Source organism: Ovis canadensis, chromosome 2, assembly GCF_042477335.2.
Source record: "Ovis canadensis isolate MfBH-ARS-UI-01 breed Bighorn chromosome 2, ARS-UI_OviCan_v2, whole genome shotgun sequence".
NCBI lineage: Eukaryota > Metazoa > Chordata > Mammalia > Artiodactyla > Bovidae > Ovis > Ovis canadensis.
Genome location: NC_091246.1, coordinates 196,828,336 through 196,900,424, shown reverse-complemented (window position 1 = coordinate 196,900,424; position 72,089 = coordinate 196,828,336). Strand labels below are relative to the sequence as shown.

General features: G+C 38.1%; 1 non-coding gene across 1 annotated transcript; it reads right to left on the bottom strand.

Annotated features, from left to right (window-relative positions):
• Nucleotides 1-37,122: 37,122 nt before the first annotated feature.
• Nucleotides 37,123-37,194, bottom strand: TRNAW-CCA (transfer RNA tryptophan (anticodon CCA)). The gene has a single exon. It is a non-coding gene; the product is annotated as a tRNA-Trp (tRNA).
• Between the last annotated feature and the right edge of the window lie 34,895 nt (nucleotides 37,195-72,089).

The following is a 72,089-nucleotide window of genomic DNA, read 5'->3' as shown; positions in this document are numbered from 1 at the left end:
AAAGGTCAATGACTGACAGGGAGAAGAAGGATGATAAATAAGCACAGCCCAGGGCATTTTTCCAGTTCAGTTCAGTTCAGTCATTCAGTCGTGTCTGATTCTTTGTGACCCTATGAACTGCAGCATGTCAGGTCTTCCTGTCCATTGCCAACTCCCAGATTTTACTCAAACTCATGTCCATTGAGTCAGGGATGCCATCCAACCACCTCGTCTTCTGTCATCCCCTTCTTCTGCCTTCAGTCTTTCCCAGCATCAAGGTATTTTCTAATGGGTCAGTTCTTTGCATTAGGTGGTCAAAGTATTGGAGTTTCAGCTTCAGCATCAGTCCTCCCAATGAATACTCAGGACTGATTTTGTCTAGGACGAACTGGTTGGATCCCCTTGCAGTCCAAGGGACTCTCAAAAGTCTTCAGCACCACAATTCAAAAGCATCAATTCATATGTGCTCAGGTTTCTTTATGGTCCAACTCTCACATCCATACATGACTACTGGAAAAACCACAGCTTTGACTGGATGGGACCTTACACAGGATATTTTTAGGGCAGGAAGTATACTGTATATGAGATTATATTGATGTATATACATTATTATACATTTGTCCTAACTCATATAATGTTCAACACTAACAGTGAACTTTAATATGAAGTCTGGACTTTGGATGATCATGATACATCAGTGTTGATAGACAATTGTAATAAATGCACCTCTCTAGTGTGGAATGTTAATAACATATTAGGGGAAGCTATACATGTGTTGAAGTAGGGGATATATGGGAAATCTCTGGATCTTCCTCTCAATTTTATTTTAAACCTAAACCTTGAGATTTAAAAAAGAAGGCAGCTGACTATTTCCTAGATCCTTCAGAATATCTGAAATGTTTAGCTGTGACACATTTTATGTGTGTATATAGGCCTTTATTCATACTCTTTAGAGGGAATAAAGTTTGTTCTCATTGGCATTGCTGAAAGTCTTTTCAGGACACAATGTGAAACTCATTCCTTTTCCTCCTCCATGCTTCTGAGGCGTATTTTCTTCTAATAAAGAGTGTTGTGAAGTATTTGTTGATTTTATTTTCTTCTCCTCTCATGACTGCTGTGGGCAAAAGCACTGACATTGATCTCATTTCAGAGATGCCTTGTCCTAAGGCTTCTAATCAGCACAAAGCTGTCAGTTTAAATTCCCCAAGAAACTCTCTTGTGTTAGGGCTTGATGTAAGAAATGGCAGCAGGAAATGGAGAGCACAGAAAAAGAAACATCCTGTATTCCAGACTCACCAAGGATTCATTTTCCAACCAAAATCTCTCATCAGGTGGCCTGGTAATTTCTCATGGGGTTTTGCAGTGGCCTTTACTAAGTGATGTCTTATTTAGGTTTCAATTTCAATTTGCTTTTCTAGATAAAACAACAAAGAAAGTTGTGGTACAATCAGATCAAGTGTAAATACAGTCCTGAAGGGGTAAAATATGACTTTATATGTATTTTGCTTTCACTTTGCCTTAATATTTCATTTATTGCCTATCTATTTACAATGAAGTAGTTAAATAAGTACTTTTTGAAAGCTAACTATAAACAGTGGACAAAATTCAAACAGTTTCTGCTTTTCTCCTTTTGATGTGTTTAAGGTCTACTGAGGAGGATGTATAGATACTGCTATAGGAAAGTCAAAATTGTGAAAAGTCCTCAGCAGTCTATTCAGTATAAAAACTTCTGATTAATTTAATGAAATGACCTGTTTTGGAATCTTCCATCTTCCACTTCAGTAATAAAAAGTCTAGAAAACACGAATGTGAACACCACACATATTTTCAGTAATGTGGTTTTGGGGAAATACACACTAGTATAAGTAATGTACTAGGTGTACGAATTAGCATGACCATTATAAAGGAAAATCTGGAAAGACATAAGAGAATGAAAGAAAAATTAGCTTCATTTTCATGTCTCTGAAGATACACCATGAAAATTATAAATCTACATGCACACAATATTATTTACTGCTTCACTTTCCCTCATAATAAAATATTGGAAATGATTTTTATACTCATTTAAAGAGATTGGCTGAATAAACTGGCTCATCCACCTGTTATGAAATAAAATTACAAAGAAAAACTGCAAATTAAAAATGTATGTTATTTGTGTAAGAAAATATTGGAAGTGAAATGTGTGGTGAACTTATTTTTGCTGAAAGAAACACTAAAAATAAATCACAACTTAATGAGATTGATGAATTATAAAGGATGGGTATGAATGGGGTAGAAATACTGAGATGGGAGGAAAGATATCTCTTTGATTATATATTTTTGTATAGTTTTAACTTAGGAAACCGGCTCAGTTCAGTTCAGTCGCTCAGTCTTGTCTGACTCTTTGTGACCCCATGAACCACAGCATGCCAGGCCTCCCTGTCCATACCCAACTCCTGGAGTCCACCCAAACCCATGTCCATTGAGTCAGTGATGCCATCCAACCGTGTCATCCTCTGTCATCCCCTTCTCCTCCTGCCCTCAATCTTTCCCAGCATTGGGGTCTTTTCAACTGAGTCAGCTCTTCGCATTAGGTGGCCAAAGTATTGGAGTTTCAGCTTCAACATCAGTCCTTCCAGTGAAGACCCAGGACTGATCTGCTTTAGAATGGACTGGTTGGATCTCCTTGCAGTCCAAGGGACTCTCAAGAGTCTTCTCCAACACCACACTTCAAAAGCATCAGTTCTTCGGCACTCAGCTTTCTTTATAGTCCAACTCTCACATCCATACATGACCACTGGAAAAACCATAGCCTTGACTAGATGGACCTTTGTTGGCAAAGCACTGTCTCTGCTTTTTAATATGCTGTCTAGGTTGGTCATAACTTTCCTTCCAAGGAGTAAGCATCTTTTAATTTCATGGCTGCAGTCACCATCTGCAGTGATTTTGGAGTCCCCCAAAATAAAGTCTGCAACTGCTTCCACTGTTTCCCCATCTATTTCCCATGGAACCAGATACCATGATCTTAGTTTTCTGAATGTTGAGCTTTAAGCCAACTTTTTCACTCTCCTCTTTCACTTTCATCAAGAGGCTCTTCAGTTCCTCTTCACTTTCTGCCATAAGGGTGATGTCATCTGCATATCTGAGGTTATTGATATTTCTCCTGCCAATCTTGATTCCAGCTTGTGCTTGTTCCAGCCCAGCATTTCTCATGATGTACTACGCATATAACTTAAAGCAGCAGGGTGACAATATACAGCCTTGACGTACTCCTTTTTCTATTTGGAACCACTCTCTTGTTTCATGTCCAGTTCTAACTGTTGCTTCCTGACCTGCATACAGGTTTCTCAAGAGGCAGGTCAGGTGGTCTGGTATTCCTATCTCTTTCAGAATTTTCCACAGTTTATTGTGATACACACAATCAAAGCCTTTGGCATAGTTGTTAAAGCAGAAATAGATGTTTCTCTGGAACTCTCTTGCTTTTTTGATGATCCAGCAGATGTTGGCAATTTGATCTGTGGTTCCTCTGCCTTTTCTAAAACCAGCTTGAACATCTGGAATTTCACAGTTGACATATTGCTGAAGGTTGGCTTGGAAAATGGGAAACTGGTTAATATGTCTCATAATTTCAAATATAAGATGAAATTGACAAAGATGGGAAGACAAAAAACCTAAAATTTAACTCAAACAAAACTAAATGATATAACTATGTTTCAAGTAATCATTGTAACTACCCTGAAGGAAAGGAGTAGCACTTTCCTCACAATTAACTTCTGTGGTTACATTTTAATTTTCATATATGATTATTTCTTGCAGATTACTAAATGAAATCTCCAAACTATTTGAAAGGTGTTTTTTTTTTCTTTTTAATGCACAATGCATAATGGTTTTCCAGAAAAGATTTACTCAATTAACTAGCTTTCTGTGTTCCACACCTACTATTGCATTCATTGTCCTGAGGCTAAATAAATTTCATGTTATAGAATTTCTTTATCTCTGAGGTCAGACTAAAATGTGAAGACATTCAACTCCTCCTCTAATGGAAATATGCATACAGATAGACACCAATACTTCTCCCCTCAAATGGATTCAGCCCTTGTTTTATATTTTCCAGGAAATAAAATATGTTGTCTTTAAGAAATTTTGGCTTGTTTTTGCCTTAAAGTATAAGCTCAGGATTTGGTATGCTGGAATCCTCCACGCCACATGTTCTCCAATAATAAGAGAAGTATGTAGAAAATACTGTGTGTCCAGAAGTACACTGACATCTTTAACAAGTCTAGTAATAAAATAATGGTAAAGAGCATGCTCCATTATCTATGACTCTCCAGGAGTCACCTAAAGGCAAGTTGGATTAGCATTTTCCCTGCAGACACCTGTCAGGTAAGCAGCAGAGAAGGAGAAAAGAAGGGTTTATGATCTCTTTCTTCCAGATCTTCACTCACTCTTTCCCTCAAAGCAGTTGCCCTAACATGCCCTTTCCTGTTACAATTATTGATCTGATACATAAAAAAATGTTTGAATGATGGCAGGCATTTCATACTGTTATTCAATACAAGGAAAGATTTCCTTCCTGAAACTAATTGGTTATGACCAAAGGAAGGGGATCTTATCAGAGTCAAGAAGATATAATACTAGCTTTCAGATGAGGCACTTGAAGGACATATATTTGGTTCATTAAGTTGTGTATGACTGTCTTTAGGAATCACATTCTTCAAAAACACTACACAACAAAGTTCAAATTTGATTGGGCTACTATGCCCAGTGGATCTCATCAAATAGTACAAGTTTTCTCTCTTCCAATGTCCTTGGTAACATCTTTCAAAGGAGCATGAGGATACTTAGAGAAATACTTTTTGTCTAGTGGGATGTGAACTGGGAGGTTTTTTTCATAGAATAACCTCCACAAGAGTTGTTTTTATTTTCCTCTGATCTTTGTCTATGACTGGAGAATTACACATGATTGACTAGGATTATCCTGCCTAATTAAGGAAATATACATTTATAATCTCTATTTCTATTCATAATCATCAGAGAGGGAAATAGTCTGATTTTCCATATCAGGAATTATTTGTGTCAGACTCAACCATGAGCATCTACCTCTCTCTTCTTCCCTTTTCATCTTGATTGCAGCTTTTTGAAATGCATTTCTCTGAATTTTTGGCTTGGGTAACTTTTTCCTCCTTCTCATAACCAGGTATACCTTTCTGCTGGCCATCTATTTATTTAGGGATCCTTTTCTGCTTCCTGCAGTATCCAGATTGTGAGTCAATCAAAAGAGTTGTCAGGCTGTTTAAGCAGACCATGTCCTGTTCATTGATATATCTTAATCTACCCATAAACCTGGAATCTAAAAAACAATGTACATAAAATTGCTTAAAGACCATCAATCAATCAATCAATCAAAATAGATGATAGATGCCCACAGCGTAATCCTTGGGTAGTCAGAGTTTTATACGTTGAATGAAACCCAAATAATCAAGTGTCTGTAATTTCTGAGGCATCACACAAAATGTGCTGAATGATCAAATTGGAACAATTTCAGGAAGCACATTACAGGTATAGGTGGAATAGTTGATAATGGCTGGTGAAGGTGAAGTTGTTCCGTCATGTCAGACTCTTTGTGACACCATGGATTGTAGCTTACCAGGCTCTTCCATCCATGGGATTCTCCAGGCAAGAGTACTGGAGTGGGTTGCCATTTCCTTCTCCAGGGCATCTTCCTGACCCAGGGATCGAACCCGGTCTCCCGTATTGCAGACGCTTTTACCGACTGAGCCACCAGGGAAGTCTAAGTACAAAGTATGGTCCCAACCTGCGTATCATAAATACCAGTAGGATATTGAATTGGACATTACCTGAATCTGCCAAATAATTGTTTAAAACAGTGTTTGTAAAGCTTGTGCTTGTTAAACATGTAGCTGACTTAAGTGGTAATCTAACACACCCTGTGGGTTCATTGCTTAATGGTTTAATGTGTGGATTTTGCCATAAGAATGACTTCCCTGGTGGCTCAGACGGTAAAGCATCTGTTTACAGTGTGGGAGACCCAGGTTCAATCTCTGGTCAGGAAGATCTCCTGGAGAAGGAAATGGCAACTTACTCCAGTATTCTTGCCTGGAAAATCCCATGGGAGGAACATGGTGGTCTACAGTCCATGGGGTCACAAAGAGTCAATAGGACTGAGCGACTTCACTTTCACTTTTTGCCATAACAGTGGATAGCAGAGGCAGGAAAAATAATCTAAAGACAAAGAAAGAAGGAAAATAGGAATTTCAGCTTATTTTACCTATATATCTATGAATTTATTTATCCATGGACATATAAGGTGATATTTCTGTTTCAACTGGTAGCAGTTATATGGCAGAAAATGATGGACCTAAACAGACATTTCCCCAAAGAAGACATGCAGATGGCCAAGAGGCACATAAAAAGATGCTCAACATTGCTGATTATTAGACAACTGCAAATCAAAACTACAATGACTTACTACCTTGCACGAGTTAGGCTGCTGCTGCTGCTGCTAAGTCACTTCAGTCGTGTCTGACTCTATGCAACCCCATAGACGGCAACCCACCAGGCCCCGCTGTCCCTGGGATTCTCCAGGCAAGAACACTGGAGTGGGTTGGCATTTCCTTCTCCAATGCATGAAAGTGAAAAGTGAAAATGAAGTCGCTCAGTCATATCCGACTCCTAGCGACCCCATGGACTGCAGCCTACCAGGCTCCTCTGTCCATGGGATTTTCCAGGCAAGAGTACTGGAATGGGTTGCCATTGCCTTCTCCGCACGAGTCAGGATAGTTATCAAAATTCTACAAACAATAAATGTTGGAGAGAGTGTGGAATAAAGGAAGCTCACCTACACTTTCTATGGGAATGTAAATTAGCACAGTCACTACAGAAAACTAGGTAGGTTCCTTAAGAAACTAAAAATAGAGCTACCTTATGATTCAACAATTTCACTTCTGGGCATATATCTGGAGAAAATGTTGATTCAAACGGATACATGTACCCCAGTGTTTGTTGTAGCACTGTTTACAAATACACGGGAAATACATGCATAATGGTATTTTTTACAGATATTAAAGTAGAACCTAAAAAAAAAAATCATTGAAGAAATGTTAAATCACAGTAATACAAAGGTAAGGTGTATAAAAAGCTATGTGGATGTTGAGGAATCATCCTCCATTTCCAGCTTGCTAATTTGTGTTTTTTTGTTTGTTTGTTCATTGTTTGGGGATTTTATTTATTTATTTTGTTTGTTTCCCTAACCACTTGGTTGTCTTCCAACTGAACTTAGAAAAGAGGGGCTGTGACACAGGTTTGAAGAAACTGCAAGCACATTTTTCAGCTAATTTACTAAAATAGCAAATCCATAACTGAGAGAAAATGGTTAGAGGCAAAAAGGGAGCTGTATTTCCATGGACCTCTGAGCATTTAAGCCTGTGTGTAATCATTTTACGTTCAAAAGAAATCAGTGTTGAGCTATTTAGGTGACACTCTATGTCTTGAAAATTTTGGTTATTTTGCATTTTTTTTTAAACATAGACTTCAGGCTGTCCTAATTGAATAAGAGAAGTTTTATTATCAGCAAAGATGGCACTAGAACCAAGGTAACTTTAGATACTAGAGTTGTTTTCTTAGCTTGGGAAAAGTAAGAGTAGCGCTAGAAGGAAGGGGTTCACATTTTTTGTAATGACATCAAGGAGACTTAAAAAGCACTAAAACCACCAGGGCTCCCAAGAACAAAGTGAAGTGGTCGATTTCTGTGTTTACTTTGGCTTATCACCTAATTTCTCAAATGCCCTAAATTCACCTGCCTAGGAAATCAGCTCATCAACTACATTGCAATCAATGGTTGTCATGGTGAGGATATTTCTGGAATTATCTTCAGAACTTTTCTTAGTCACTACAGCAAAATTGCTCACAGACAACAGCTAACTCTTTCAGTATTGGCAGACTTGTAGCACCTGTGATTCAAAAAATCTTAGATTTGGAGGGAATTTTAGAGATTAGCTAATTATCTCTCCATACCTGTTAAAGATAGGCAAATGGAGAGCAAGGGAGAGACTTATTTCGAGTCCCAGGAAAACTTGTCCCTAGTGACTCCATTATTGTAGTCACTTCAATAAACATTAACAAGAGCCCAATATGTGGTAGGACTAGGACTATTCATATTGCCTAAACTTCACAGCCCCTGCTTTCAGAATGACTTAAAAGAGGAATACAAACGAGAATAGAAGAAGGAGCTTTCTGTCATTGAAGCTGTGCTCCTTGGAGGTAGATCACCTTTTAGATCTAAAAGATGATTACTTTCTTTTTATATTTCACAGACCTGCAGCCAATCAGATGTTCTGATCTGTGTGGTACACTGTTTTATCTCCTGATACACAGTTATCCCCTATTCCTTGAGGACTGGTTCTATACGGTAATATTTTGTATAATGCACTGAATTTTGACTTTTATAGAGGTCTGTCTCGAAGAAGAATGACAGACAGTATGAGGCATGATCAGATAAATAAATAAATATCTGAGAAGTGATTCTCAATCTCACTCCCAACATCTATTTAAACATTTTTGACTTATTTCTCTTTTATTGCACATTACCCTGTTTTCTCTCTGCCACTCTCTCAAATATCATCCTGGTATGGTTCAGGATAAAGTGACAGAAAGATTTGGAATTGACTTATGAAAAACATCTTTTAGAAAATGTATTCCAAAACTATATGACTTCTAGTCTCTACAACTATGAAAAAATTAAATTCTGTAATTTAAGCCACCCAGACTGCAGTATTCTGTTATAGAAGCCCTAGAAGACTAATATACTATTTATATGTGGAAGATACCCAAATGCATGTTTCTAAACCAGGTTCTTCTCTGAGCTCTTGATCTAGTTATACAAGATATCTCTCCTTGGGTGTTTCAAAACCACATCTGCAGAACCAAACTAATGCTCTCTTCCATTCACAATGGATTTCCCTGGTAGCTCAGTTGGTAAAGAATCCACCTGCAATGCAGGAGATCCCAGTTGGATTCTTGGGTTGGGAAGATGGCCTGGAGAAGGGAAAGGCTACCCACTCCAGTATTCTTGGGCTTCTTTTGTGGCTTAGCTAGAAAAGAATCTGCCTGCAATGCGGGAGACCTGGGTTTGATCACTGGGTTGGGAAGATCCCCTGGAGAAGGGAATAGCAACTCACTCCAGTATTCTGGCCTGGAGAATTCCATGGACTGTAGAGTCCATGGGATCACAAAGAGTTAGACACCACTGAGTGACTTTCACTTTCCATTCACATAAATTTATATTTCCACTATTTTCTCTCTTCATCCATCTAGCTACACCCAATGTAAATCTACATCTAACTTTACACATCTGTGTTACTCTCACATCTCATACTTGATTAGCTCTGTCAATTTTGCCACCTAAATGTTTATTGAATCAGTCCACTTCTCTCCATTTCTTCCAAGTTGGTGTAAACTAGCATTGTTTCTCATCCATACTATTAATAATATTGGAAAATCAGTTTACCAAAAAGCCTTTTGCTGAATTATGAGCATTTCTTTTGTATTTTTTCCTTCACCCCAGCTCCTGTTCTTGTATCTGGCCTTGGATCTGTCCCTACTTTTTTATTTTTTATTTTTTTATTGAAGGATAATTGCTTTACATAATTTTGTTGTTTTCTGTTAAACTTCAACATGAATCAGGCATAGGTATACATATATCTCCTCCCTTTTGAACTTCCCTCCCATCTCCTTCCCAGCCCCATCTCTCTAGGTTGATACAGAGCCCCTTTGTAATGTTACTCTTTCAATACATCTCACCTTCTCTTCCCCTCTCCCCACATCCACGCATTTATTCTCCAAGTCTGTTTCTCCACTGCTGCCCTGTAAATAAATTTTTCAGTACTATTTTTCTAGATTCCATATATATTCATTAGGATATGATATTTCTATTTGTCTTTCTGACTTACTTAACTCCGTATAATAGGTTCTAGGTTCATCCGCCTCGTTAGAACTCACTCAAAGGTGTTCCTTTTTATGGCTGAGTAATATCCCACAGTCTGTTGATGGACATCTAGTTTGTTTCCATGTTCCAGCTATTGTAAATAGTGCTGCAATGAACAATGGGATACATGTGTCTTTTTCAATTTTGGTTTCCTCAGGGTATATGCCTAGGGGTGAGATTGCTGGTGGTTCTATTCCTAGTGTTTTAAGGAATCTCCATATCGTCTTCTATAATGGCTGTATCAATTTATATTCCCATGTGACTCAGCATATCTCCTTGCTGCCACGACCACCTGGCTTTCCCCCACAGGCATTTCTCACCATGATCTCCTCTCTCACATCCCCTCAATCTGTCTCTCTGCAGTCAAAAGCAGCCCTCATCCTGGGATTGATCCACAATCCCTAAATTCCAGCTTTTAGCTACTATGCCTTCCAGGGAACTTGCATCCTTGTCTGGGGTATGTATGGCTGTGGCAAGGACTGTCTGATTCCCATTCCACTTAGGCTACCACAGAATAGCTGCTTCACTCTCAGCCTTAAATCTTTCTCCTTTGACTCAGATAGTTGCCCCGATGTGGGGATTGGATTCCTGCTTCAGTTCCCCCACCTGCTGAGGACAGGTCCAGTCCTATGAACATGCTCATTTCCCTGCCTAGTTCCTTCATCCTACTGAGTTTTATATGGTTCTATATACTTTTGTCCTTTGGTCAGGTACTCCTGTCCACTCTGAACTTGTGTTCTGCATGCATTTCTGTGTCTGAAGGTGTATTCCTGATGTATCTGTGGTGAGAGATGTACTCCACATATACCTACTCCTCCTCCATCTTTGTCTCTACTTTTTTGTAAGCTGTTGTTTATAACCACAAAATTAACTGTTTCGCAGTTCTGCAGAACTGTTCTTTGGGAAAACCCACAGATGTAAAGACACAATGAAGGACAAACATAAAGATGGGGTTAGACTAAATATTCAATAGATGAATGACCACTCAGCACATCGATTTGTGAGAATTCACTCTGGGAATCAATTTCTAGAGGTTGTTTTTTACCTCTTTCCCCCAGAGGTTGAAAGCTATGGCATTACCATGGTTTTCAAGCTCACTTGATATAAATGTCTACTCCACAGACCTGTCAATTGCATTTAAACACAGGAGGCTTTTTAAATTTCTATGGGGCTTTAGTGGGAGATGTTGAGCTGCCTTGAAGATGATTCTAAATGTGGAAGAGCATTTGGCTATCATGGTAGGTTTGAGCCTTGGATTCAGGCCTTTAGTGTATGAAGACCAGAAATGCCAAATATTGCTCATTGCAGGCAACAATTTTGCACAATACAAGCTGTGTTGACAAACATTTGAAGTGCATGAGCCATATCACCACAGGCCTCCTACTTGGTCCTCCAATGTTGTTACATTCTCTGTCTCTTTTTAACAAGGTAGTTTCTATTTAAACTTTAGACCTCAGATAAGTTGCTACTATACAGGAAACTCTTAATCTCTCTAAATACATCAGATTAGCCCTACGTGCTCACAATTCCATAGTTAAATATTTATTCATGTGACTATGAATAAATGTCTTTCTTTCCAAGAAGACAGCACAGGTACCAGTAGCTAAGAACTGCCTATGGTTTAGTGATAATTGCATCCCCGGCAACTGATAGAATATCAGGCATTGAGAACACTTTGTGAGTGTTTGTTGAATGCAAAATTGAATGAATGCATGAATGGCACAGACCCTGATCTTTAGGGACTTGCTTTATGTCAGGAAATAGTGAATAGAGCCTGTGATGAAACACCATGGAGTTGTCTGTGGGCAAAAAAGGGCACCAAAACAGTTTTGGCACAGTGAACCCACTCTGTGCTGAGAGTTGGCTATCATTAAGATTTCACACAGACATTTATTTTAGTCCCTACAGTCTCCCTGGATGGAAATTTTGCATTGGAAAGGTAACACTTAAGGTGAACCTCTTCAAAGAAGATGACTACTTCAACTCTCTCTGGAAGGGCTCCCAAGTCAGCTAAGTATCAACCACATGCACCTTCTCTCTGCAGGACTTGGAACATCTATGGACTACAGAATTTCATTTTTTATTTGCTTTCAGTACAAAGGATCAGTGCTCTTACTGAACAAGAGAAGAAGAAAGCAACGAGTCAGATGGTCGTCAGAGCAGACTTCAGAGCTGGGGAGTGAAAGAGCAGAGGATGAGGAAGAAGGAATATGGAAGCTACTGGAGAGGAAGAAGAGCAGTGAATAAAAGCAAAAGCAGCTTTGCAGTTATTCCCCATGGTTAAGAAGAAAAGCCTAATTCTCTCATTTGCAAAGAAATCTAGGGCAGACAGACATCTCAAGATATTCATTATTTCTTTAAAACTTTAATTGAGCACTTCAGAAGATCACAATTAAACTTTTTAAAAATATAAAGTTTAAGTTGAAAGGAATCCATGGAGACCGACCCTATTGAATCTTTTGGTCCAAATCAATGGCCTTATTAAAAACCGGAGGGTGTGATGCTACAAAGACACATTCCTGAGTCATTGGTTAAAGGAAGCATTCAGACATTCTTCCCTCTGTTAATGGGCTAAGAATGAAGAAGAAATGCAGGGAGAGACAGGAGATTATTCTCTGTTCCACTGATTTTGATGGAGTGGCAAAATCAGTCTGAAGGCTTGTGAAAATAAAATTCGGGGAAATTATTGTCCATGCCTTGAAATCTGCCTCTGTGTTTGTACCCTCTAGTCCTGTTACAAATTAAAACTCTGTGAATCAGTTCATTATTCTTACTTTCAGGTGTTAGATAACTCATATTTACTACTGGATGTGCCCTGCTGAGGCCTCAGCTCTCGATAGCATGTTCAGTGCTGCCCTGAATGGCAGCGTGCCTTGCTCCTGATGCTGTCCTTTTGGACTCAGCTCTCTGCTCTCTAACTTATGATTGCCTTTATAATACCCATCCTTTTTTCCCTGCCCTGGAGTCCCACTCACTCTAACTACCAGGGGTATTCATGGTCTGCGTTGGGTGCAAAGTTCTGCCCAGCTTCTGCAAGGCACAAAGGAAGGGAAATAAGTCCAGCAACTTGGAATTTTACCACTGTCTCCCTTGCTATCCACGGGGCTTGCTTGTTTTTTTAACCTCATCTTTTTGTTTTGCTTTTGGTCCTTTTCAATGTAACCAAACCCCATGAAGGGTATTTTAGAGCTCATCTTTCCACAAGTTCTTTGGGTCGGCTATGATAGAGGCTTTGGGTTGTTGGTTTGGTTTTTTAGGTTCAAAGTCTTCATTCTGAACTCCACACAAAAGAGCTGAAGAGTTATCACTTTATCAGAAAATTCTTGAATCTTTGTTGGGACTTCTACTTTTTTATGGGCTATAATGACCCGACACCAAGCTCCACATGGCCAGTCCACACTACCTGATGTTGAGGTCCCATTACACTGAATTACAGTTTTCCTGTATGTTCACTCTCAAGAGGCACCATAGGCCTCTTCTACCTCCTGCGCACAAATCTAGTGCTCCCATTGGGTGTCTTTCAATGTGCCTGATGTAACTTGCACATCTTGCTGATTTCTGAAATTTGATAAAATTTGTGGCATTTCCTGGGTTTTTGATGGATATTTTTTGACTCTATCCCAGCATCAGTTCTTCAGTTGTCAGACTTCTTTATAGTCCAACTCTCATATCCATACATGACTACGGGAAAAGCCATAGCTTTGAATATATAGACCTTTGTAGGCAAAGCAATGTCTCTGCTTTATAATAAGCTGTCTAGGTTTGTCAAAGCTGTTCTTCCAAGGAGGAAGCAGCTTTTAATTTCCTGGCTCCAGTCATCATCCACAGTGATTTTGTAGCCGCAAAAAGTAGTCTATCACTCTTTCCATTGTTTCCCCATCTATATGCCATGAAGTAATGGGACCAGATGTCATGATCTTTGTTTTTTGAATGTTGAGTTTTAAGCCAGCATTTTCACTATCATTTTTCACTCCAATCAAAAGGCTCTTTATTTCCTTTTTATTTTCCACCCTTAGAATGTTACCATCTGCATATCTGAGGTTGTTGAAATTTCTCTCAGCAATCTTGATCCCAGCTTTGATTTCTCCAGCCCAGTTCAGCATTTCACATCCACCCTGGCACTAGTTAATGGGATCACATAAATCTATCCCTGAAAAGTATATCAAAGGTGAAAATAGTATGTGAAATCTTTAAGATTTGGAGAAAGATGTTTAACTTCTGGGAATGTTAAGGGTCAGTTTTAAACATTATATATGACAATGCAATCTTAAAAGATCTTTGTTTAGTTCTTTTAAAGAGATTGTGTGAATTTTTCTTGCATGGAGACAGTAGTAGTGGCACATTGTTGATTCATTTCAGTGTAGGGAATTATAAGAACTAATGCCGATCACACTCATTGTCTTTATACACAGGGAAAACTGCCATTCAGGGTGGAAGAACATCTTCCCATTCACCACCAAGTTTGGTGGATTCATGTCAATGTATGGCAAAACCAATACAGTATTGCAAAGTAAAATAAAGTAAAAATTAAAATACAAAAATTAAAATAAAATAAAAGTAAAAAAAAAAAAAAAGACAGACTGGCATCTGGAACCTGAAGCCATTGCTGAAGTGCTTGCACCTGGATAGATGACTCTTTGAGCAACAAATGACAGAGGAAAAAAAAAAAAAAAACTAAAAGGGACTAAAAATGACTGCATGCATGTGCAGTTGGGACAAAGCGCACGGCTGTGACCGGCGCACAGCACCGCCGAGTGGAGCTACCCCACGTCCGAGGTTAGGGGCAGAAGCTGGGAGGACCTCATGCCCAAAGGGTGGCGGCCAAGAGGAGTTATCCCATGAGTGAGGGCAGGGGCAGCAGCCAAGAGTGCCAGGCTGTGACGATGCAGGAATGGCCAAGAGGAGCTACCCTGCATCCGAGGTCAGGGGCGGCGGCCGGGAGGAGCCACACCATGTCCAAGGAGCGGTGGCTGCGCTGGCACAGGAGGGCTTAGAGGAGCTATCCCACGTTGAAGCTCAGGAAGGGCGGTGGTGAGGAGATACCCTTCCTCTAAGGTAAGGAGCAGCAGCTGCACTTTGCTGGAGCAGCCATGAATAGATACCCCACGCCCAAGGGAAGAGATACCCCACGCCCAAGGGAAGAGAAACCCAAGTAAGGTGGTAGGTGTTGCAAGAGGGCATCAGAGGGCAGACACACTGAAACCATACTCACAGAAAACTAGTCAATCTAATCACACTAGGACCACAGCCTTGTCTAACTCAATGAAACCAAGCCATGCCCATGGGGGCACCCAAGATGGGCGGGTCATGGTGGAGAGATATGACAGAATGTGGTCCACTGGAGAAGGGAATGGCAAACCACTTCAGTATTCTTGCCTTGAGAACCCCATGAGCAGTATGAAAATACAAAATGATAGGATAATGAAAGAGGAAATTCCCAGGTCAGTATGTGTCCAACACGCTATTGGAGATCAGTGGAGAAATAACTCCAGAAAGAATGAAGTGACGGAGCCAAAGCAAAAACAATACCCAGCTGTAGATGTGACTGGTGATAGAAGCAAGCTCTGATGCTGTAAGAGCAATATGGCATAGGAACCTGCAATGTCAGGTCCATGAATAAAGTCAATTGGAAGTGGTCAAACAAGAGATGGTAAGGGTGAATGTTGACATTCTAGGAATCACTGAACTGAAATGGACTGGAATGGGAGAATTAAACTCGGATGACCATTATATCTACTACTGCAGGCAGGAATCCCTAAGAAGAAATGGAGTAGCCATCATGGTCAACAGAAGAGTCCGAAATGAAGCACTTGGATCCAATCTAAAAAATGACAGAATGATCTCTGTATGTTTCCAAGGCAAACTATTCAATATCACGATAATCCAAGTCTATGCCCCAGCCAGCAACACTGAAGAAGCTGAAGTTGAACGGTTCTATGAAAACCTACAAGACGTTTTAGAACTAACACCCAGAAAAGATGTCCTTTTCATTATAGGGGACTGGAATGCAAAAGTAGGAAGTCAAGAAACACCTGGAGTAATAGGCAAATTTGGCCTTGGAATGCAGAATGAAGCAGGGCAAAGACTAATGGAGTTTTGCCAAGAAAATGCACTGGTCATAGCAAACACCTTCTTCCAACAACACAAGAGAAGACTCTACACATGGACATCACCAGATGGTCAACACCAAAATCAGATTGATTATATTCTTTGCAGCCAAAGATGGAGAAGCTCTATAGAGTCAACAAAAACAAGACCAGGAGCTGACTGTGTCTCAGATCATGAACTCCTTATTGCCAAATTCAGACTTACATTGAAGAAAGTAGGGAAAACCACTAGACCATTTAGGTATGACCTAAATAAAATCCCTTATGATTATACAGTGTAAATAAGAATTAGATTTAAGGGCCTAGATCTGATAGATAGAGTGCCTGATGAACTATGGACGGAGGTTCGTGACATTGTACAGGAGATAGGGATCAAGACCATCCCCATGGAAAAGAAATGCAAAAAAGCAAAATGGCTGTCTGGGGAGGCCTTACAAATAGCTCTGAAAAGAAGAGAGGCGAAAAGCAAAAGAGAAAATGAAAGATGCAAGCATCTGAATGCAGAGTTTCAAAGAATAGCAAGAAGAAATAAGAAAGCCTTCTTCAGTGGTCAATGCAAAGAAATAGAGGAAAAGAATAGAATGGGAAAGACTAGAGATCTCTTCAAGAAAATTAGAGATAACAAGGGAACATTTCATGCAAAGATGGGCTAGATAAACGACAGAAATAATATGGACCTAACAGAAGCAGAAGAAATTAAGGAGAGGTGGCAAGAATACACAGAAAAACTGTACAAAAAAGATTTTCATGAACCAGATAATCACGATGGTGTGATCACTCATCTAGAACCAGACATCCTGGAATGTGAAGTCAAGTGGACCTTAGAAAGCATCACTACGAACAAAGCTAATGGAGGTGATAGCATTCCAGTTGAGCTATTTCAAATCCTGAAAGATGATGCTTTCAAAGTGCTGCACTGGTGCTGGGAAAACTGGTCAACCACTTGTAAAAGAATGAAACTAGATCACTTTCTAACACCGCACACAAAAATAAACTCAAAATGGATTAAAGATCTAAATGTAAGACCAGAAACTATAAAACTCCTAGAGGAGAACATAGGCAAAACACTCTCAGACATAAATCACAGCAGGATCCTCTATGATCCACCTCCCAGAATTCTGGAAATAAAAGCAAAAATAAACAAATGGGATCTAATTAAAATTAAAAGCTTCAGCACAACAAAGGAAAATATAAGCAAGGTGAAAACAGCCTTCTGAATGGGAGGAAATAATAGCAAATGAAGCAACTGACAAACAACTAATCTCAAAATATATAAGCAACTTATGCAGCTCAATTCCAGAAAAATAAATGACCCAATCAAAAAATGCGCCAAAGAACTAAATAGACATTTCTCCAAAGAAGACATACGGATGGCTAACAAACACATGAAAAGATGCCCAACATCACTCATTATCAGAGAAATGCAAATCAAAACGACAATGAGGTCCCACTTCACACCAGTCAGAATGGCTGCGATCCAAAAATCTGCAAGCAATAAATGCTGGAGAGGGTGTGGAGAAAAGGGAACCCTCTTACACTGTTGGTGGGAATGCAAACTAGTACAGCCACTATGGAAAACAGTGTGGAGATTCCTTAAAAAATTGCAAATAGAACTACCTTATGACACAGCAACCCCACTGCTGGGCATACACACCGAGAAAACCAGAATTGAAAGAGACACATGTACCCCAATGTTCATCGCAGCACTGTTTATAATAGCCAGGACATGGAAACAACCTAGATGTCCATCAGCAGATGAATGGATAAGAAAGCTGTAGTACATAGACACAATGGAGTATTACTCAGCCGTTAAAAAGAATTCATTTGAATCAGTTCTGATGAGATGGATGAAACTGGAGCCAATAATACAGAGTGAAGTAAGCCAGAAAGAAAAACACCAATACAGTATACTAACACATATATATGGAATTTAGAAAGATGGCAATGACGACCCTGTATGCAAGACAGCAAAAAAGACACAGATGTGTATAACGGACTTTTGGACTCTGAGGGAGAGGGAGACGGTGGGATGATTTGGGAAATGGTATTCTAACATGTATACTATCATGTAAGAATTGAATCGCCAGTCTATGTCTGACGCAGGATACAGCATGCTTGGGGCTGGTGCATGGGGATGACCCAGAGAGATGTTATGGGGAGGGAGGTGGGAGGGGGGTTCATGTTTGGGAATGCATGTAAGAATTAAAGATTTTAAAATGTAAAAAAAAAAATTTAAAAAAGAGTTCCAATTGGAAAAAAAAAAAAAAAAAAACGAAAAAAAGTGCTGCACTCAATATGCCAGCAAGTTTGGAAAACTCAGCAGTGAACACAGGACTGGAAAAGGTCAGTTTTCTTTCCACTCCAAAAGAAAGGCAATGCCAAAGAATGTTCAAACTACCACACAATTGCACTCATCTCATATGCTAGTCAAGTAATGCTCAAAATTCTCCAGGTCAGGCTTCAGCAATATGTGAACCGTGAACTCCCAGATGTTCAAGCTGGTTTTAGAAAAAGCAGAGGAACCAGAGATCAAGTTGCCAACATTCGCTGGATCATGGAAGAAGCAAGAGAGTTACAGAAAATCATCTATTTCTGCTTTATGGACTATGCCAAAATCTTTGACTGTGTGGATCACAATCAACTGTGGAAAATTCTGAAAGAGATAGGAATACCAGACCACCTGACCTGCCTCTTGAGAAACTTGTATGCAGGTCAGGAAGCAACAGTTAGAACTGGACATGGAACAAGAAACTGGTTCTAAATAGGAAAACGAGTATGTCAAGGCTATATATTGCCACCCTGCTGCTTTAACTTATATGCAGAGTACATCATGAGAAACCTTGGACTGGAAGAAACCAAGCTGGAATCAAGATTGCTGGGAGAAATATCAATAACCTCAGATATGCAGATGACACCACCCTTATGGCAGAAAATGAAGAAGAACTAAAAAGCCTCTTGATGAAAGTGAAAGACGAGAGTGAGAAATCTAGCTTAAAGCTCAACATTCAGAAAATGAAGATCATGGCATCCGGTCCCATCACTTCATGGGAAATAGATGGGGAAACAGTGGAAATAGTGTCAGATTTCATTTCTCTGGGCTCCAAAATCACTGCAGATGGTGACTGCAGCCATGAAATTAAAAGATACTTACTCCTTGGTAGGAAAGTTATGACCAACTTAGTTAGCATATTCAAAAGCAGAGGTATTACTTTGCCGACTATTTTCTGTCTAGTTATGGCTATTGTTTTTCCTGTGGTCATGTATGGATGTGAGAGTTGAATTGTGAAGACGGCTTAGTGCCAAATAATTGATGCTTTTGAACTGTGGTGTGGAGAAGACTCTCGAGAGCCCCTTGGACTGCAAGGAGATCCAACCAATCCATACTGCAGGAGATCAGCCCTGGCATTTCTTTGGAAGGAATGATGTTGAAGCTGAAACTCCAGTACTTTGGCCATCTCATTTGAAGAGTTGACTCATTGGAAAAGACTCTGATTCTGGGAGGGATTGGGGGCAGCAGGAGAAGGGGACGACCAAGGATGAGATTGCTGGATGGCATCACTGACTCCATGGACGTAAGTGTGAGTGAACTCCGGGAGTTGGTGATGGACAGGGAATCCTGGCATGCTGAGATTCATGGGGTCGCAGAGTCGAACACAACTGAGAGACTGAACTGAACTAAACTGATGTACAACAAAATATAAAGAGAACAAAAGTTCAACTGTCAATTCTGAGAAGCCAGGAGCAAAAATAGTGCACTGTGCATGCATCCTCCTCTCAGCACCACCTAAGGGTGCAAATCACTTAAACGACCCCTCCAGCTTCACCCCTGAATCTGCCTCTGAGCTTACCCTATGTAAGGAACTGGCTGTCCCCTCCAGCCGCCAAGTGAACAAGGGAAATTCTAACTTGTTTTTGCTTTCTCCTACTGTAGCAGGGACCCCAGTAATGCCCTGACTGAATTTCCTGCCTGGCCTCTTACCAATTTCTATTGATTAAGAAGGTCAAGTTCTCAGGTCAGTAATGGTCAGTAATGAATCTACAATGGGCCTGCAAAGACATGTAATTCATGTTACTCCTCTAGAGAAGAAGAAACCAAGGGCTATTGCGATCATGTCATATAAATATGACCTGGAGTCAGAACACGTAGGACATGATTCGGACCCTACAATTCACAATCTCTTTGATCATAGTCTTTATTTGTTATATTTGAGCCTCAATTTCCCTGTTATAAGAAGGGAAGTGTATATTAAACGTCAGACCCCTTTTGTGAGAAGGAAATAAAATGATAAGAATGTGAATTATCTCTGATAAGATTTTCAGCATACACAAGGTGCCTTTGTATCCACTTCATCCCAGGATGTGAAAGCTTATCCTTGAACTTTTCAGGAACCAGCTCATTTTTGTCAGTCTTTCATAAAGTCTAGTCCCACTGCTCACTGAAAAGGCATTAAATCAGGTCCATTACTTCCCACATTTACTTGTTCTGATTTCTAAACAGTGGTCTTTCATTTTACACTTGACCCCAGTATTAGTTCCCTGTGGCTGCCATAACAAAATGCCTCAAATTTGGCTTAACACATGGACTATTATTCTCTCACAGTTCATGAGGCCAGACATCTGGAACTGAGGTATCAGCAGGACTGCTCTGTCTTTAGTGTCCAGAAGAATATGCCCTCCAGTTCCTGATGTAATCTCATTAACTGCTACTTGATGATCAAGTGACAAAATTATCTAGAAGAGTATTTGAAATACAAGCTTGCATTCACTGTTATGAAGAACAAAGTGTGCTTTGGGTATATTTGGTGCCTGAAACAATTAGCAAATGATAATAGAAAGTAAAAATGACTGGCAAAATTTTAATATATGTGTTGTTAATTTAATATTTAGTTCAAATTTAAACCATTCTGATTTTATGTGTTTTATAATGCAGATAATATGACTTACTTGACAGTAGTACATATTTGGTGGAGATGCTTGCATTTGTCTTTCTAAGATGTACAGTCAAAAAGATTCAGTGATCATTTGTCTGCTTCCTGTGACTTTAGTTCTGATTATTTATTCTACCTTTATATTTTCAATCTAACTTCAGTTCAATCCCTCTTAGATTTGCAACTTTGCTAACTTCAGTTACTTTGACTGTCTTTGTGTCTTTCCATTTTGATTTGAAATAGTCTAAAATTACCCAGACTAAACCCCTTCAGGACAGATTCAAACCTGTTCCTGGAATACACTGATAGAGAGTATTCAAACACAACATAATTGTGACAGCAATAAATGATTTAAGTATCAAAACACTTAAGTCAAATAGAGAGTTATCATATGATTCAGCAATCTCACTCCTGAGCATATATCCAGAGAAAAACATGGATTAAAAGGATACATGGACCCCACTGTTCATTGCAGCACTGTTTACAATAGCCAGGACATGGAAATAACTTAAATGTCCATTAAGGGAGAAATGGATAAAGATGATATAGTACATAGATTCAGTGGAATATTACTCAGCCATTTAAAAGAATGAGATAATGCTATTTGGAGCAATGTAGATGGATTTGGAGATTATGGATTTCATACTAAGTGGGGTAAGACATAGAAAGATATATATTATATGATATCACCTATATGTAGGATCTAAAAATAATGATACAAATGAACTTATTTACAAAGCAGAAACAGATTTAGAGAATGAACTTATGGTTACCAGGGGAAAGGCAAGGGGAGAGATAGACTGGGAGTTTGGGAATGCCATGTACACACTGTACAATAGATAACCAACTAAGACCTACTTCAAAAAAAGAAAATAAATAAATAAAATTTACCTGTAGAATAGAAAGAAAAAAATGTAGGAGGGTATCCCTATCTCCAAAAATAGAATATAAATTCCTTAATTATGATTAATAAGGCTTTCTGCTGTAAAAAGTTTGAAAATTTATACACATCATCCACAGTCACCTACTAAAATGCTAGAGTTTCACTGTGAGAAAACATGACTATGTGAGAATGGAAAGCCCATAGGACTCTACATGATATAGAGTGATGTATACAATTAGGTAATCAAGAGATGAGAGACTTTACATGTGATGTTAGGCTAATAAGAGCTTTCTGTTTGAGTCTTAGTTCAGTTTCTTACTATATGACTCTCCTTTATATCTGAGTCTCAGTTTTAGCATTTATAAAAATAAAACTAAATTTTATCAGTTCAATGATAGCAGGAAATAATGAGGAAACCCCCAAGAAAAATGCCTATCCATGAGGTTCTCTTTTACTTTAATTTCTACTTCCTTCTTATTAGATCTTCAAGTGTTAATGGTGAAGAATTGTTTTGAGTATGGTATCTATTTTATTTAAGACTGTTTTCTCCAATATTTGAATCCATTCAATTTCGGGCTTAACTTCCTTGCATTTTTCATGAAACAGTTAACAAGAGTCTCTTGAGAACATTCTTGTATAACTGTATTTGAGGAAGTAATGATATTAATTAAAATAGCAATTGTTTATTAAGACCTTACTATCTGTAAACATTGAGCTGCTTTACCTAATATCTTATTTAATTTTGATAATCTTGATGAATGAAATCTAAAGTATTTAGTGTAATATTTTCAGTATGTTAAAATCTATGATATGTTGAGTAGCAATGTAAAATGTACAGTGCTTACTAAGAAATAAAATATTGATGAAATAGAGAAAATAAATAAATAAGGCTATAGTTTTATTGATACTGATGTGAAACTGGCTTGACTAACTTCTTATATGAATACTGAGATGATTTTGTTGTAATATTAGTTAAATATATTTGTATTGAAACTATTGGATCGTTCAGAAAATTATTTTCAGAATAAACATTTGCAAATTCTGGATGCCTTTATAAGAGGCAAGTTGCAAATTGTATTGGTTGGTAAAATAACCAATGAAATGCAAATTATTATTTTTAACATTGAATCAAGACTAGCATGTCCTGAGCTTAAAATAAAAAAAAAATAAAAATAAAAGAGGGAGAGAGAAGGTACTGAAAATGCTGGAAAGAAGAGGCATAATGGAATGAATAAACACCTAGTAATTGTCCAAGCTATAGAATTTGGTATACAGGAGACAGTAGAAGATGCATCCATCCTAGCTTGTTTAATTGTTTTGATCATATGTCAAAGGATTTAGAATTTGACATATGACATATGATGGAGATTCAGGTACATTTGAAGTACCTTGAAAATGTCTACTCAAGGAAAATTCCATTCCATGTTTCACTCCTATACTGGGATAAAAGAGTAGAAATTGATAGAAGGCGTTAACTATTAACACACTAGTCCCAGTTACAAACTGAAGGAGAATTTCTCAACTGCTGATTTAGATACACTGAAAACAAAAGATTGAACATTTAACATTGAAATGTTAAAACATCTATAGTTGGTATCATCTATTTAATGAACAAATAGAATTTCTAGAAACCCTGGATTCAAAGAATTATCACTGATTTTCTAAGCTTGGCAATATCTCAAAGGGTTGAAGACAGAGTGGGTCAACCTTTGAACCACCCCTGTCCCAGAGGTCAATTAGAGAAACTTCCTCTCAGTGCTGCTGGGTTAGACTATAAACTTGTGTTTGCTTATCTTTTCCCTGCTCACCTCATCACATGACACTCCCCCATTTGTACTTCCTCTTCTAGCCACTAGAGTCTTTGGAAAGATCTTAAAATTTGTCAGGCTCTTTCCTGACTCAGAAGACTTGCATATGCTCTTGCTTTTTAAATGATTTTTTTGAAGTATAGATGATATACAATGTTATATTAATTTTATTGTACAACAAAGTGATCCTGTTTTATACATATGCATATATTTTGTTTAAATTCTTATCCCGTATAAATTATTACAAAATATTGAGCATAGCTTTCTGTCCTATACAGAGGACTTCCCTGGTGGCTCAGACGATAAAGCATCTGCCTACAATGCAGAAAACTTGGGTTCGATCCCTGGGTCAGGAAAATCCCCTGGGAAAGAAAATGGCAATCCACTCCAGTACTTTTACCTGAAAAATCCCATGGATGGAGGAGCCTGGTAGGCTACAGTCCATGAGGTCACAAAGAGTCAGACATGACTGAGCAACTTCACTTCACTTCTCTCCTATAGCAGTAGGTCCTTGTTGTGTATCTATTGTATTATATGGTAGTGTGTATAGTGATATTTTTAGTAACATGGATGGACCTAGAGAGTATCAGGCTAAGCGGAGTAAGACAGAGAAAGAAAAACATCATATGATACCCCTTATATGTGGAACCTAAAAAATTAACCTACACAAAACAGAAACAAATACACAGACATAGAAAACATAAGTTTGGTTACCAAAGGGGATAGATGCAGGGAGGAGGCATAATTTAGAAATTTGGGGATAGCATCTGCATATGCTGTTTATTCTTTTCTGCTAAGTCTGAAGCTCCAGATTGATGCATACTGAGCTGCGGAGGTGCAAAGTCTGGCGCTAGAAGCTGCAGCTCTTGCTGAAATTTGACATTGCCAGTCCCACATTGTTTCACTGATTATCAGTAGCAGATCATTTTGCCAAGTGCCAGGAAGAACAAAGGAATTGAGAAAGAGACAGTCAGCTCCTGGTCATCTTGCTCTGAGTGGCTTTTTTTTCACCAGAGAATCTGGACTTGTAATCATCGCTGGATTGAAAAAAAGCAATTATGGTCGATTTTAGAAAAGAACACAGCAAGGGCAAAGAAATTGGGGAATAGCACCTTTGTATTATGTTTCCAAACCAACTGCTCCATTTGGAGATGGTAGAATAGAAGGATGTGTACTCATCTTTTCCTGAAAGAACTCCAAAATTACAACTTACTGCTGAATAACCATCCATAGGAGAATGTTGTATCCCACCAAAAAGAGATACTCCATGTCCAAGGACAAGGAGAAGTCACAGAAAGATGGGAAGGGGTGTGAAAAAATCAAACCCCATGCCCTCCAGAGATGCTTGGAGGGCTCAAACAAAACCTTGTGTGCACCAGGAGACCCCACAGAGACTGTGCCAGACCTACCCTTGAATGCTTGAGTGTCTCCTGCAGAGGTAAGGATTGGCAGTGGCCTGCCGCAGGGGCAGGGGATCTGGGTGAGGTAGACCAGGTTGTGGCATTAGCCCCATTGGAGGAGGTCACCATTAACCCCAAAATAGAGCTGCCAGAACTTACACAGGACTGAGGAAACAGACTCTTTGAGGGCACAAACAAAATCTTATGCACACCAGGACCCAGGAGAAAGGAGAAGTGACCCCACAAGAGACTGTCCCAGACTTAGCCATGAATGTCCATTAGTCTCCGGCAACCTGCTGCAGGGTTGGGGGCATTGAGTGCAGCAGTGCCTGCATGTGACCTTTTGAAGGAGGTCATCATTATGTTCAGTAACTCCACCATAGTTTGGACTCAGGTCAAACAACAGGGAGGGAACACAGCCCTGCCCATCAACAAAAAATTAGACTAAAGTTTTACTAAGAATGGCCCCACCTATCAGAACAAGACTGAGTTTCCTCCTCAGTCAGTCTCTCCCATCAGGAAGCTTCCATAAGCCTTTTATCCTTATCCATCAGAGGGCAGATAGAATGAAAACCACAATCACAGAAAACTAACCATACTGATCACATGGACCATGATGCTGCTAAGTCACTTCAGTCGTGTCCGATTCTGTGTGACCCCATAGATGGCAGCCCATTAGGCTCCCCAATCCCTGGGATTCTCTAGGCAAGAATACTGAAGTGAGTTGCCATTTTTTTCTCCAATGTACGAAAGGGAAAAGTCAAAGTGAAGTCTCTCAGTCGTGTCCAACTCTTAGCAACCCCATGGACTGCAGCCTTCCAGGCTCCTCTGTTCATGGGATTTTCCAGGCAAGAGTACTGGAGTGGGGTGTCATTGCCTCCTCCATAGCCTTGTCTAACTCAATGAAAATACGAGCCATGCCATGTAGGGCCACCAAAGACAGATGGGTTGTGGTGGAAAGTTCTGACAAAACATGGTCAACGGGAGAAGGGAATGGAAAACCATTTCAGTATTCTTGCCTTGAGAACCCCGTGAACAGTATGAAAAGGCAAAAAGATAGGACACTGAAAAATGAACTCCCCAGGTCAGTAGGTGCCCAATATGGTAAAGGAGAAGAGTGGGGAAATAACTCCAGAAAGAATGAAGAGACAAAGCCAAAGAAAAAGACAATACCTAATTGTGGATGTGAATGGTGATGGAAATAAAGTCTGATGCTGTAAAGAACAATATTGCATAGGAACCTGGAATGTTAGGTCCATGAATCAAGGCAAATTGGAATGGGTCAAAAAGGAGATGGCAAGAGTGAACATCGACAGCTTAGGAATCAGTGAACTAAAATGGACTGGAATGGGTGAATTTATTTCAGATGACAATTATATATACTACTGTGGGCAAGAAGCCCTTAGAAGAAATAGAGTCATCCTTAAGTCAAAAAATGAGTCAGAAATACGGTTCTTGGGTGCAATCTCAAAAAATGATCTCTGCTCATTTCCAAGCAAACTAGTCAATATCACAGTAATCCAAGCCTATGCACCAACCAAAAATGCTGAAGAAGCTGAAGTTGAATATTTCTATGAATATCTGCAAAACTTTCTAGAATTAACACCAAAAAAAAAGATGTCCTTTTCATTATAGGGGAATGAAATGCAAAAGTAGGAAGTTTTGGCCTTGGACTACAGAATGAAGCAGGACAAAAGCTAACAGGGTTTTCCCAAGAGAATGCACCAGTCATAACAAACAGCATCTTCCAACAACACAAGATAAGACACTATACATGGACATCACCAGATGGTCAATATTGAAATCAGATTTATTATATTATTTGCAGCCAAAGATGGAGAAGCTCTGTACAGTCAGCAAAAACAAGGCCAGGAACTGACTCTGACTTAGATTGTGATCCCTTATTGCAAAATTCGGACTTAAATTGAAGAAAATAAAGAAATCCACTAGACCGTTCAGGTAGGACCTAAATTAAATCCCATTCAAACATTCAGTGGAAGTGACAAACAGATTCAAGGGACTAGATCTGATAGAGTTCCTAAAGGACTAGGGAGGGAGGATCATAACATTGCATAGGAGGCAGTGATTAAGACCATCCCCAAGAAAAAGAAATGCAAAAAGGCAAAATGGTTGTCTGAGGAGGCCTTACAAATAGTGGAGAGAAAAAGATAAGCTAAGGCAAAGGAGAAAAGGAAAGATACACCCATTTCAATGTAGAGTTCCAAAGAATAGCAAGGAGAGATAAGAAAGCTTTCCTCATATCAATGCAAAGAAATAGAGGAAAACAGTAGAATGGGAAAAACTAGAGATAGTTTCAAGACAATTAGAGTAACCAAGGAAATATTTCATGGAAAGATGGGCACAATAAAGGACAGAAATGTTATGGATCTAACAGAACCAGAAGATATTAAAAAGAGGTGGCAAGAATACACAGAACCACTATGCAGACAAGACATTCATGACACAGATAATCACGGTGGTGTGATCACGTACCTAGAGCCAGACATTATGTCATGCAAAGTCAAGTGAGCCTTAGGAAGCATCACTATGAGCAAGCTGGATTGGAGGTGATGGGATTCCAGTTGATCTATTTCAAATCCTAAAAGATGATGCTTTGAAAGTGCTACTCAGTATGCCAGCATATTTGGAAAACTCAGCAGTGGCCACAGGGCTGAAAAAGGTCAGTTTTCATTCCAGTCCCAAAGAAAGGTAACACCAAAGAATGTTCAAACTACCACACAATTGCACTCCTCTCACATGCTAGCAAAGTAATGCCCAAAATTCTCCAAGCCAGGCTTCAACAGTATGTAAACTGCAAAATTCCAGATGTTCAAGCTGGACTTAGAAAAGGCAGAGGAACCAGAGATCAAATTGTCAACATCCATTGGATCATGGAAAAAGCAAGAGAGTTTCAGAAAATATTTACTTCTGCTTTATTGACTATGCCAAGCCCTTTGACTGTGTGGATCACAGCTGTGGAAAATTCCTAAAGAGATGGGAATACTAGACCACCTTAAATTCCTCTGGAGAAATCTGTATGCAGGTCAAAAAGCAATAGTTAGAATGGACATGGAACAACAGACTGGTTCCAAACTGGGAAAGGAGTACATTAAGGTTGTATATTGTTGCCCAGCTTATTTAACTTATATGCAGAATACATCTTGCAAAATGCTGGGCTATATGAAGCACAAGCTGGAATCAAGATTGCTAGAAAAAATATCAGTAATCTCATATATGCACATGACACCAACCTTATGGCAGGAAGCAAGGGAGAACTAAAGACCCTCTTGATGAAAGTGAAAGAGGAGAGTGAAAAAGTCAGCTTAAAACTCAACATTCAGAAAACTAAGCTCATGGCATTCAGTTGCATCACTTCATGTCAAAGAGATGGGGAAAAAATGAAAACAGTAACAGACTTTATTTTTGGGCTCCAAAATCACTGCAGATGGTGACTGAAGCCATGAATTTAAAAGATGCTTGCTCCTTGGACGAAAAGCTTATGACCAACCTAGACTGCATATTAAAAAGCAGAGACATTGCTTTGCCAACAAATGTCTGTCTATTCAAGGCTATGGTTTTTCCAGTAGTCATGTATAGATGTGAGAGATGGACTATAAAGAAAGGTAAGCACCGAAGAATTTATATTTTACACTGTGGTGTTGGAAAAGACTCTTTGAGAATCCCTTGGACTGCAAGGAGAGCAAACCCATCAATCCTTAAGGAAATCAGTCCTGAATATTCCCTGGAAGTACTGATGCTGAAGCAAAACTTTAATGCTTTGGCCACCTGATGTGAAGAACTGACTCCTTGGAAAAGACCCTGATGCTGGGAAAGATTGAAAGTGGGAGGAGAAGGGGACAACAGAGGATGAGATGGTAGGATGACATCACCGACTCTATGGACATAAGTTTGACCAAGCTGGGAGAGTTGGTGATGGACAGGGAAGCCTGGCCTTCTGTAGTCCATGGGGTCACCAAGAGTCAGACACAACTGAGAGACTGAACTGACTGATGCTACTTATTGCTGTTGTTCAATTCCTAAATCATGTCTAACTCTTTGAGACCTTATGGACTTCAGGCTTACCTTTCCTTCATGCCAGACTTTTCTGTTCTTCGCTACATTCTGGAGCTTGCTCAAAGTCATCTCCATTGAATCATAATGCCATCCAACTATTTCATCCTGTCATCCCCTTCTCCTCATGCCCTCCAACTTTTGCAGCATCAGAGTCTTTTCTAATGAGTTGGCTCTACACATCAAGTGGCCAAATTATTGTAGTTTCAACTTCAGCATCAGTCCTTCCAATGAATTTTCAGGGTTGATTTACTTTAGGATTTATTCAATTGAAATCCTTGCTGTCCAAGGGACTCTTATACTAACACATATATATGGAATTTAGGAAGATGGCAATGACGACCCTGTATGCAAGACAGGGAAAGAGACACAGATGTGTATAATGGACTTTTGGACTCAGAGGGAGAGGGAGAGGGTGGGATGATTTGGGAGAATGACATTCTAACATGCATACTATCATGTGAATTGAATCGCCAGTCTATGTCTGACGCAGGATGCAGCATGCTTGGGGCTGGTGCATGGGGATGACCCAGAAAGATGTTATGGGGAGGGAGGTGGGAGGGGGGGTTCATGTTTGGGAATGCATGTAAGAATTAAAGATTTTAAAATTTTAAAAATAAAAAAACTTAAAATTAAAAAAAAAAAAAGTCTTTAGCACCACAGTTTGAAAGCATCATTTCTCACTGCTGCCCAGTATTCTTTATGTATGCTCTTAACTTTGCTAAAAGAAAGAAAAAAAAAAAAAAAGAAAAAAGAAAAAACTCTTCTGCTAATCCCATAGTTGATGCAATTATGTCCGTCAAGTCTGAGCTTACAGGTAGATCTTCCCCTGTTGTTTTTGTTCAGTCACTCAGTCCTGTCTGACTCTCTTCAGCCCCATGGAATGCAGCAGGGCCAGTTCTCCTGTCCTTCCCCATCTGTTGGAGCTGCTCAAACTCATGTCCATTGAGTCAGTGATGCCATCCTACCATCGTCTCTGTCATCCCCTTCTCCTCCTGCCTTCCATCTTTCCCCTCCATCAGATCTACCCCTTTGATTGCCAAATTGATGCCTTGATTATACTTTTCTTGGCATTTACTTCACTGTGTAAGAATGAGTTTAACATGTTTTTATATTATTAGACTGTGAGCTTTAAGAGTTCAAGAACATCCCTGCTTCCTTCACTCATACAGCCACAGCCTCTGCCATAATAAATGGCCAGTTGTTCAATAATGTTGCATCATAAATAAATGATGGATACAAGAGGAAAACACCCAGTCACTTTTTAATATATATGCCAATTGTTGATTATCAGAGTCACTCAGAAAATTTCTGCTGCTGCTAAGTCGCTTTAGTCGTGTTCGACTCTGTGCGACCCCATAGACAGCAGCCCACCAGGCTCCCCCGTCTCTGGGATTCTCCAGGCAAGAACACTGGAGTGGGTTGCCATTTCCTTTTCCAGTGCATGAAAGGGAAAAGTGAAAGGGAAGTCGTTCAGTCATGTCCAACCCTCAGCGACCCCATGGACTGCAGCCCACCAGGCTCCTCCATCCATGGGATTTTCCAGGCAAGAGTACTGGAGTGGGGTGCCATTGCCTTCTCCGCAGAAAATTTCTAGAAGTGTCTAATTCCTGGGGTAGATTCTGAGAGATTCTGATTCAGAAGTGCAGGGCTCACTATGCAGTGTGATCCTGAGTCAGCAACATGCCCATCTCCTGGGAGCTCACCTGATAAACAATGTCTCAGGCCCCACCTTAGATCTAATGAATCAGAATTTGTAATTTATCCAGATTCATATGTGATTCTTATGCAAATCAACATCTGAGAAACAGTGGCCAAAGTTATTTACTAAATAATCTCCAGGTATTTCAAACTGTGGCCCTATTTGAGGACCGTCAGTCAAGAATATGGCCAAATCAATGGAAATAAAATTAAAAATCACCACTGGCTTCCCATCATGGGCAGAACTGACATTACAATGCACATTTGTCCATATAACACAGCATTTGTGGGAGAGGAGAAAAACAAAAAAACACAAAAAGCAGCATTCATAATAGGACCTACTATAGTCAGGCAACACTGTAACCCAGATAATAAAAAAAAGTAAAATCAAACACATTTCCTCCTCTTAAGAGGATTTAGGTTTATGAGAGATAGGCTCACCAACAGTTGACAACACCTTCCATAGATATGAAATCTTGACAGAACAAAGGAAAAAAGTATACCTGGAGCCCCTTAGGTACATGAACCTGGTAACACATCTTTACTCATAAGGAAGTATTTGTATATCATGCAGAGGTGTGGAGATCCAGAGAAGCCTGGCAGGACGAGAATTTTCAACCCAGATCTAGTGGGAGGCACATGTGAGCCTGAAGGACCCCTGGGGTCCTACTATGCAGGTCAGAGCTTCCCTCTGCCAGGTACATCATCTGCCTTCAGGAAGCACAAGGCCCCAAAGTGGAGAATGAGTAAAATGGCAGTTAAATCACAGAATCTCAAATGCACAGACAGGAAACCCCAGCTGTGTTCCCAATAACACCTAGATGTCAAGACAGTGGAGGAAAAGGAGAAATATTCTAGACAGAGATTATATCGCACTTGAAGGCTTAGAGATGAAGCAAGCCTTTATATATTTTAAGGAAACACTAACACTTTTCAGTGTTTCTAGTGCATATGAGCTTCTAGTGAGGCAGATATACATCTGCAAGCTAGAAAGGAGACAGAGCTTGTAGGACCTTAAATGTCATGCAGAGAGTTTGGATTTCATTGTTTCTCAGTGGAAAGCCTCCAAAGGTTTTTATGTAGGAAAGCACCATGATCATATTTGAATTATCAGCTTTGTTAGGAAAGAATTGCAGAGAAGAAAGTGAGATGGAGAGATTAGCTGGGAGGCGGTCTCAGCTGTCCAGGTGGGAGACAGTGGGAACTGAATCACAAAGATGAGTATAAGAAGGAAACAGCTATTATTCAAAATAAATAAATAAAAATAAAATAATTCTCAAGCCTTTACACAGAGACTTTTTTTCCCCTCTCTGTTGTAACTCACAGGAGGTGGTTGCTGAATTTCCCACCTTATGGAATAATTTATTAGAAGCACAAGTTAAAATGCAGTGGGGATGTATGTGGGGTAAACAGGACTGCTTAGCAGCCCAGATATAAGAGCAAAAGGGTGAAGCTAAAAGAAAAATCTAATAAGCATAGAGATTAAATAAACAAATAAAAAGCAGACCCAGGGACTCTAAATCAATAGTATACCATTTAGTCTGAGGCAAACAAGGCTGGAAAGCTGAGTCCATCAACAGACTCAGACAGACAAGAGTAAGAGATATTTCTGGGGACAAGTCTCTTCAGGAAAAGAGTGATATATGTTCATGAAGGGGGGGATATTTATTTACTTTAAGCACTCTTTTATTTCTATTTCTATTCAAAATCATTCAAATGAAAGAAAGCACTTCCAGGTACATATGGAAAGCAATGCAGTTCTGTTGACCATTAATGCCTGCCCCCGTTCACTTTTTCATTATCCTTGTCATCTGAAAAAAAAAAAAAAAAAAAAAAGCACAATATGGGAGTTGTGAGTTTGATTTTATTTGAAACTTACTGAGAACAATAGTCTGGGAGCCAGCCTCTCAGAAACCTCTGAGGATCTTCTCCAAAGAAGCAGGGGGAGAGGTCAATGGATATATTACTTTGATAAAGGGGGGATACATGCACTCAAGTACACATCTTGGTAGAAAGTCACGAGGAGCAGACATCATTAATGATTGCAGTGCCTTTCTGAAAATCAGAGCAAGAAACTGGGTTCATACAATTTTCTTTTTCAGAAAATATTTAACTTTCTGAAGGTCTGCTCTGCTAGTTTTTCCCAGAGCACAGAATGCCTCATTCCTGATCTCTGCCCTGAACTTCTTTCAAGAGGTATTGAAGGCCAGCAACTGCAGAGGCCAGTGACTTCATCCCTGTAGAGCTGGGAGATAAGCAGCATTCTTTAGTTGGCAACCCTAATTCTGGAAGAGAACACACAATTTACTAGGCAGTTGCCCAGAGAATTCTGCTCACCGTCCTACTTTCAGGTTAGAGCAGAGCAAGTGGAAGTTGAGATGTCACAACAGAAACAATATTCCTGCAGACCTGATGTGATTTCTGGTTATGGTAATCTGGAATGGCAGCGTGAAAATAGCAAAGAGGGCTGTTGCAAACACTGTGCCTCTGATACAGAGAAATAGTCAAATTGCAGTTTTTTGCTTTAGGGTTTGAAATTAAAGATTGTGTTATAGTTATTGTGCTTTGTCACAAGCCTTAGGGGTATTACCGCTGAGTTAGTTTCCTAAACTAGCAGATTTTTGAAGCTCTGAGACAGAGGAGATAGTAATTTGATGAAATGTGTGCCCATAGCAGAAGGGAGAGAGAGTGAGATAAAGGAAAGCAAAACACCACAAAAATATATAAATTACAACTGAAAAATTTGTAAAGCTTAGTAATTGTGATCTTTCTGGGAATTTATCTCTTTTTTTAAATTGGGGTGTAATTATCTTACAATGTTGTTAGTTTCTGCTGCATGATGAAATAAATAAAAAATATGCATACATATATCTTCCCTCTTGGACCTTCCTTCCATCCTCTCATCCTACCTTTCTAAGTCATCACAGAACACTAAGCTAAGCTCCCTGTGTTATACAGCAGCTTCTCACTAGTTACCTATTTTACACATGGTAGTGTACCTATGGGGCTTCCCAGGTGGGGCCAGTGGTAAAGAACCCACCTGCCAATGCAGGAGACATAAGAGATGCAGGTTCAATTCCCAGGTTGGGAAGATCCCTAGAGGAGCTCATGGAAACCTTCTCCAGTATTCTGCCTGGAGAATCCTGGCAGAGACAGAGGAGGACAGAGGAGCCTGGCTGGCTACAGTCCATAGGGTCACAAAGAGTCAGAAAGAACTAAAGTGACTTAGCATGCACACATGCACAGTGTATGTATGACAATCCCATTCTCCCAATTTATTCAGCCTTCCCTTCCTTTCCCTCTCTGTGTCAACACATTAATTCTCTACATCAGCATCTCTATTCCTGCCCTGAAAATAGGTTCATCTGCACCATCTTCCTAGATTCTGCATATGGGAACGTATCTCCTTTTAAAATAGTAACTATGAGAACAAGGGCATAGAGATAAATTTCAAATCCAAGAGATTATAATCAACCCTTTGTATCCATGGGAATAGCTCTCTCTCCAATTGAATAAGTCTGCAGATGCAGAGGAGCCTGGTAGGCTGCGGTCCATGGGGTCGTGAAGAGTCGGACACAACTGAGCGACTTCCCTTTCACTTTTCACTTTCATGCATTGGAGAAGGAAATGGCAACCCACTCCAGCGTTCTTGCCTGGAGAATCCCTGGGACGGGGGAGCCTGGTGAGCTGCCGTCTATGGGGTCACACAAAGTCAGATGCGACTGAAGTGACTTAGCAGCAGCAGCAGCAGATGTAGGACCTGTGGATACAGATAATCCTGTACTTCTTTGTTTCATAAAATAAATTTGAGCATCTGCAGTCTTTGGAATGTGTAGGGGGTGGGGTCCTGGAACCAATCTCCAGTGAATATTAAGGGACAATTATATTTGGAAGAGAAATCTTCGCAAGAGGAAGTCTTGTGAAAATATGACAAGTTGAATAGAAATATTTCAGGATTGCAATAATAGTTATACACATTCCAGCTAACTATTTTGAGCATTTACCTTTTTGCCAGGCACTCTGCCTCTGTTAGCTAATTTTATCTTCCCTTAAAAGGGAAGAAGCAACATCCTATTTTACTGATGAAAAAAATTTATGTGAGGGTTAACTAACTTAAATAAGGCCACATAACTAGTGAGTGGCAGGCTGGTAACCTAGCTCCAGGGCACAGTGCTCTGAACACTAACTTGGGTTAGTTTGTTTCTAAAAGAAAATTGCAGAATGTGCCAAATGCTAAGGGGAAGAAAAACTCCTGAATTTAGCTGGGAAGCATATATAGTTAATCTGATCAAAGGTCACCTACAAACAACCATCATCAGATTCAATCTTCAAAAGAAAATCACTCCCATATTGTTTTCATCTAGTTCAGAATCACTTAATAGCTATGACTTCTCTGAAAGAGTAAGTGCACATTCCCGAACCTGGCTTCTGCTGCCTTCACAATCTCGTTACAATCTATCCAGATTCAATACTCTGTGTTCTTACATCCATGTCTCTTCCCACACTCTCCCTCAAAATCTCTACAGTGAATTACTACTGTCCCAAATGTACTGTGTATGCGGGCTTCTCATCCACTGTCAAAATTGGGATTGTTCTGGTCGCAAAATAAACATGCATTTTTGTTTCTCTAAAACACCATAGTGGGCTGAAACAATTGTGAACAAAATAATTCATAGGATTCTTCTAAGGATTTTATGAGAAGGTGTATTTAATAATAAATTACCTAGCCAATAAAGACTGGTAGGGTTTTCATAGCGGTTAAAAGATTTTGTCAACACTGACTGTATATTGAAACTGACCAGAGAATTCAGACTAAACATCTTCCTCCTGAACCTAAAATGTTTGGTTTTGTTTTTCACATTGATGACATTCAGCATCTAATCACTCTGTTGAGAAGACATTTATAAAGTTTTGTTATTTTTTCCAGGCCAAAACTGATTCTAAAATGTCTCTAGTTCCATTTATTGAAACTTAATTGCCTATAATCCACTCATTGAAGACACAGCAAAGAACTTCAAGAGTATTACCTTGTTTAACATGCTTAAGTATCATACTCTCTATATGTTATTAATTCCACATTTTTATAAATATTAAAAAAATAAAGTTGAAAAGAATGTATAAATTTCCCTTTGCCAAAACAATCAGTATGTAGGAAAGGTAGTATTCAAATAAAGTATTTTTAATTCTAAAACTGTGTTTTTTCAGTAACTCAGATTGTCTTTCTGGGCCACCTGGCTTGGTCTTCAAAATCTAAAGCAACTGTAAATTTCAGTTCACCCACATGGGACAATAAGGCTCTATTGACAGGTTTCCTGTGATGATGTTTCACAGACAAATTGGTTTACTACTGGATTAAACAGAGCAGTTTTGGGAAGATTATTTCAGTCCCTAATTTAGCATCTCTAGTTTCTTTCCTATAAGCATCCAAGTCTGAATTGGTGAATAGCCAAGCCCTGAAAGCAATGACTTGAGAATAATGTCATGCAGAGAACAAGGCAAATGCAAGCTGGATTTTTTCCAATCCTCTTCTCATTCACATTTCTTTCTGGTTTAGGTCCTTCTGTCAACTCCATTCAATAAATGTCTCTGGAGGATATACTTTATGCCAGATTTTTAGAAACTGAAGCCACAAAAGTACACAATGTACTTTTTTTTTCTTTCTTTAAAAAAAAAAAATTGGTCTTGTTTGTTTATCATGGATTTTTTGAATCAATTTTTATGTATATTTTGGCTATGCCTTGTAGCATGTGAGACCTTATATCCCTGACCAGATCCCTGACCAGGCCCCCTGCAGTGGAAGCTCAGAATCTCAACCACTGGACCACCAGAAAATTCCCCAGAATGTACTCTCTATATTAACCAGTGAGGTCCTTATTGCAGAGACCAATGTGTTGCAAAATAGGAACTTATGAACAATAAATCTGCAGATGTTTCTTTGCAGGGGATTGCCACAGTCATATCAGTTTGGGGCATGCTTCATGTCATTAGCTCTTCCTTGATATTTGTTGTATCTATTAGCTTATTAGATATCCTGTAGTGAGGAAATACATTTTACTTTATCTAGGTCTGGTTTTGCACAAGAGAATTCTAGCTACAGAAATGTTACTTTTTCCTCTTGCAAAATGTAGTAAAATTCTATGAAATTAGATTTCCTTCAAACACATTTTTAAGGAAATAGTTACTAACCTACTAGGCTTCTCCATCCATGGGATTCTCCATGCAAGAATACTGGAGTGGATTGCCATTTCCTTCTCCAGGGGATCTTCCCGACCCAGGAATTGAACCCGGGTCTCCTGCGTTGGAGGCAGACGCTTTAACCTCTGAGCCACCAGGGAAGATAAAATATTTTACTAGGCTCATAACCAGTATTTCTATCTCTCTTCTCCCTTATCTAATCATTCTTTTACACAATTGTCAAGATTATCTTCCTCAGAGAATTATCAGATGATGCAGGCTCTGTTTATTGTTGGAGTATCAAATAAAACATTTTCAAACAAACAACTCAGCCTATAATTTTACAATGAATTTTAACACATTATTAGAGCCTTTTCATTTAGTTTTATTTTCTGTCAAAGTTGCTTCCACAGCTTTGTGTCCTTCTGTTTTTATTGTTTGTTTGTTTGTTTGTTTTTAGTCTCTCAAGCTGAGTAAAATGGTACCCTGTGTGGGGGTGTGTGCTCAGCCATGTATGACTCTTTGTGAACCATGGACTGTAGCTCACCAGACTCCTCTATCCATCGGATTTCCCAGGCATGAATCCTATGGATTCATTTCCCAGGGAATCCCATGGATGTCCCAGGCAAGAATACTGGAGCGGGTTGCCATTTCCTTCTCCAGGGAATCCTTTCCCTCAAAGTCACCACAGGGCACATATCCTTAATATCTGTGTCTAGAATATCCCTTTTCTCTTTCTCTGCCTCCATGTTTATTGAAAGTTAAAAGGAGAAAAAAGTGATGCTTCAGAGTAAGCTGGTGGCTTAATTTAATCTGAGGAGACTTTTGGAAACAAATGAAATAAGATATTATTTTCTTAAAAGTTGGCTAAATGGAGTTTTTACTGGGTGATTTAGTGAGACAACAGGATTTTGCTTGAATTGTTGTACATTACACTGCCAAAAAATAGATTGGAAATGTCAGTGGCTTGTTTTAATGTAAAGTCTCCATGTGTTTGGTAAAACATATTGGCTTCAAAGTAATAGTGTACTTTTGACTTGATATATATCGACCCATACCTAGTAGGGACTTATTGATTGTTTTCAGTAAATACTCTGTGAAATGCTTTCTCATTTAGCTAACAATAAAGCTCAGCTTTCAGCAAGATTTTTTTTTCCCCTGTTCAGGTAGAAAAATTTGTTGATCATAGTGCCTGTTCTTAAAGTAGATCTGAAACTATTAGTTTAATGGGTGCAAAATCCAGAGACCTGAGTGAAAAAACAGTTTTTTAAAGATAATAATGCTAATTTAGAAAATAGCATTTTCCTACTATGTTTATACACATAAAATGTGGTTAGTATTATTCCAACTATATAAAATTTGAAAATAAAAATGATGTAAAAAGATTAGACAATATGCATAAATTAATATTAATCAGGAATGTTCTCTAATTAGTTTCCAATTTATAAATAAATAAACATTTAACCAAGATCATGTTTTAGTACAAAAGATGTGTTTGTATTGAGAACTTTCATTTCATTGTTTCTCCTCATGCAGCTTGAAAACATTCTTTAACTTTCATTCATGTTATATCACTTACTAAAAGGTTACATTTTCTACAATGAGATAAAGCTTAACTTTTTTCAAATTTATGTAGCTATAATTACACTGTTTCTGACATTAAATAGGCCAAAAAAAAATAAGTTACCATATTTAGATAAGCATGTTGGAGACTTGTCCAGTGTTTTTGACAAACAAAAATGTATTTTTGTATATGAGGGTGTAACTCAAATTCAGGTCCCAAGAAAAATCACAATTATTAAATCAGGATACTTTTATTATTACATCCAAATAGCTAAAACTATGTAACTTGGCAAATTTCAGGGGGTTTCTCTATAGCAGTTTGTAACTATCAATAATAAATAATGCATACAGAGTTTTCTTTCTTCTATTTTTCTGGGCTTTCCAAATTTTACTTAATTATTATAAGTGAGATGATAATTAGAGCTATTTTTAAAATATTTGCAAGTGAACCTAAGGCTTTTTTTTTAAATATTGAAGTATATTTAATTTACAATGTTGTGTTAATTCAGGTGTACAGTAAAGTGATCCAGTTATACATATGTATATATCTATTCTTTTTCATAATACTTTGAGCTGTGGTGTTGGAGAAGACTTTTGAGAGTCCCTTGGACATCAAGGAGATTAAAAAAGTCAATTCTGAAAGAAATCAGTCCTGAATATTCATTGGAAGGACTGATGCTGAAGCTCCAATGCTTTGGCCACCTAATGTGATTGACTCATTGGAAAAGACCTTGATAGTAGGAAAGATTGAAGGCCAGATGAGAAGGGGCTGACAGAGGATGAGATGGTTGGATGGCATCACAAACTCCATGGACATGAGTTTGAGCAAGCTCCAGGAGTTGGAGATGGACAGGGAGGTCTGGCGTGCTGCAGTCCATGAGGTCTCAAAGAGTCGGACACGACTGAGCAACTGAACTGAAATGATTCTTTTTCAGATTATTTTCCCACATCAGTTCAGCTCAGTTCAGTTCCCCAGTCATGTTTGACGCTTTGTGACCTCATGGACTGCAGCATACCAGACCTCCCTGGCCATAACCAACCCCCAGAATTTACTCAAACTTATGTCCATTGAGTCAATGATGACATCCCGCCATCTCATCCTCTGTCGTTCCCTTTTCCTCCCACCTTCAATCTTTCCTAGCATCAGGATCTTTTCCAATAAGTTACTTCTTCTCATCAAGTGGTCAAAGTATTGGAGTTTCAGCTTCAACACCAGTCTTTCCAATGAACATTCAGGACTGATCTCCTTTAGGATGGACTGGTTAGATCTCCTTGCAGTCCAAGGGATCCTTAAGAGTCTTCTCAAACAACACCACAGTTCAAAAGCATCAATTCTTTGGCACTCAGCTTTCTTTATAATCCAACTCTCACATCCATACATGACTACTGGAAAAGCCATAGCCTTTACTAGATGGACCTTTGTTGGCAAAGTAATGTCTCTGCTTTTCAATATGCTATCTAGGTTGGTCATAACTTTTCTTCCAAGGAACAATGGCTGAGGTCAACAACTGCAGTGATTTTGGAGCCCCTGAAAATAAAGTCTGTCACTGTTTCCACTGTTTGTCCATCTATTTCCCATGAAGTGATGGGACCAGATGCCATGATCTCAGTTTTCTGAATGTTGAGTTTTAAGCTGACTTTTTCACTCTCCTCTCTCACTTTCATCAAAAGGCTCTTTAGTTTCTCTTCACTTTCTTCCATATAGGTGGTGTCATCTGCATATATGAGGTTATTGATATTTCTCCCAGCAATCTTGATTCCAGCTTGTGCTGCATCCAGCCTCACATTTCTCATGATGTACTCTGTATATAAGTTAAATAAGCAGGGTGACAATGTACAGCCTTGTTGTACTCCTTTCCCTATTTGGAACCAGTCTATTTTTCCATGTACAGTTCTAACTGCATTTTCCCACATAGGTTATTATAAAATATTGAGTATAGTTCCTCATGCTATACAGCAGGTCATTTTTGGTTATATATTATATATATTTTGCTATGCATATGAAACAGAATTATCATTTATCCCTTCCTCCCAAGGCCTTTTGAAGCTAAAGGGAGAAAGGGGCAGCAGAGGATGAGATGGTTAGATAGCACATGAATTGGAGCGAACTCTGAGAGATGGTGAAGGACAGGGAAGCCTGGCAAGCTGCAGTACCTGGGTTTGCAGAGTCAGACGTGAATTAGGACTGAATAATAACAAGAGGTTTTTCAGTATAATTTGTTAACACAGACATGCAGAAACACACACACACACACACATAAAATATATATATATAGCATAGAGTAGAACACATATGTCATAGCATTAGAAACAGTAATAGAGAATGTCTTTTCATAACTGTTACAAAGACTGGGTGCTAGTGGTCAAATGTACTGGCAGCATCTAATGAGAAGGAGCTAGAATTAGCATCCATCTTACATTAGGAAAGGTTTTTTGTAGGGACTAACTGTCAGACTGCTCTCAGCTCTGTTTCCTTAATTTTGGCTATGCTGTTCTCTATCACAGAAACCACATTTGCCTGGAGGCTTTGCCAACTTACTCTCCAGGGAGTTCAGCCAATAGGAGATGATGGAGGGTGATTGGAAGGGTGCCTCCAGCTGAGTGTGAGTCCGTTCTGCCGAAGAGACTACAAGTCCTCCACTATGGTTCCCAGACTTGCTAGATGACAAAGTTGTAGTCCAGTATGCCAGGTTTCAGGAAGCTATCTCCTCTCCTGATGCCTCCATTTTTAGTGGTATTTATTTCCTCTCTTGTTAATAGTTAGGTTTGTCTCGGGTCTCCATCATCATGTAACTGATTTTCTGCATTAAATTTCTTCTGTTTTAAGTATTTAGATGAGCTGCTGTTTTCCTGATCAACCACCCATAAATCCATCCATCATTACTTTGTTTTCATTTTGTGAACCCTTGGTATCTTGAATATTTGTATTGTTTATTTTAATGCTCCTATAAATTGGACAGCCAAAATGTACCAGGCGTTGTGAATTTCTGCCTGCCTACCTGTCTCTCTAGTCTCATATCAAGAGACAATTGCCTCAAAAGGTGTGGGGGAGGGATGGAGTGGGAGATTAGGACTGTTGTTCAGTCTCTAAGTTGTATATGATTATTTGTGAGCCCATGGACTGCAGCATGCCAGGCTCTCCTGTCATTCACTGTCTCCAAGAACTTGCTCAAATTTATGTCCACTGAGTCAGCAATGTTGTCTGACCGTCTCGTCTTATGCCACCCCTTCTCCTTGTGCCTTCAGCTTTTCCTGCCACCAGGGTCTTTTGCAATGACCCGGCTCTTTGCCTCAGGTGGCCAAAATATTGGAGCTTCAGCTTCAGCATCAGTCCTTCCCATGAATAGTCAGTGTTGATTTCCTTTAAGAAGAGCTGGTTTGATCTCCTTGCAATCTAAGGGACTCGCAAGAGTCTTCTCCAGCACCACAATTTGAAAACACCAATTTTTTGTTGCTTAGCATTCCAACTCTCACATCTATACATGACTACTGGAAAAACCAAAGCTTTGATGATATGGATCTTTGTTGGTAAAGTGATGTCCTACTCAGTTTCAGTCACGAGTCTTGGTGTGTAGCCAGGTTCATATCACCTCAGGCCTGTGCTCTATTTAACTCATTACAATTTCACATTCTCACTTTTGGGACATAAATCCATTATAGCAAGTTTACCACAAGTTATGTCAACTTGAGCCATTTGGTCATAATCAATGTATTCCTGCTCACCATCCTCCCCATATTTCACAGTAGAAGGAGCAGGTGCATACAGCATTAAGAATAGAATTCTGCTTTTGATTCTGGGCCATTTCAGCTCCAAAAGCTATAAGGTAGGCCTTTGTTAGCAGGGCAGTTAGGACACCAACAATGATAAGGCAAAATGGATATTGAGCTCTAGAAAGCCAGTGAATTCTGTATTATTTCAGAGCAGTGGTCAGTCTTTTACCATTGATTAGGAATGAGCAACAGGGTGTAGTGTTGTATCTACAGATGTCTACAATGTTGTATGAAGAACTTCAGTTCATATGTCACCTTCATACACAGAGGCATTATTAGACCATCAAAATGATGTGTTTGAAGCTCTGACCAGTGAAAACCCTGTGTTTAGTTCTCTGTCTTTTAAGTTAACTGTGGTATTTCTTAAAATTCTTTTGATGTCTCAAGAGCCACTAATGAACACAGATGAATACAAAGCCTGCTGTAGGCACCAACTGTGAGAGCTTACATCAGACTGCTTAGTTGTAGAGTTCTTTCATTCCAAATATCTTAATACCAATCTGGGGCATGTCCTTTCCTCTGCTATCTTTGAGTCTCAAGATTAAAAGGAAATATCCAACTTAATTATAATGGTGAGGTTGTGAGTGGGACGGTGAATTGAAACTGGTCAGGCTTGGATTTTTGATTCTAGCTCCAGCATGGACTAGTTATCAAAGTTTTATCCCTCTAGGCTTTGCCTGTTAAAATGCGGGCATTTGTAGCATTTAAATTTGAAAGTTATTTGAAGGGTCACATTGATAGTTCTTATTATTTACATAAATTCTATAGACATGTCTTAGATTTATGGTAAAGGGTGACTCTGATATATATATATATATATTTACTGATAATAGTTATTACTGATAATATTTACTGAATAATATTCAGGATGGACAACTTGATATGGAAGAAAATCATATTGAAATCTCATTGCCGCATTTAAGATGCTTGAGCTGAGAGAGCTAAATTGTCTTTACTATTCGAAGAAATAGCACTGTGCTTAGAGCAACATAGTGTAACCTACTGGACTAATTTATTTTGTCATTGGTTATTAGGAAGTTAAAGTGCAAGATTCCAAATTCCCTTTCAGATAAAAAACAAGCAAATGAAAAAAATACCATGATTCTCTAATTTATATCTGCTGTGTTTGTGTATTGTAGTCTATAACATTTATAGGAAATGCTGTCTGAAGCTCTTGAGAAATTCTGGCATTCCAATCCAACACACAGTGGAATCAACTTTCATTAAAAAGCATGTTCTGTCTGAGAAAGAGCATCATTTACAATTCCAAATAGCATTTGATGCAATCCATAATATTATCCAGATCCAGGCTTAAAAAATAAAGGTTAATAATACTCTTCAGATAACTCAGATTGCTTTTTTCTCTGATTTTGATAAAGCAAAAATAAAAATTTTATTAAATATTAAGGCCCATGAAATAAGAGCAATCACTTTTCAGAACCAATATTAAAAATATAATGGAGATTTGTCTTCCAAGTTTTCACTCAAAATTTCTATCTAACTTTTAAAAACCCTGTCTGTATTAATGAGGTTAGAAACTTCGATTCTCTAATATCTATTTGCTGGAGAATAAATAGTGCTTTACCTGGGTGTTCTGTTTTTCTGTGTCGCTGTTATACAGGTCACTTGACAGACCTATAATACATTTGAGTATTTCAAGTATTCTCTAGCCTTACAAGCACTTTACTGCCTCTTCTGATTCACTATCTCCCCAAAATGATTTTCATTTATTTAAGAATCCCATAAAAATATAACCTTCTCTGCCTTTAGAATTTCCATTCTTTATTTGGCAGACTGCATCCCTTGTTTTATAAACTGAAGTAATGATACAGTGTAAGTATTTATGTTTGTACTTCTTCAGTTTTGAACTCTCAATTAGCTGGTATTCTGGATAATGAGATTTCTTTAAGATTTTCTTTACGGTTTATCTTTCTTTGCTTCTAAGTAGCATTAATGATAGAGACTTAAATATGGCAATGAAACTTCAATGTTTATTACTTATATCACTGACAAAAATTTAACTTGCCTAAGATAAAAAACTATTTTAAAAGAGAGAAGAATATGGTAAAAAAAAAATGTTACATAGAAAATGGGTTAGAGATACAAGCATATATTTTATAGAAAAAGAAAGTTCAGTGTGCTTAATCATATAAAACAGTTTTTAAAATATGCTTTCAAACTGGGTAATGAGATAAATATTTTTTTAATTCACTGATATATGATTTCTTTTCCAACACATTGGCAAAGTATAAAATTTGGCCATGTGCTTTGTTGTTGAGACAATAGAGGAATAATGACCCTAAAAACACAGCATGATCCTTTTCCTACTGTAGGGAATGTGGCATTGCTGTCAAACTTACCTATGCATTAACTCTCTGATCCAAGTATTCTTCCTTTAAGAATATATTGCCAAAGTTGGTACTGATAAACCTATTTCAGGGCAGCAATGCAGATACAGACATAGAGAACAGACTTGTGGACACCGTGGGAGAAGGAGAGGGCGGGACAAATTGAGAGAGTAACAGGAAACATATACATTACCATATGTAAAATAGATAGCCAATGGGAATTTGCTGTATGATGCAGGGAGCTCAAACCCAAGCTCTGTGATAACAAAGAGGGGTGGGATTGGGTGAGAGTTGGAAGGAAGGTTCAAGAGGGAAGAGACATATGTGTACCTATGGCTGGTTCATATTGATATTTGGCAGAAACCAACACAATATTGTAAAACAATTATCCTCCAAATAAAAATAAATAATTTTTAAAATATAAGTAAGTTTTTAAAGTTTAGGAAAAAAAAGTATGTTGCAAGGCAGCCACATAGCATATCATCACCTGGATGGGATGTCCCTGTCAGGACACTCGCATCAGAGTTCCCAGCTCCACCCCACCACAGATCCCACATGCACGATGGCAGTCCCCATTCAGTGGGGGAGATGGAGGGTCTGTCAAGTGAATCTGGTAAAAAAAAAAAAAAAGGAGCATACATATCTTATACACAGAAACATTTTTTATAGCAAAAGATAGAGATACCCCAAATGTCCATTATAAGGGGAAGATTGAATAAACTAATAGATCTATGAAAATGAGAGTAGGCAGGTATATAAAAGATTGAGAAATATCTCTATATGATCCCATGAGAGATATCCTAAATATAAGGGAGAGAAGGAGGGAAACAATGTGGAGAAAATATTTTACTGTAAACAATGCAATCATTTACTAATTGATTATTAAGAAACACAACACAGTAAAGCAGCTATACTCTGATAAAAATTAATAAAAACTAAAACCTGAAGATTTCATGTTAAAAAAATATATAGTATCATATATGTAGATACAAACACGTGTACAAAACATGTCTGCACTTATAAGAAAAATAATGAAAGCATAAATCATAAAATTAAACAGAAGGTTAATTTTGTAAGGAATAAGGAAAAAAAAAGTGGAAGTGACAGGAATAGAAGTTAGAATTTTCTGAATATGTGATATTTTCCAGATATGACTTTTTAAGACTATGAATATTGTATATACATGTAAAGTAATATTCAAAACCAGGGAAAATGAAACAAACACACCCAAACTTGTCCCCAAGTTGATGACATAATTGAATCAAGAAAAATTATTTCAAAATATGTAAAACACAACAATTTTACTGTTATTCCAGTGGGTGGATTATACCATAAGGAAAAAGTAAACTTTCACCAAACAAACAAAATATTAACTACTTTAGTAGTCATATTGTCAAAGGTAATGGTGGTATAATTATCCTGAAACTGTTGACTATGTATTATGAAATAAAGCACTGAGCAATATTCTTTTTTTATAATTTCTTTTTAATTGAAGAATAGTTGCTTTACAATAGTGTGTTGGTTTCTGCCATACATCAACATGAATCAGCCATACATCTCTTCCCTCTTGAGCCTCCCTCCCACCTCCCACCCCATCGCACCCCTCTAGGTTGTAACAGAGCCAAAGTTTGTGTTCCCTGAGCCATACAGCAAATTCCCACTGGCCATCTATTTTACATATGGTAATGCATATGTTTCCATGATACTATTTCCATTCATTCTACCCTCCCCTCTCCCTACTACACCATGTCCATAAGTCTGTTCTCTATGTCTATATCTCCATTGCTGACTTGCAAATAATTTCATCAGTACCATCTTTCTAGATTTCATGTGTATGTGTTAATATATGACATTTGTTTTACATTGTTTGACTTACTTCACTCTGTATAATAGGTTCTAGGTTCATCCATCTCATTACAACTGACTCAAATGTGTTCCTTTTTTATGGCTAAGTAATATTCCTTTGTATATATCTACCAGAGCTTCTTTATCTATTCACCTGTTGATGGACATCTAGGTAGATTCCATGTCCTCACTATTGTAAATATTAATGAACTTCTGGGTACATGTGTCTTTTTTAATTATGGTTTTCTCAGGGTAGAATTAGGGCAAAGGAGATACAAGGTAAGGTCACTGAAGCTCAGTAAAAATCATGCAGTTTTGAACTTGAATTGGAAGTACCAGTATGGACTTGAGATATGTCTGAACTAATAAGCACCAAAAAAATTGACAAAATTAGAGTCCTTGAGTTGCAACTCCTAATGAAGTATTATGTCTAGATAGTGACCATCAACAGCTGCCAATATCATTATTTTTGTACAATCTACTGAATGTTGTGTATTCCCTAGTGGCAATAAACTACCAATCTGTGGAGAATGTTTACTGGAAGTTTTATGATTCTTATCAGACCCAAAAATAAATTAACAGGAAATGTTGGAAACTGAGAACACAGTACATGAGAGCAGAAAGAATGACTATGAAAACTTCACATGACAAATATCTGATTTCTTCAGCAAACAATTGCAAGTGAAATTAAAAAGTTAGAATCAATAATTCAAGCAAAACTTAAGAGATATATCAGACAACTGCCACATATTTGAATCCAAATTTAAGCAAGCAACTTTTTTTAATGACAGGAAAATTTGAAGGCTATCTACTAAATAATTGATTATATTAAAAATCATTTCTAATTTATTTATAATTTTGAGCATATTAATGTGGTTATTTTAGAAGGAAAAAGGACTTATCTTTTAGAAATACATGCTGATATGTTTACAGATGGCATGGTGTTACATCTGATTTCTTCAAAATAATCAAAGTTGGGATAACTTCTTGATGGTATAGGTGAAAAAAAAAAAACTGTCCATGACTTGATAATTTTTGATACATATCTAGTTTATTACATCTTTCACACTATTTTTTATGTTTAAATATCACATAGTTTAAAGCAGAGAACATAATCATTGTGTAATTGTTTAGCAGTTTGAGATACTTCAATATGGATGAAATAATTAAGCTGTAAGGTGTTATAAAGACAACTCATATAAAGATTCCTAGAATAAAAAGAAAAAAATCTTGCCAGCTGGCCATATACTATATGCATTATTTTTATTCTATGGTCATGGATTTTGTCTCTAGGAGTCTATTGTTAAAACTTCTCCCACAATATAAACAAAAGAATAATTGCTCCAACATTTTGAGAAATTCTACCATCAGAGTTTGGCAGTTCTAATAGCTAACAAGTAAATAAATATATAAGAGTAAAGCATTTTGATATAAGAATGGATTTAAAAGCACTGTGTAGAAGCTCAGTTACAGAGAACTGATATTATTCTAGCTAGCTTAAATTGGAAGGGGTTTATTATAGGATGTAACATTGTCACAGAGGGTTAGGAGAGCTAACAATACATTCTAGGTTGAGCTTCTAAACAGTGCTACCAAAACCTTTCATCAGACCTGAGCTTCCAAAATTGCTGCTGTATAATCTATGATAAGAAAATTCATGCTATCATTATATCAACAATTTGCGATATTGCTCCAATCAGAGAACCAGCTTTAGGACCATGAGCCACATTTGCTACACTGTGTATCAGAAAGAAAAAAAAAAAAAAAGATGCAAGAAGGGCTGATTGGCCCAATTTAAATTAAATCTGGAACTCTACTTGTAAAAAATGTCTTCTACTTGCAGCAACATGGATGCAACCAGAGGTTACCATACCAAGTGAAACAAATCAGAAAGAGAAAGACAAATACTATATAATCCATTTACATATGGAATCCAAAATATGACATAAATGAACCTATCTATGAAATAGAAGCAGACTCACAGACATAGAAAACAGTTGTGGTTTCCAAGGGAAGGGGGTTAGGGGAGAGATGGATTGAGAGTTTGGGATTAGCAGACACAAACTATTACATGAAGAATGGATAAAAACAAGGTCCAACTGTATATCACGGGGAACTGTATTCGGTATGCTATGATAAACCACAATGGAAAAGAATATTCTAAAAATATATATAGGGTCCAAAAGACTGTTCTATACATCTGTGTCTCTTGTGCTGTCTTGCATACAGGGTTATCGTTACCATCTTTCTAAATTACATATATATGCGTTAATATACTGTATCATTGTTTTTCTTTCTGGCTTACTTCACTCTGTATAATCAGCTCCAGTTTCATCCACCTCAGTAGAACTGATTCAAATGCATTCTTTTTAATGCCTGAGTAATACTCCATTGTGTATATGTAACCACAGCTTTCTTATCCATTCATTTGCTGATGGACATCTAGGTTGCTTCCATGTCTTGGCTATTATAAACAGTGCTGCGATGAACACTGGGGTACATGAGACAGCAAAAGAAACACAGATGTATAGAATAGGCTTTTGGACTCTGTGGGAGAGGGAGAGGGTGAGATGATTTGGGAGAATGGCGTTGAAACATGTTAATATCAAATATGAAATGAATTGCCAGTCCAGGTTTGATGCATGATACTGGATGCTTGAGGCTGGTGCACTGAGATGACCCAGAGGGATGGTATGGGGAGGGAGGTGGGAGAGGTGTTCAGGATAGGGAACACGTGTATACCTGTGGCAGATTCATGTTGATGTATGGCAAAACCAATACAATATTGTAAAGTATTAACCTCCAATTAAAATAAATAAATAAATAAATATATATATATATATGGAATTCCCTGTGGTCCAATGATTAAGACTCTGGTCATTTACTGCCAGGGACACAGGTTTAATCCCTGGACAGGGGATTAAGATACCTCAAAGACATGCAATGTAGACAAAATTTTTTTTAATATATTTATGACCTTAATTGAATCCATTAGAATTATACAGTGGAGATGACAATTAGATTCAATGGACTAGATCTGGTAGACGAAGTGCCTGAAGAACTAAGGACCAGAGGTTCATAACATTGTTCAAGAAGCAGTGACCAAGACCATCCCAAGGAAAAAGAAATGTTAGAAGGAAAAATAGTTGTCTGAAGAGGCTTTACAAATAGCTGAGGGAAGAAAAGAAGCAAAAGCAAAGGAGAAACGAAAAGATTAATACAAATGAACACAGAGTTCTAGAGAAAAGCAAGGAGAGATAGGAAAGCCTTCTTAAGTCAACAATGCAAAGAGATAGAGGAAAACAGTAGAATGGCAAAGATTAGAGATCTCTTCAGGAAAACTGGAAATGTTAAGGGGAATTTTCTGCAAGGATGGGCACAATAAAGGACAGAGATGATGAGGATCTAATAGAGCAGAGGAGATTAAGAAGAGGTGGCAAGAGTAAACAGAAAAACTATGCAAAAGAGGTCTTAATGACTGGGATAACCATGATGATGTGGTCACTCACTTAGAGCCAGATATTCTGAATGTGAAGTCAAGTGGGCCTTAGGAAGCATTTGTACAAACAAAGTTAGTGGAGTTGATGGAATACCAGTTGAGCTATTTCAAGTTTTAAAAATATCATGCTGTTCAAAGTGCTGCACTCAATATGCCAGCAAATAAGGAAAACTCAGCCATGGCCACAGGACTGAAAAGGTCAGTTTTCAATCCAATTCAAACAAAAGGCGATAGTAAAGATTGTTCAAACTACCTTACAATTGCTCTCATTTCACAGACTAGTAAGGTTATGCTCAAAATCATTCAAGCAAGGCTTCATTAGTATGTGAACAGAGAACTTTCAACTTTAAACGTTTAGAAAAGGCATAGGAATCAGAAATCAAATTGACAATACTCATTGGATCATGCAGAAAGAAAGGGAATTCCAGAAAAAATATTGACTTCTGCTTCATTGAATACACTAAAGTCTTTGACTGTGTGGATCACAATAAACTGTGGAAAATTATTAAAGAAATTGGAATAAAAACAGACCATTTTACCTGTCTCCTGAGAAACCAGTATATGGTTCAAGAAGCAACAGTTAGAACCTTAAATTGAAAAACTGACTGGTTCAAAATTGGGAAAAGAATAAGACAAGTCTGTATATTGTCACCTTCCTATTTAAGTTATAGACAGAGTACATCATGTGAAATGCTGGGGTGGATGAATCACAAGCTAGAATCAAGATTGCTGGGAAAAATATCAGCAACCTCAGATAGGCAGATTATGCCACTCTAATGGTAGAAAGTGAAGACGAACTATATAGCCTCTTGAAGGCGAAACAGGAGAGCAAAAAATCTAGCTCTAGCTTTAAACTCAACATTCAAAAAACTGAAATCATGGCATCCAGTCCCATTACTTCATGATAAATAGAAGAGGAAAATGTATAAACAGTGACAGATTTTATTTTCTTGGGCTTCAAAATCACTGCAGATAGTGACTGTAGCCTTGAAATTAAAAGACACTTGCTCCTTGAAAAAAAAAGCTACGACGCACCTAGACAGCACGTTAAAAAGCAGAGACATTACTTTGCCAACAAAGGTCCATATAGGCAAAGCCATGGTTCTCCCAGGAGTCATGTATAGATGTGAGAGTTGGACCATAAAAAAAGGCTCAGCTCCGAGGAACTGATTCTTGCGAGCTGTGCTGGAGAAGATTTTTGAGAGTCTCTTTGGACTGCCAGGAAATCAAATCAGTAAGCTCTGAAGGAAAGCAACCCTGAATATTAATTAGAAGTACTGATGCTGAAGCTGAAGCTCCAATATTTTGGTCACATGATTGGGAAGAGAGGACTCACTGGAAAAGACTCTGATGCTGGAGGGATTGAAGTCAAAAGGAGAAGAGGGCAGCAGAAGATATGGTTAGATAGCATCCCTGACTCAATGGACAGGAATTTGAGCAAACTCTGGGAGATAGTAAAGGACAGGGAGGTCTTGTGTGCTGCAGTCCATGGGGTCACAAAGAGTCCAGACATGACTTAGCAAGTGAACAACAATAAATATATAAATGAATCACTTTGCTGTAAAGCAGTAACTAGCACATTATACATAAACTATATGTCAATTTTTAAAAAAAAGTCTTCAAAATATAGGTTTAGTTTCTCGGTCATTTTAATCACAATAGGCAGAAAATAAGATGGAAGGAAACCACCAGTCAACAACATCAGAAAACTGCCACATTTTTTGTTCATATTTCATAAATTAGGACACTTTGCCGCCTTCTCCTTGTCTCCCTTACCTCTGTTAATTCTAAAACTGAATCCTTTGTGACGATATGGCACTTGAAATTGTATAAAATATACTTTTTAATCTTATCCTATTCATTTTCACCATCCATTTAGTTGAGTAGTTACAATATAAACACCAAAATCAACAAGACATTGTTTGCCAGGCCTCACTTAAGGCGTGTATCCTCATGTCTACCTGGATCAAAACTAGCCCAGCGTCCACATGCACCCACTTCTCACGCACACTCTTTTACTCTGAAAGTTGCTTTGGATGTGATGTTGCAGAGTAGTTCAACCTTGAAGATGAAATTTCTTACCTGTCATTCTGATATTGTGACATTTTGTAGTTCATTTATTTATTCTTTCATGCTTTTTCAATTCAAATTCTATATTTAGCCCCTTTCTTTATCCTTACTGCCAATACAGCATCTGGCGAGCTTTAAGGAGGAAACAGCTGATTAAGAGTGCATATTTAGTGCAGTGCACTTTAAGAGAGAAGGTGCTCCAGGCAGCCCATCTATGGACTTCAGGGATCAGAGCCTCTGGGAATGAGAAAACTACAAAAAAGACAGCCCTAGAAGGAGCCAGATGAAGAAATCACACTGCAGGCAATGTGACTGGGAAATAGTACAGCTTGGATGCAGGGAAGCTTTTCCTAAATAGAAAAAACAAAGCCAGCTACTTGTTTGTGGGAAAAAAAAAGAACAGAACACATATCAGTATAGTAATCAAAGCCTGGTTTCAAATAATGCACCAGCGTCAGGAGTAGATAATGGCATCTAATTAAGACATTAATTAAAACTCATAATATCTAATTAGAAAATGTACAAGTACTATTAGATTTTTTTTCTTTTAAATTAGCTGAAACAGCTGATTAGCAGGTGTTCTTAATGTAATTTTTTTATTAAATAGAACACCATATGGGTAAAAATTAGTTCGGCAAATGGTGATACTACAATTAGTCATTAAAAGCTTGGAGCAATGGCTGGAGGGGTGATGTGGGGGTCTTGGCCTGCCCCACTGCTACCTAGTACCTTCCCTGGTACATAGCCATCTTGCTGCCTGTTTACTCCCAAATCCCATTGTAGTTTAATTGGACAAGCTCCATTCTTCAACTTCTTCCTGAACTTTCTAGGAGTTCTTTGGCCCTTTGAATGTGTCAGAACTCAAGTTCTAAAAGGAAGAATCCAAGGGGACGATTTAAATTGGTGTGGTAGGAATATAGGCTAAAGAAAAGAAATATTGTAGCAGGTACTGAAGAAGTTAGCAAGACCCTTTAGAGGCTACCCTAGACCCTAGAAAAACAAGCTGTCTTCTCATTTGGTGAAGATACTGCAGGGTCAGGGCAACCTAGAATAGCTTCTTACATTTATGTCATATCAGTTCTGGATATTATACTTTATATGAGTTGATACTATATTAAATCATGTTATAAAAGTGTATTTTTTCCTTTTTTTGCTTATTTCCTTCTCACTGGTCAATATATTCTTTCCAAGAGTAGACATTAGTCTGTTGAAGTGTACTGATTGTTACAGCCACAATACCCAAACAAGACTGAGTATGAAGTAGGTACTTGATATTGTTTAGTTTTTCAGTAGGGCCCCACTCTTTTGTGACCCCATGGACTCTAACTACCAGGTTCTTCTATCCATGGGATTTTCCTAGCAAGAATACTGGCGTGTGTTGTCACGACCTCCTCCAGGGGATCTTCCCAGGAGTATCTTCCCAGGGAAGACCCAGGGATTAAACCTGTGTCTCCTGCATTGACAAGTGGATTCTTTACCACTGAGCAATCATGTGAGTCCAGGTGCTTAGTAAATATTGGTTAAAAAACAAATGAATGAATGAGACTACTGAGTTTTATGTATTCTGTATGATTGTGTACGTCTGTTTGTGTGTGTGTGTGTGTGTGTGTGTGTGTGTGTGTGTGTGTATGCTGCTTTTAGTTTTATAAACGTTTGGAAGTCAGACACTGAATTTGCAATTTCTAATAGAATCACAACCCCCAGCATTCTGGTCAATGGTCACACATTTTTATCAAGCCTGGATGTACATGCCTGTATCAAGCCTACATTGTCATGGGGGAATCTAAATAAATGTTATTAGCCTGAGACTCATAAAAAGATGGCTAGGCATCAGACATTCAGTTTATACCCTCTTAGTTCCTACAAACACTCCACAAATGGAGACCCCTAATCCTAAATGTCAGCATGGAAGGGAAGACACAAAAATGGTCAGATTCAACTTCCATGTCTAGGAGACCAGTGATAAATTTGAGGCATTGAAGTAAATAAAGGTACATAGGTGTAAATCCTAAGCAGTCTGCTTGGTTAGTGCTTATTTATAATTGAGCTGTTGGGGTAAATGCACAAACAAACAAAAAAAAGGTCTAAATAAGATGACCAGGTCCAGGAAATTAAAATTTTTGAAGGTATGCAAAGAGACATGCAACTTTTTTTACTTGACCTCAATGTTAATGCTCCATGGATTTTAATTTAAAAATTGACTTGTATAAAAAGATAGCTAATGAGAACATACTGTATATCACAAGGAACTTTACTCAGTGCTCTGTGGTGATCTAAATGAGAAGGAAATCCAGAAAAAGAAGGAATGTATTTATACATACAGCTGATTCACTTTGCTGTACAGCAGAAACTAACACAACATTGTAAAGTAACAATACTCCAATAAATTTTTAAAAAAGCATTGACTTATGAAAAATGTCTTTAGAAATCTCACTGAGAAATTCTTATACAGAATGGACTAGAGGGGAAAAACCAGGAGGTAGAAATAGTACATTGGATGGTAAACATTTCTTCCATTTCTGATTGTTTTTGTATTTTCTCAAGTGTCTCTGTTAATTACACCAGGAGGACTACTCCTCCCGCCCTTTTAGCACTTTTCTTTAAGGTTTCTTATTCCAAAGGAAAGTTTTTAAGTCCATTGAGGCTTTCTTTGTAAACTGAAAGTATGAAGTGAGGAGGGAGGAAAGAACCTGAGTCTATCAAAACAGTGATTTTCCTGATAGGCGCTTTAAAAAGGCTGCCTATCTTCTCAAGTCTTGGTGTATGCTGAATAAAAGCACTGATGTCTTCACAGGAGAGAAAACATAAAAGTCCTACCTAAAAATTGCTAGACAGCTATAAAGGAAATACATGACTCTATTATTTTGAAATGTAAGCAAACATTGACACTAAAGCCCTGGGCAAGACAGGAAGCCATCTACGATTAATAAGTGAGTTTGATGACCCTACCTCATATGATACATAAAGGAACAATAGCATCATTTTCTGGGAAAAGCTATTTAGATGCTTGTGTTTGGAGTGGGATCACAGGGTTGTTTGTGTTGTCTGTCCTTTTCCTTTGGGTCACTGTTTGGCTACACCTCTGTCCAGGGCAGATGGTGACCAAGTCAGAAGTCAGCATCTGTCCTTGGACAGTTGAAAAGATTTTTATCAAAACAGAAATCATGGGATTCCAAGCAAAACTTAATCTTTTCCAGCATATCTCCACCACCTATTTTAGGAGACCCCTTTATCATCTATTTGTTTGTTCAACATGGTAAATATGAGTTGGTATGGGTACAGGTAGCTTAGGGTGAATGGAGTTGGGGAAAGGGGGCTAAGTTCATTTAGGTAGGAAGAGGGAGTGCTTAGAGCTTTCAATTTATTTTTTCTTTCTCTTCTCTCTCATGTGAGTGGCTGGTGAGAAAGACGTGGGATGTCCTGATTCTGGACCCTGGAATAGATTCAGAAAAAAAAAAAAAAAAAAAAAAGGCCCTGAGTTGACAGGGGAGATAATCTGAGAGAGGGAAATGCTCAGAGAGGGGCTTTAGGCTCCCTGTAGACCCTGCTTCATTCTGCTCTTGAGATAGAAGACAAAATGAGGGAAAGATTGAAGGCAGGAGGAGAAGGGGACGATAGAGAATGTGAGGGTTAGATGGCATCACTGACTCAATGGACATGAGTTTGAGCAAATTCCATGAGTTGGGATGTACAGAGAAGCCTAGCATGCTAAGATCCATGGCGTGTCAAAGAGTCAGACATTCTATATATCTGTGTCTCTTTTGCTGTCTCGCATACAAGTAAAAAAAAAATTATATATATATATATATGTATATATATATATGTATATATAACAAACAAAGAGTCAGACATGACTCAGCAAATGAGCTGAAAATTCCCCTTTATTTTTTTTAATTTTTATAATTTTAAAATCTTTAATTCTTACATGCGTTCCCAAACATGAAACCCCCTCCCACCTCCCTCCCCATAACATCTCTCTGGGTCATCCCCATGCACCAGCCCCAAGCATGCTGCGTCAGACATAGACTGGCGATTCGATTCTTACATGATAGTATACATGTTAGAATGCCATTCTCCCAAATCATCCCACCCTCTCCCTCTCCCTCTGAGTCCAAAAGTCCGTTATACACATCTGTGTCTTTTTTGCTGTCTTGCATACAGGGTCGTCATTGCCATCTTCCTAAATTCCATATATATGTGTTAGTATACTGTATTGGTGTTTTTCTTTCTGGCTTGCTTCACTCTGTATAATCGGCTCCCCTTTAGCATTTATTTTGTATCTGAGGAGTTTAACAATTTGAAATTTTTGAATAATTAATCTACTTTTATCCAAGTTTTCAAATTCATGTGTGTAGAGTTGGTTATATTATATTCTTACTATCCTTTTGATATCTGCAGTGTCTTATCTGTTTTATTTCTGATACTGTTAATTTGTATATTCTCTTTTTATTTTCTTTTTGTTTTGCTACAGTTTTGTCAAATTTATTGATCTTTTCAAAGAAACCATTTTCTTCATTGACTTCTATTGAGTTTCCTTTTCATTTTTATTGATTTGCTGCTGCTGTTTATAAGTCACTTCAGTCAGGTCCGACCCTGTGCGACCCCATAGACAGCAGCCCACCAGGTTCCTCTGTCCCTGGGTTTCTCCAGGCAAGAATACTGGAGTGGGTTGCCATTTCCTTCTTCATTATTGATTTGCATTCTTTACCATATAATGCTCAACTTTCTCCTTGGCTTTAGTTTCTTTTTTCTTTTCTTTTCTTTTTTTTTATTTTTTGGTCTAGATTATCAATGGAGGAACTTAGGTTATTTCCTTGGAGCTTTTCATCCTTTATAATGTAAGCACTCAATGCTATAAATTTCCTTCTCTGCACTGTTTAGCTCTTAGAGTGACAGTCACTCAGTCATGTCTGACTCTGTGTGACCCCATGAACTGCAGCATGCCAGACTCCCATATCTATCACCAACTCCAAGACATTGCTCAAACTCATGTTCATCGAGTCAGTGATGCCATCCAACTATCTCATCTTCTGTTATCCCCTTCTCCTCCTGCCTTCAATCTTTCCCAGCATCAGGGTCTTTCCAATGAGTCAGCTCTTTGCATTAGGTGGCCAAAGTATTGGAGTTTCAGCTTCAGCATCAGTCCTTCCAATGAATATTCAAGCAATTTGCTTTAGGATTGACAATTTGCTTTTGGTTTGATCTTCTTGCAGTGCAAGAACTCTCGAGTCTTCTCTAACACCACAGTTCAAAAGCGTCAATTCTTTAGCACTCAGCTTTCTTTATAGTGCAACTCTCACATCCATACATGACTACTGGAAAAACCATAGATTTGCCTAGATCGACCTTTGTCATGAAGTAATGTCTCTGCTTTTTAATATGCTGTCTAGGTTGTTGATAGATTTCCTTTCAAAAAACAAGCATCTTTTAATTTCGTGGCTGCAGTCACTATCTGTAGTGATTTTGGAGCTCAAGAAAATAAAGTCCGTCATGGTTTCTATTGTCTCCCCATCTATTTGCCATGAAATGATGGGACCAGATGCCATGATCTTAGTTTTCTGAATGTTGAGATTTAAGCCAACTTTTTCACTCTCTCCTTTCACTTTCATCAAGAGGCTCTTCAGTTCCTCTTCACTTTCTGCCATAATGGTTGTATCATCTGCATATCTGAGGTTATTGATATTTTTCCCACCAATCTTGACTCCACCTTGTGCTTCATCCTGTCCAGCCTTTCTCATGATGTATTCTGCATATAAATTAAGTAAGCAGGGTGACAATATACAGCCTTGATGCAATCCTTTCCCAGTTTGGAACCTGTCTGTTGTTCCATGTCCAATTCTAAATATTGCTTCTTGATGTGTAGACAGATTTCTCAAGAGGCAGGTCAGGTGGTCTGGTATTCCCATCTCTAAGAATTTTCCACAGTTTGTTTTGGTCCACACAGTCAAAGGCTTTAGTATTGTGAATAAATCTGAAATAGATGTATTTCTGGAACTACTTTGCTCTGTCTTATACATTTTGTATGTAGCATTTTCATCTTCAATATATCACCTCAAGGAAGCTATGTATTATTTTATAAAGTGTTTGTTTGATTTCTAACTGAAGATGTATTTGATGTTGACTTCTAGATTTATCTGATTTTCCAAGAACTTACTTTGTGTGGTTTAAATGTATTTAAATATGTTGAGGCTTGTTTTGTGGCCCAGGATATAGTTTACTTTGGTATATTTACTATGGGTCCTTTTAAAGAATGTGCATACAATAGTTTTGAGGTAGAATATTTTATGAAAGTTATTTACCTCCTGTTTGCAGATTTTTCTCTTCTATATATTTAATAATTTTGTATACATTTTTTTTCTAGGAGTTGTTGGGATGGAAGTTGAAATCTTTAACTGCAATGGTGGATTTGTCATATCTTCTTTCAATTCCACCATGGTTTGTGTCACACATTTTAAATAACTGTTGTTTAGATACACATTTAGGATTATTGTGCATTTTAATTCATTCTGTTAATATCTGCCTTTTTTGGTTATTTAAGACTACATATATTTAATGTAATACATAATTATGAATATGATAGTTCTTAATTCTGACATTTTTGTTTTCTGCTTTTTCTATTTTCTTTTTCTTTCCTCCCTGTATATAATTTGAACATTTTTAAAAACTTTATCTTAGTTGTCTATATTTTTGTGCTTAGTTTATCTTGTTATATAGCCTTTTACCAGTTCACACAATGTAAAGACACTTTACTTCCCTTTCTGTTTCATTACCTTTTACATGTTGGAAGTATGGGAACTTTTCTGCTTTAGAAAGTATTCAAGAAAAAAAAAATCAATATTTCTGCTTTTCAGGAGAAGCTGATATGTTAACATGTTTTGGTATTTAAGCATATGATTATTTGTTTCAATTTTTCATTGGAGGATAATTAATTTACAACATTATGCTGGTTTCTATCATACATAGACATTAAATCACATATGTATAAAACAAGTATGTATTTGTCCCATCCCATTTGAGCTGCCTGTGTCACACAGCAAATTCCCACTGGATACCTGTCTTATATATGGTAATGTATTTATTTCCATGCTTCTCTCTCACTGTGTCCACAAGCCTGTTCTCTGTGTCTGCATCTCTATTGCTGCCCTCCAAATAAGTATATTAATACCATCTTTCTGGATTCCATACACATGCTTTAAGGACAATATTTGTCTTTCTCTTTCTGACTTGCTTTGCTGTGTACAGTAGGCTCTAAGTTCATCCACCTCACTAGGACTAACTCAAATGTGTTCTTTTTAATAGGAATATGTTTTTTAGAGCAAATAGTAAAACCACGAGGAGATTCTCATGGATTGGTACACTTCCTATAGATGTCTACATACATATACATACATAATTTGAAATAAGCACTTATTATTCTGCATTTATTACTTCTTTAAGGATTATTATTTATTATGGAAGAGACAAGCCTATGAAAATTCTTCAGAAACAGAGACATATTGTGAGCTTCTTGATTTGAATAATGAAAGTAAGTAGAAGCATCATATAAACTTGCAATTAATTACCTTCTCAGCAAGTGAGTGGAGAACTAAAACAACAACAACAACAAAAGACTTTGAAAGCTTAAAAAACAATCCTTAGGTTTCATACTGTTCTCTTTGGTGGTAGACTGATAATGTGCTACAAAGGGTACCCATGTCTTAATCCCTGAAAGCTGTGAATATGTTAGGCTATGTGGCAAGGGCAATTTAAATGTGCAAATGAAAGTAAGTTTCTTAATTGACTGATCTTGAGATGGGGAAATTATTCTGACTTGTGTGGGAGACCCAGTGCAATCACCAGGATCCTTATTAGGATACAGAAGGAAATTGAGTGTCAGAGTGACGCAGCATGAGAACAACTTAATCATTCATTGTTGGCTTTGAAGATGGAAGGAGATGAAAACCAAAGAACACAGGCAGCCTCTAGCAGACAGAAAACAGAAGAAATAAGTTCTTTCTTAAATTCTCCAAAAGAATGCAAGTCTGTCAACTCCTTTTTGTTAGCCCAGTGAATACAATTTTCACATTTGACCTCCATAACTGTAAAATAATAATGTTGTTTTAACCTACAAGTGTGTAGCAACTTATTAAAGTAGCAATTTGCAATACAGCATCTGTTGCTCTTTTCCTTCAAGTTGATATTTCTCTAGTTCTTGACATATCAGTGATTTTCACTTGAAATGTGGACAACAAGAATATTATGTTTTTAGTTTCTGGGTCTTAATTCATTTGCTTTCACTGACCATTTGTGATGTCACTGTGGCAGGGGAAGGATGGACATGTCCTTGAATTACCAAGTGGGGGTAGAATGTCAATTGACCACTCAGCCTCTATTGACACTTGGGGATGGAGGATGTCCTCTTAATTAGTTCTGGATGGAGATGGGATTGCCAGATCTCCAACACTGCTATTAATATCACCTTGCCTGGAAGGAGCAAGGACACCTCATTATTGCTATTTGTGTTGCCTTTGGTGACACCTTCACTATTGTGTTGTGGTGAACACCTGCCTTTTTACCTGGTCTTTGAAAAAGTCATTCGAACATGGAGAGAGATAATTGTGTTGTGACTTCTCAATGTAGATGAAGTTCAGGTTTCTCATATGGTTTCCACTGATACCAAAAGTCGGGAGTTAATTTACATATTGTTAATATGCTATTTTCATATTACTTGAAAAATTACATATTTTCAACCCAGCAGGAATGACAAATCTTGCTTCTTATGCAGTCTTCTCTGCTATCCATTCAGCTTGTGTGGTACAAGTGATGCAGGGGCGACAGTGTTTTGATGGTGTTTGGCTGATAGAGTTGTTACTGTTAATATTCTTGGTTCTTTGGCTAAAAGGCAAAATTTTATCTGGAAGTTTTGTCTGTGCCCTTTGGAGTTTCTTTGTTCCCTATTTCTTCTACTTCATTTCTTGGATATAAGAAGCAAAATGAAGGCCCAGGGAAATCAAAGCTGTATTGGTCTTTGTGCTGTGAGGTCCTTGGCAGATCTATCTTCTCTCTAATTTTCATTGTTCTCATGTTTTGTGTTTTTGGTTAATTTTTGTTATTTTATGCTTGTTTCTTTGTTTGCTTGTTCATAAACTGTCCAAGACAGTTTTGTTCTTAGCAGAATAAATAGATTACAATGTATCTACTTCATTTTCCTGGAAGTAGAAATCACGCTAAATTTTTTTTTAAGTTTTTAATTTTTTTAATTTTTAAAGAAATTTATTGAAGTGTAGTTGCTTTTTTTTTTTTTTTGGTGAAACTAATCAGAGTTGAGATTTGGAATTGCCAAACAACTTTCTGAAGCTTGCACATAATTTCATCCAGTACCATTGACTGAATATCTTGATTACCCTTGTATTTTTCCCTACTCCTGTATCTAGAATTATAAATGAGAAACCACGTAACTGAGTGCTAACTTGGAGAATGTAAACCTTATTCTAAAAGTAACCCAGAAACATAGATAAGATTTTAGAAAGGCTTGGAAGAGCATGTGATCAAGTCATCCAGATGAGGTTTTTATTTAAAATAAGACTGATTTCTCTTTCTTTCTTTCTTTTTTTTTTTTTTTTTTTTGGTTTCTGAATGTTGAGTTCTTTTGTTTTTTTGTTTTTAGTTTTTCTTTTTTTAAATTTTAAAATATTTAATTCTTACATGCGTTCCCAAACATGAAACCCCCTCCCACCTCCCTCCCCATAACATCTCTCTGGGTCATCCCCATGCACCAGCCCCAAGCATGCTGTATCCTGCATCAGACATAGACTGGCGATTCAACTCTTACATGATAGTATACATGTTAGAATGCCATTCTCCCAAATCATCCCACCCTCTCCCTCTCCCTCTGAGTCCAAAAGTCCGTTATACACATCTGTGTCTTTTTTGCTGTCTTGCATACAGGGTCGTCATTGCCATCTTCCTAAATTCCATATATATGTGTTAGTATACTGTATTGGTGTTTTTCTTTCTGGCTTACTTCACTCTGTATAATTGGCTCCAGTTTCATCCATCTCATCAGAACTGATTCAAATGAATTCTTTTTAACGGCTGAGTAATACTCCATTGTGTATATGTACTACAGCTTTCTTATCCATTCATCTGCTGATGGACATCTAGGTTGTTTCCATGTCCTGGCTATTATAAACAGTGCTGCGATGAACATTGGGGTACATGTGTCTCTCTCAATTCTGGTTTCCTCGGTGTGTATGCCCAGCAGTGGGATTGCTGTGTCATAAGGTAGTTCTATTTGCAATTTTTTAAGGAATCTCCACACTGTTCTCCATAGTGGCTGTACTAGTTTGCATTCCCACCAACAGTGTAGGAGGGTTCCCTTTTCTCCACACCCTCTCCAGCATTTATTGCTTGCAGATTTTTGGATCGCAGCCATTCTGACTGGTGTGAAGTGGGACATCATTGTGGTTTTGATTTGCATTTCTCTAATAATGAGTGATGTTGAGCATCTTTTCATGTGTTTGTTAGTCATCCGTATGTCTTCTTTGGAGAAATGTCTCTTTAGTTCTTTGGGCCATTTTTTGATTGGGTCGTTTATTTTTCTGGAATTGAGCTGCGTAAGTTGCTTATATATTTTTGAGATTAGTTGTTTGTCAGTTGCTTCATTTGCTATTATTTTCTCCCATTCAGAAGGCTGTCTTTTCACCTTGCTTATATTTTCCTTTGTTGAGCAGAAGCTTTTAATTTTAATTAGATCCCATTTGTTTATTTTTGCTTTTATTTCCAGAATTCTGGAGGTGGATCATAGAGGATCCTGCTGTGATTTATGTCTGAGAGTGTTTTGCCTATGTTCTCCTCTAGGAGTTTTATAGTTTCTGATCTTACATTTAGATCTTTAATCCATTTTGAGTTTATTTTTGTGTGCGGTGTTAGAAAGTGATCTAGTTTCATTCTTTTACAAGTGGTTGACCAGTTTTCCCACACCACTTGTTAAAGAGATTGTCTTTACTCCATTGTATATTCTTGCCTCCTTTGTCAAAGATAAGGTGTCCATATGTGTGTGGATTTATCTCTGGGCTTTCTATTTTGCTCCATTGATCTATATGTCTGTCTTTGTGCCAGTACCATACTGTTGTGATGACTGTGGCTTTGTAGTAGAGCCTGAAGTCAGGCAAGTTGATTCCTCCAGTTCCATTCTTCTTTCTCAAGATTGCTTTTGCTATCCGAGGTTTTTTTTATTTCCATACAAATCTTGAAATTATTTGTTCTAGTTCTGTGACAAATGTGGCTGGTAGCTTGATAGGGATTGCATTGAATTTGTAAGTTGCTTTGGGTAGTATACTCATTTTCACTATATTGATTCTTCTGATCCATGAACATGGTATATTTCTCCATCTATTAGTGTCCTCTTTGATTTCTTTCATCAGTGTTTTATAGTTTTCTATATATAGGTCTTTAGCTTCTTTAGGTAGATATATTGCTAAGTATTTTATTCTTTTAATTGCAATGGTGAATGGAATTGTTTCCTTAATTTCTTTTTCTACTTTCTCATTATTCGTGTATAGGAATGCAAGGGATTTCTGTGTGTTGATTTTATATCTTGCAACTTTACTATATTCATTGATGAGCTCTAGTAATTTTCTGGTGGAGTCTTTAGGGTTTTCCATGTAGAGGATCATGTCATCTGCAAACAGTGAGAGTTTTACTTCTTCTTTTCCAATTTGGATTCCTTTTATTTCTTTTTCTGCTCTGATTGCTGTGGCCAAAACTTCCAGAACTATGTTGAATAGTAGCGGTGAAAGTGAACACCCTTGTCTTGTTCCTGACTTTATGGGAAATGCTTTCAATTTTTCACCATTGAGGATAATGTTTGCTGTGGGTTTGTCATATATAGCTTTTATTATGTTAAGGTATGTTCCTTCTATTCCTGCTTTCTGGAGAGTTTTTATCATAAATGGATGTTGAATTTTGTCAAAGGCCTTCTCTGCATCTATTGAGATAATCATATGGTTTTTATTTTTCAATTTGTTAATGTGGTGAATTACATTGATTGATTTGTGGATATTGAAGAATCCTTGCATCCCTGGGATAAAGGCCACTTGGTCATGGTGTATGATCTTTTTAATGTGTTGTTGGATTCTGATTGCTAGAATTTTGTTGAGGATTTTTGCATCTATGTTCATCAGTGATATTGGCCTGTAGTTTTCTTTTTTTGTGACATCTTTGGCAGGTTTTGGTATTAGGGTGGTGGTGGCCTCATAGGATGAGTTTGGAAATTTACCTTCCTCTGCAATTTTCTGGAAAAGTTTGAGGAGGATACGTGTTAGCTCTCCTCGAAATTTTTGGTAGAATTCAGCTGTGAAGCCGTCTGAACCTGGGCTTTTGTTTGCTGGAAGATTTCTGATTACCGTTTCAATTTCCGTGCTTGTGATGGGTCTGTTAAGATTTTCTATTTCTTCCTGGTTCAGTTTTGGAAAATTGTACTTTTCTAAGAATTTGTCCATTTCTTCCACGTTGTCCATTTTATTGGCATACAGCTGCTGATAGTAGTCTCTTATGATCCTTTGTATTTCTGTGTTGTCTGTTGTGATCTCTCCATTTTCATTTCTAATTTTATTGATTTGATTTTTCTCTCTTTGCTTCTTGATGAGTCTGGCTAATGGTTTGTCAATTTTATTTATCCTTTCAAAGAATCAGCTTTTGGCTTTGTTGATTTTTCCTATGGTCTCTTTTGTTTCTTTTGCATTTATTTCTGCCCTAATTTTTAAGATTTCTTTCCTTCTACTAACTCTGGGGTTCTCCAATTCTTCCTTTTCTAGTTGCTTTAGTTGTAGAGTTAGGTTATTTATTTGACTTTTTTCTTGTTTCTTGAGGTATGCCTGTATTGCTATGAACTTTCCTCTTAGCACTGCTTTTATAGTGTCCCACAGGTTTTGGGTTGTTGTATTTTCATTTTCATTAGTTTCTATGCATATTTTGATTTCTTTTTTGATTTCTTCTGTGATTTGTTGGTTATTCAGAAGTGTGTTGTTCATCCTCCATATGTTGGAATTTTTAATAGTTTTTCTCCTGTAATTGAGATCTAATCTTAATGCATTATGGTAAGAAAAGATGCTTGGAATGATTTCGATTTTTTTGAATTCTCTTTCTAAAACAATTTTTTCTTCTCTGCATAATCTCTTCTAAATGATGGCTATCTTTTGAGTTGAATACCTATTTAGGGATTTTTGGTTGTTATTCTCACTGATATTTCTCATGGCTCAAAATAGACCAACTGAGAGAAGAAGGCTGTACTGTGTCAGGTTACAGAGTCTCAGGCAGAAAGTAGATAAGGATAGAATAGAAGTATTTTGACAGAAGTACCAAATTAAAACAATTTTTAAAATATGTATTTATATAGCACATCTTAGTCTCGCAGCTGTAAGTACCTCTAGAAAGAGCCAGAAAACACATTAGTTGTACCAAAACCAGCTTTCTTCTGCTTATTGATTCAAACAGATATGCGTATTTATACACACAATATATATCTCATACATACCTGGAAGCACTGTGTATCAGATATACCATGACAAGCTATAAAATCATAGATTTGTTTTCCCTTTCTTTTATATGTTTTTACAAAAGTTCCAATGAAATGATCCTTGTCTAAATAGTTAAAACTTATAGCATTTGACTAAATAAATAACAAGAGTGTATTGAACAATTATGCTGTGCATAGCTGTATAGTAGGGTAGATGCTTTATGCTTTAAATCTTATCAACTCCTTAATTCAATACTACATCCTGATTTTCAGCAATCTCACTCCCTTCTCATTTAGTAGTCCTGGCTAAATGAACAAATTTCTTTCACTATCTCTTTTCTTCACTTGAAAATGCCAATGTTTCAATCCCCTATGCTTCTGTCTGACAATAATGTATATCCCCATTTCCTTCCTATACTAACTTCTCCATCTAAGCATTTGTTCCCCCTATCCATTTTTAATAAAGAGAAGTTATTTCTAAACTTTCTATATTCACAATGCTGGCAGAATCTCAGTAAAATTTTCAGTGCATTCTGATGCCAAAAGAAAAACCTAAAAGTTCCAGTTAAGTAACTAAGTATAAAAACTACTAGTAAATAACTATATCCTATAGCCCTCGTTCAATGTAAGGAACAGCGGCTGTGCTTTGCTGGAGCAGCCGTGAAGAGATACCCCACACCAAGGTAAGAGAAACCCAAGTAAGATGGTAAGTGCTGCAAGAGGGCATCAGAGGGCAGACACACTGAAACCATACTCACAGAAAACTAGTCAATCTAATCACACTAGGACCACAGCCTTGTCTAACTCAATGAAACCAAGACATGCCTGCGGGGCAACCCAAAACGGGCGATTCATTGTGGAGAGGCCTGACAGAATGTGGTCACTGGAGAAGGGAATAATAAGTCACTTCAATATTATTGCCTTGAGAACCCCATGAACAGTAGGAAAAGGCAAAATGATAGGATATCAAAAGAGGAACTCCCCAGGTCATTAGGTGCCCAATATGCTACTGGAGATCAGTGGAGAAATAACTCCAGAAAGAATGAAGGGATGGAGGCAAAGCAAAAACAATACTCAGTTGTGGATGTGACTGGTGACAGAAGCAAGATCCGATGCTGTAAAGAGCAATATGGCATAGGAACCTGCAATGTCAGGTCCATGAATCAAGGCAAATTGGAAGTGGTCTAACAAGAGATGGCAAGGGTGAACGTTGACATTCTAGGAATCAGTGAACTAAAATGGACTGGAATGGGTGAATTTAACTCAGATGACATTACATCTACTACTGTGGGCAGGAATCCCTTGGAAGAAATGGAGCAGTCATCATGGTCAACAAAGGAGTCTGAAATGCAGTACTTGGATGCAATCTCAAAAACAACAGAATGATCTCTGTTCATCTCCAAGGCAAACCTCTCAATATCACAGTTATCCAAGTCTATGCCCCAACCAGTAACACTGAAGAAAATGAAGTTGAACCGTTTTATGAAGACCTACAAGATCTTTTAGACTAAGACCCAAAAAAGATGTCCTTTTCATTATAGGCGACTGGAATGCAAAAGTAGGAAGTCAAGAAACACCTGGAGCATTAGGCAAATTTGGCCTTGGAATGTGGAATGAAGCAGGGCAAAGACTAATAGTTTTGCCAAGAAAATGCACTGATCATAGCAAACACCCTCTTCCAACAACACACGAGAAGACTCTACACATGGACATCACCAGATGGTCAACACCAAAATCAGATTGATTATATTCTTTGAAGCCAAAGATGGAGAAGATCTATACAGCCAACAAAAACAAGACCAGGAGCTGACTGTGTCTCAGATCATGAACTACTTATTGACAAATTCAGACTTAAATTGAAGAAAGTAGGGAAAACTGCTAGAGCATTCAGGTATGACCTAAATCAAATCTCTTATGGTTATACAGTGGAAGTGAGAAATAGATTTCAGGGCCTAGATCTGGTAGATAGAGTGCCTGATGAACTATGGAAGGAGGTTCATGCCATTGTACAGGAGACAGGGATCAAGACCATCCCCATGGAAAAGAAATGCAAAAAAGCAAAATGGCTGTCTGGGGAGGCCTTACAATAGTTGTGAAAAGAAGAGAGGCAAAAAGCAAAGGAGGAAAGGAAAGATATCTGAATGCAGAGTTCCAAAGAAGAGCAAGAAGAGATAAGAAAGCTTTCTTCAGTGATCAATGCAAAGAAATAGAGGATAACAACTGAATGGGAAAGACTAGAGATCTCTTCGGGAAAATTAGAGATAACAAGAGAATATTTCATGCAAAGATGGGCTTGATAAAGGCCAGAAATGGTATAGACCTAACAGAAGCAGAAGATATTAAGAAGAGGTGGCAAGAACACATGGAAGAACTGTACAAAAAAGATCTTCACGACCCAGATAATCATGATGGTGTGATCACTCATCTAGAACCAGACATCGTGGTATGTGAAGTCAAGTGGGCCTTAGAAAGTATCACTATGAACAAAGCTAGTGGAGGAGATGGCATTCCAGTGGAGCTATTTCAAATCCTGAAAGATGATGCTGTGAAAGTGCTGCACTCAATATGCCAGCAAATTTGGAAAACTCAGCAGTGGCCACAGGACTGGAAAAGGTCAGTTTTCATTCCAATTCCAAAGAAAGGTAATGCAAAAGAATGCTCAAACTACTGCACAATTGCTCTCATCTCACACGCTAGTAAAGTAATGCTCAAAATTCTCCAAGCCAGACTTCAGCAATATGTGAACCGTGAATTCCCAGATGTTCAAGCTGGTTTTAGAAAAGGCAGAGGAACCAGAGATCAAATTGCCAACATCCGCTGGATCATGGAAAAAGCAAGAGAGTTCCAGAAAAACATCTATTTCTGCTTTATTGACTATGCCAAAGCCTCTGACTGTGTGGAACACAATAAGCTGTGGAAAATTCTGAGAGAGATGGGAATACCAGATCACCTAACCTGCCCCTTGAGAAATCTGTATGCAGATCAGGAAGCAGCAGTTAGAACTGGACATGGAACAACAGACTGGTTCCAAATAGGAAAAGGAGTACATCAAGGCTGTATACTGTCACCCTTCTTATTTAACTTCTATGCAGGGTACATCATGAGAAACACTGGACTGGAAGAAACACAAGCTGAAATCAAGGTTGCCGGGAGAAAAATCAATAACCTCAGATATGAAGATGACACCACCCTTATGGCAGAAAGTGAAGAGGAGCTAAAAAGCCTCTTGATAAATGTGAAAGAGGAGAGTGAAAAAGTTGGCTTAAAGCTCAACATTCAGAAAATGAAGATCATGGCATCTGGTCCCATCACGTCATGGAAAATAGATGGGGAAACAGTAGAAACAGTGTCAGACTTCATTTGGGGGGCTCCAAAATCACTGCAGATGGTGATTGCAGCCATGAAATTAAAAGACACTTACTCCTTGGAAGAAAAGTTATGACCGACTTAGAGAGTATATTCAAAAGCAAAGACATTACTTTGCCAACTAAGGTCCATCTAGTCAAGGCTATGGTTTTTCCTGTGGTCATGTATGGACGTGAGAATTGGACTGTGAAGAAGGCTGAGTGCCAAAGAATTGATGCTTTTGAACTGTGGTGTTGGAGAAGACTCTTGAGGGTCCCTTGGACTGTAAGGAGATCCAACCAGTCCATTCTGAAGGAGATCAATCCTGGGATTTCTTTGAAAGGAATGATGCTAAAGCTGAAGCTCTAGTACTTTGGATACCTCATGCGAAGAGTTGATTCATTGGAAAAGACTGTGATGCTGGGAGATATTGGGGACAGGAGGAGAAGGGGACGACCCAGAATGAGATGGCTGGATGGCATCACGGAGTCGATGGACGTGAGTCTGAGTGAACTCCGGGAGATGGTGATGGACAGGGAAGGCTGGCGTGCTGCGATTCATGGGGTTGCAAAGAGTCGGACATGACTGAGCAACTGTACTGAACTGAACTGAGTCACTTTGTATCTGGTAAAAAATATACATAAATTAAAGAAAACACATTTTTATTTTATGGCTTAAGCCAGTCACTTATGTCAACTGAAAGGAAAAAGAAAAGCAGAACTTAGAAATTGAGAGCTCCGTTTTACTTGGCAGATATTCTGAAGATTTCAATCCCAAGACACAGTATCTCAGGCAATGCTGAGTAACTGTTCTGAAGGGTCGAAGTGGAGAGCCGGGATATATAGGAATGTTTGTAACAAAGGTCAAGTAGTCAAAACCTCAAAAGATTATTGTTAATTATAGAAACCCAGACATTTCAACTTAATGAAATGAGCACTTTTCTGTATACGGGAAGATGTAGGAGTCTGGGCTCATCTAAATCATTTTATTTTTGATATGCACCTCAGCTATACTATCTGGGGCCATTTTCTCATCCTGAGTCTTCAGGGTGCACAATAGCTGCATCATTCCATTCCATTCTGGGTTCCCTCAGGGCTCATCACTGGGGCAGCTGTAACATGGTGGATTCATATTTTTCATGAACACTTCCTACTGGGATAGATGTGCCTATTGGACAGTGCACAACTTCTCAAAACATAAAAACATACTGGATGTCACCACCCTCACACCCTGTTTCATAGTGATTCTCTCATTATACCTACATTTTATGGCAGCAAATACTAACACAGCTTCACATCATTAAGAGTATGGTACAGTCTAAAGGAGGGCATAGCAATCCACTCCAATACTCTTGCCTGGAGAATCCAATGGGCAGAGGAGCCTGGCAGGCTGCAGTACATAGGCTCACAAAGAGTAGGATATAACTTAGCATGCACATACACACATAGCCTAAAATCTAAACTGCCTAATACCTTACCTAAGTAGTTGACATGGTACATTGTTGTTTTCAAATATTACTGTGTTTTCCTCAAAATTTTAAATGATCCCACCCAGAAATGGACATGACTGAAGCAACTTAGCATATATGCATACACCATGGATCTAGGTCACCATGGTGTTCCAGACATTTGAGCAGTTAGTTCAGCAACCATGGTCAAGTATCAACAACAGAGCCAGAAAGTCTCAGCTCAAATCCAGCTCTGCCATCTTCTAGGTATGCACCTCAAGAAGCATCTAATCTTCATTTGTGTGTGTGTGCGTGTGTGTGTGTGTGTGTGTATTTTCACTTGAAACGTTTACAATGTTCAAAATTTGAAAAGGAATATATCAAGACTGTATACTGTCACCCTGCTTATTTAACTTATATGCAGAGAACATGTGAAAGTCAGACTAGATGAATCACAAGCTGAAATCAAGATTGTCAGGAGACATATCAACAACCTCAGATACTTGAGATGATACCCATGGTAGAAAGCAAGGAGCAACAAAAGAGCCTCTTGATAAGGATAAAGAAGGAGAATGAAAAAGTTGGCTTCAAGCTCAACGTTCAAAAATCTAAGATCACAGCATCTGTTCCCATCACTTCATGGAAAATAGAAGAGGGAAAGTGGAAGCAGTGACAGACTATTTTCTTGGGCTCCAAAATCATTGTAGATGATAACTGCAGCCATGAAATTAAAAGATGCTTGCTTCTTGAAAGGAAAGCTATGAAAAATCTAAACAGTGTATTAAAAGGTGGAGAAATCATTTTTTCAACAAAGGTCCATATACTCAAGGCTATGGTTTTTCAAGTAGCCACATATAATGTGACATATAAAATAGGTTGAGCACTGAAGAATTGATATTTTCAAATTCTGGTCCTGGAGAAGACTTTTGAGAGTTCCCTTCAACTACAAGGAACTCAAACCAGTCAATCCTAAAGAAAATCAACCCTGAATGTTCATCAGAAGGACTGATGCTTAAGTCTGAAGTTCCAACACTTTGGCCACCTGATGCAAAGAGCCACTCATTGGAAAAGACCCTGATACTGGGAAAGATTGAAGGCAAAAGGAGAAGGGTGTGGAAGTGGATAAGATGGTTAGATATCATCACTAACTCAATGGAGATGAATTTAAGCAAATTCCAGGAGATAGTGAAGGACAGGGGAGCCTGGTATGCTGCTGCCAATGGGGTCACAAAGAGTTGGACACTACTTAGCAACTGAACAACAACAACAAATAACTTTGTACTAATGTTTACAATAACAGTATTCATTTTGTAGATTTGTAGTGAAAATTAAGTAAACTTCTATAAGCAATGCCTTTTAAACAAATCTATGCACAGAATATACATTGTCCAAAAAAGTGTTACCTATTAAAATATTAGCAATGTCTTCATTTTCCAAAATCTTTAATCTGTCAATTAGATATTTTCCATAAGGCCTAATGCAGATTAAAGGCTCCTTCCAGTCTGAAAATAAGAAAGAAACATATTGAGAGAAGTTGTACAAATAGAAAACCATAAAATCTCCCCTGTCCATTAATCCAAGACTTTCCATCCTTGCTCAAGTGATCCCACATCTCTGTAGCTGTTGTCTCTAACTCCTGAACTGAAGGTTTCCCACTACAGGAAAGGTAC